The 72089-nt window shown below is 45.3% G+C and overlaps 2 protein-coding genes and 1 pseudogene across 2 annotated transcripts; all 3 read right to left on the bottom strand.

Moving 5' to 3' along the window:
• Positions 1–45756: 45756 nt before the first annotated feature.
• On the bottom strand, positions 45757–46466 carry LOC141020553 (histone H2B.1-like). The gene has a single exon (XM_073497463.1). The coding sequence runs from the start codon at positions 46371–46373 to the stop codon at positions 45915–45917; it is 459 nt and encodes a 152-aa protein (XP_073353564.1). The 5' UTR covers positions 46374–46466; the 3' UTR covers positions 45757–45914.
• A 2175-nt stretch (positions 46467–48641) lies between these two features.
• On the bottom strand, positions 48642–49072 carry LOC109771503 (histone H2B.6-like; annotated as a pseudogene).
• Positions 49073–51499: 2427 nt separating this feature from the next.
• LOC109771505 (putative invertase inhibitor) lies at positions 51500–52115 on the bottom strand. Its single transcript, XM_020330201.2, has one exon. The coding sequence runs from the start codon at positions 52102–52104 to the stop codon at positions 51562–51564; it is 543 nt and encodes a 180-aa protein (XP_020185790.2). The 5' UTR covers positions 52105–52115; the 3' UTR covers positions 51500–51561.
• Between the last annotated feature and the right edge of the window lie 19974 nt (positions 52116–72089).

Genomic DNA, 72089 nt, shown 5'->3' with positions numbered 1-72089 from the left:
TGGTATGAACCTCATTGGATTTTAACGTGTCACCAAGGAAAAACCTCCAAAAAATCATTCAAATAAGAAACAAAACGAAACAAGGCTTTTCATAGGCTTCCAGGCCTAAAAATCAAGTGCTTTCCAGGGCTGCATAGCCACTGAGTTAAACCTTCATACAAACCTTATAAGCCGGACCTCACATAACCAATCGTCATTTTAACTTTGACAAGTTCAGGGTTTGTATAAGATTGACTTGTCAAAAGTACGGCGGGTCATTCCAGGATTACCTGGGCGGAGTGACTGACTTAATAAGGTAGGATAACCCGGGTTTTCAGGTGAATACACCTGGCTTCCAAGCCTGGCTTTTAAGCCTACTGCAAGGGTCATAAAAACTCTTGTTCTTTGAACAAAGAGCCCCCAAGCAATATTTTTGAGCGGTGCTCAGTGGGCACCTATGTTTGAGTTGTGCTTTGCAACAAACTCTCTTTGGTCCCTTTAACCTGGGTAGCAAGCCCCCAAGTATTTTTTTTCATGGCATATAAGCCGGATCAAAGGGTAATCATAGCTTCGCTCTATAAGCCGGAAGCCCCCAAGTGATCAAAAACTCGTTATTTAAAGAGAAAATGACAGAGGCCCTGCTTTATCAGGGATGCCGGCTTTATTATATTGATCATAATATATACATTGTCAAAATATGTACATCAGAAGAGCTAGTGGCTCAAGTATAGTAAGGCCGAAGATGAGCAATATTCCACGGCCGGTGGGTCTCTTCCTCCGACTTACGTGAGTCCTTGTGCTCTCGAACGTCGATAAGGTAGTAGGATACATTGTTGAGATTCTTACTGACTACAAAATACCCTTCCCAAGGTGGGGATAACTTGTGCATGTCAGTTTGATCCTGGATGAGTCGGAGCACCAAATCACCTTCTTGAAAAGTTCTGGTTTTAACCCGGCGGCTGTGATAACGGCGCAGATCTTGCTGGTAGATTGCCGAACGAGCCGCCGCGATGTCACGCTCCTCATCTAACAGGTCAAGTGCTTCCTGACGTGCTTTTTCATTGTCAGCTTCAACATAAGCCGCCACACGAGGTGAGTCGTGACGGATGTCACTAGGGAGAACTGCCTCTGCTCCGTAAACCATGAAGAAAGGCGTGTAACCCGTAGATCTGTTTGGGATGGTATTATTGCTCCATAACACGGAAGGTAACTCCTCCACCCAACAACCCAGCGTCCTCTGTAGGGGAACCATAAGCTGGGGCTTGATGCCTCTCAGGATCTCTTGATTGGCTCTCTCGGCTTGACCATTAGATTGGGGGTGAGCCACTGACGACTCGTCAAGCCGGATATGCTCACGTTGACAAAATTCTTTCATAGCACCCTTGGATAAATTAGTGCCATTATCAGTTATGATACTGTGGGGAAAGCCAAAACGGAAAATCACCTTTTTAATGAACTAAACCGCCGTCGCCGCGTCACATTTACTGACCGGCTCTGCCTCAACCCACTTTTTAAATTTGTCAACCGCCACCAGGAGATGTGTCTTTTTGTCCTTGGACCTTTTGAACGGTCCAACCATATCAAGCTCCCAGACTGCAAATGGCCAAGTAATTGGAATCATCCTCAATTCTTGAGCCGGCACATGGGCTCGTCTTGAAAATTTCTGACATCCGTCACACTTACTGACCAGGTCTTCAGCATCAGCATGAGCCGTCAGCCAATTAAATCCATGATGAAAAGCTTTAGCCACAAGCGACTTAGAGCCGGCATGATGGCCACAATCTCCTTCATGAATCTCACGCAGAATCTCACGGCCCTCTTCTGGAGAAACACAATGTTGAAAGGCCCCTGTAACACTGCAGTGATGCAGCTCTCCATTAACTATTGTCATCGACTTAGACCGCCAGGTTATTTGCCTGGCTAAGGTTTCATCCTCAGGTAACTCGCCCTGGGTCATATAAGCCAAATAAGGGACTGTCCAATCGGGAATAGCATGAATAGCTGCCACCAATTGTGCTTGTAGGTCAGGAATAGCAAGATCTTCCTCTGTAGGCAACTTGATTGAGGGGTTATATAGAATATCCAAGAAAGTATTGGGTGGCACCGGTTTACGCTGAGAGCCTAGCCGGCTTAAAGCATCAGCCGCCTCGTTCTTCCTTCGATCAATATGCTCAACCTGATAACCCTTGAAGTGACCCGCAATAGCATCAACCTCTCAACGATAAGCCACCATGAGTGGATCCTTAGAATCCCAAGTACCAGAAACTTGCTGAGCTACCAAGTCTGAGTCGCCAAAGCACCTCACCCGCCTTAAGTTCATCTCCTTAGCCATCCGAAGACCGTGGAGCAAGGCCTCATACTCAGCTGCATTGTTAGTACAAGGGAACATCAACCGGAGAACATAACAAAATTTATCACCTCGAGGGGAAGCAAGCACAACTCCAGCCCCCGAGCCTTCCAATTGCCTGGACCCATCAAAGTGAATAGTCCAATATGTGTTATCTGGCTTTTCTTCAGGCATCTGCAGCTCTGTCCAGTCATTGATGAAATCCACCAGTGCTTGAGACTTGATGGCCGTGCGAGGCACATACTTCAAACCATGAGGTCCAAGCTCGATGGCCCACTTGGCTATCCGACATGTGGCCTCTCTATTTTGAATAATATCCCTAAGGGAGCAGAACTAACCACAGTGATTGGATGACCCAAAAAATACTGCTTAAGCTTCCGGCTAGCGATGAACACCCCATATACAAGTTTCTGCCAGTGCGGATACCTCTGCTTGGACTCAATGAGAACCTCACTGATGTAGTAAACCGGCCTCTGAACCGGATATTCCTTGCCTGCCTCCTTCCGTTCTACCACAATAGCTACATTGACAGCCCGGGCATTAGCAGCCACATATAGCAACAACGGCTCTTTATTAATAGGAGTAGCAAGAACGGGGGGCTCAGCCAGCTGTTTCTTCAAGTCCTCAAACGCTGCATTAGCAGCATCACTCCAGACAAAATTATCTATCTTTTTCATCATCTAATATAGAGGGATGGCCTTCTCTCCCAACCGGCTTATGAACTGGCTTAAGGCCACAATACCACCCGCCAGACGTTGAACATCATTGATACACGCCGGTTTAGCTAAAGAAGTAATGGCTTTGATCTTCTCCGGATTAGCTTCAATGCCTCTGTTACAAACTAGAAAACCCAAGAGCTTGCCTGCTGGCACACCAAAAATGCACTTGGCCGGGTTAAGCATCATCTTATAAACCCGGAGGTTATCAAAGGTTTCCTTTAAGTCATCTATCAAGGTCTCCTTCTTTCTGGATTTCACTACAATATCATCCACATAAGCATGAACATTGCGCCCAATCTGATTATGAAGACAATTCTGCACACAGCGCTGGTAAGTCGCCTGGGCACTCTTGAGCCCAAAAGGCATAGACACATAGCAGAAGGCTCCAAAGGGAGTTATAAAAGTTGTCTTCTCCTGGTCCTTAACAGCCATCTTGATCTGATGATACCCAGAATAAGCATCCAAAAAACTCAAACACTCACAACCCGTCGTAGCATCAATAATCTGATCAATACGAGGGAGAGCAAAAGGATCAGCCGGACAATCCTTGTTTAAGTCTGTGTAGTCCACACACATACGCCAAGTGCCGTTCTTGAAAGTGCTAGTTATCGACTAGAGGGGGGGTGAATAGGCAATTTTTATGAACGTCTTCAAAACATGGGAGTTTCAAAGACAAACAATGGAAATGAACCTATTGACATGCAGCGGAAGGTAGACTACACTAGGCAAGCCATAGTCAAGTATTCAATGAAGTGAAAGCACGAAGACTAATAGCAGCTAGGTAGTAAAGATCAGGATGGAAGATAGTGTGAAGCCAAACAACAATAGAAGTCACACAGTGAAGTCAAACAGGTAACACAAGCAGGCAATGACTTCACGAAGAAAAATTATAAATAAAGAGAGGGAGAAGATAGAACCAGACGCTTGATGAGGACAAGGATTTGTTGGACCAGTTCCAGTTGCTGTGACAACTGTACGTCTGGTTAGGGAGGCTGAGATTTAACTCAGAAGACCGTGTCTTCACCTTATTCCCCTTGAGCTAAGGACACCCAGTCCTCGCCCAATCACTCTGGTAAGTCTTCAAGGTAGACTTCCAAACCTTCATAGACTTCGTTCACCGGCAATCCACAATGACTCTTGGATGCTCAGAACGCGACGCCTAACCGGCTGGAGTATTCACAGTCCTCAAGTGTAACAAGTCTTCAGGTCACGCGGACAGAAAGACTTCAGTGATTCCTAACACTCTTTGGCTCTGGGTGTGTGGGCTTTGTCCTCGCAAGGATTTCTCTCTCTCAAAAGCTTCGGAGGTGGGTTGCTCTCAAACGACAAAAGACGTGCACTAACTCTGAGCAGCCACCAATTTATGGTGTAGGGGGTGGGCTATTTATAGCCACTAGGCAACCCGACCTGATTTGTCCGAAATGACCCTGGGTCACTAAGGAACTGACACGTGTTCCAACGATCAGTTTTCAAACACACGCGGCAGCTTGACTTGGGCTACAAGTAAAGCTGACTCATCCAACTCTGGATAAGATTTGCTCTCATTGTCTTCGCTCGAAGACATAGGAGTTGGTTGAGCATCACTTCAGTCACTCTGACTTTGTTCACTGAGACCCCACTTAACAGTGCGGTGGTTCCTATGACTCAACAAAGAAGAAAAGGAAACACGAAACAACTAAGTCTTCGCGCTCCATAGTCTTCACGCGATGTCTTCTCTTGTCATAGTCTTCAATGCGAATATCTTCACATACCACCATTGTCTTCAATGTATTCATACATTTTTAGGGGTCATCTCCGGTAGGTAAACCGAATTAATGAGGGACTACTACCTGTGTTATCCTGCAATTCTCACAAACACATTAGTCCCTCAACCAGGTTTGTCGTCAATACTCCAAAACCAACTAGGGGTGGCACTAGATGCACTTACAGTTCTTCTTAAGTACCAACACTGGGTTAGCCAACCACTCCGGATGAAACACTTCAACAATAAACACAGCCGCCAAGAGCCGGGCTACCTCCTCACCAATGGCCTTATGCCTCTCTTCATTGAAATGATGAAGAAACTACTTGACCGGCTTAAACTTGGGATCAATATTAAGGGTGTGCTCAGCAAGTTCCCTCGGTACACGTCGCAGTCAGAAGGTTTCCATGCAAAGATGTCCCAGTTCTCACGGATGAACTCGATGAGCGCGCTTTCCTATTTCGAATCCAGGTTAGCATTGATACTGAACTCCTTAGATGAGTCACCATGAATGAAGTCAACTAGCTTGGTATCATCCGCCGATTTAAACTTCAACACCGGGTCGTGCTCCATAGTTGGCTTTTTCAAAGATGTCATGTCAGCCGGGTCAACATTATCTTTGTAAAATTTCAACTCCTCTGTTGCACAAACCAACTCAGCATAGGCTGCATCACCTTCCTCGCACTCTAAAGTGATCTTCCGGCTTCCGTACACCATGATGGTTCCCTTGTAACCCGGCATCTTGAGCTGCAGATAAACATAACAAGGCCTTGCGATGAACTTAGCATAAGCCGGCCGTCCAAACAGAGCATGATAAGGGCTCTTGATTTTCACCACTTCAAAGGTCAATGTCTCCGACCTAGATTCATGATCATCTCCAAAAGCAACTTCCAGAGCTATCTTACCAACTGGGTATGCCGACTTACCAGGCACCACGACGGGAAAAACAGTGTTTGACGGCTTCAGATTCTTATCAGTCAACCCCATGCGATGGAAAGTTTCATAATAAAGGATATTGATGTTGCTTCCTCCGTCCATGAGTACCTTAGTGAACTTATATCCTCCCACCTGAGGCGCCACCACCTGAGGCGCCAGAAACCCTAATCAATTCGGTCTCACCGATGGGTCTTGGTCTCACCAAGATGGGCTTGCAAACTCTCTAATTACCTATTGTAATTATTTCGGTCCCATCGAGATATGCAATCGGTCCCACCGAGTTTGCTTGACCAACTCTCTGTTTGCTCATTACCAAAATCGGTCTCACCGAGTTGTGTAATCGGTCAAACCAAGTTGAGGTTTTACCCTAACCCTAGCACATCATTCCCTCCGAGTTGATCATGCCAGTCCCACCGAAAATCCTAACGTTCAAATTTTGAACTGAATCGGTCCGACCGAGTTTCACTATTCGGTCCCACCGAGTTGTGTAATCGGTCAAACCGAGTTGAGGTTTTACCCTAATCCTAGCACATCGGTCCCACCGAGTTGATCATGTCGGTCCCACCGAAAATCCTAATGTTCACATTTTGAACTTAATCGGTCCGACCGAGTTTCACTATTTGGTCCCGCCGAGTTTGGTAAATTGTGTGTAACGGTTAGATTTTGTGTGGAGGCTATATATACCCCTCCACCCTTCCTCAGTTCGTGGAGAGAGCCATCAGAACGTGCCTACACTTCCAGCATTCATTTTCTGAGAGAGAACCACCTACTCATGTGTTGAGACCAAGACATTCCAATCCAACCACAAGAATCTTGATCTCTAGCCTTCCCCAAGTTGCTTTGCACTCAAATCATCTTTCCACCATATCCAAATCTGTGAGAGAGAGTTGAGTGTTGGGGAGACTATCATTTCAATCACAAGAGCAAGGAGTTCATCATCAACACACCATCTATTACCTTTTGGAGAGTGGTGTCTCCTAGATTGGTTAGGTGTCACTTGGGAGCCTCCATCAAGATTGTGGAGTTGAACCAAGGAGTTTGTAAGGGCAAGGAGATCGCCTACTTCGTGAAGATCTACTCAAGTGAGGCAAGTCCTTCGTGGGCGATGGCCATGGTGGGATAGACAAGGTTGCTTCTTCGTGGACCCTTCGTGGGTGGAGCCCTGCGTGGACTCGCACAACCATTACCCTTCGTGGGTTGAAGTCTCCACCAACGTGGATGTACGATAGCACCACCTATCGGAACCATGGCAAAAATCTCCGTGTCTCCAATTGCGTTTGCATACTCCAATCCCATCCCTTACTTTCTTGCAAGTTGCATGTTTTACTTTCCGCTACTCATATACTCTTGCCATGCTTGCTTGAAATGTATTGTGAATGTTTAAACTTGTGCTAAAACTCCACCTTAACTTGAAGAAATTAAAAAGTGCTACTTTTCTTTATTGAGGGTCTAATCAACCCCCCTCTAGACACCTCTTCTCGATCCTTTCACATATCATTTTCATGGTCTAGCAAATATTGTTCTAAAGGATCTGTAGGAGGCACGGCAATAGAAGCAAGACCAATAATTTCATCCTTACTAGGCAATTATTTATCATGGGGTTGTCTACGAAATTTAGAGAAATTAAAATCATGAGTAATATCCTCAAAGCTTACAGTAACAATTTATTTCTCACAATCTATCTTATCATTAACAGTATTCAAGAAAGGTCTACCAAATATAATGGGATAAAAGTCATCTTGTGGGGAACCAAGAACGAGAAAATCAGTAGGGTATTTTATTTTCCCACACAAGACTTCAACATCTCTAACAATCCCAATTGGTGATATAGTATCTCTATTGGCAAGCTTAATAGTAACATCAATATCTTCTATCTCAGCAGGTGCAATATCATTCATAATTTCCTGATATAAAGTAAAAGGAATCGCACTCACACTAGCACCCACATCACATAAGCCATGATAGCAATGATCTCCTATTTTAACAGAAACAACAGGCATGCCAACAACAGGTCTATGTTTATCTTTAATATCGTGTTTAGCAATTCTAGCAGCTTCATCACAGAAAAAAATAACATGCCCATCAATATTATCAACCAAGAGATTTTTAACCATAGCAATACTAGGTTCAACTTTAATTTGTTCGGGGGGTGTAGGTGTTCTAGTATAACTCTTACGAACCACAGCCGAAGCTTTAGCATGATCCTTTATCCTAACAGGAAAAAGTGGTTTCTCAATATAAGCAGTAGGAACAACATGATCAACATTTAATAGTTTCTTCTTCAACTTTAATAGGTTCTACTACTTACACTTCAATAGGAGGAGGATATTTAAACCACTTCTCTTTAGGGAGATCAACATGAGTAGCAAAGGATTCACAGAAAGAAGCTACTATCTCAGTGTCAAGTCCATATTTAGTGCTAAATTCACGAAAAGCATCGGTATGCATAAAAGAATTAACACAATCAAATTTAAAGTTTATACCTGAATCCTTACCTTCGTAGAGTTCCCAATCTTCAGAGTTGCGTTTAATTATTTCCAATAAATCCCATTTGAATTCAATATTCTTCTTCATAAAAGAACCAATACAAGAAGTATCGAGCATGGATTGATCATTACGAGAAAGCCGAGCATAAAAATGCTGAATAATAATTTCTCTTGAGAGCTCATGATTGGGGCATGAATATAACATTGACTTAAGCCTCCCCCAATCTTGAGCGATACTTTCTCCTTCACGAGGCCAAAAATTATATATATAATTCTGATCACGATGAACCAGATGCATAGGATAAAACTTCTAATGAAATTCAAATTTCAATCGGTTGTAGTTCCAAGATCCAATATCATCGCATAGCCTATACCATGTCAATGCCCTTACCTTCAAAGATAAAGGGAATACCTTCTTATTGACATCATCCTCGGGCAATCCTGCAAGCTTAAATAATCCACAATCTTCATCCACATAGATTAGATGCATATCGGGATGTAATGTTCCGTCTCCTGCGTAAGGATTAGCTAGTAGTTTCTCTATCATACCTGAAGGAATTTCATAATAATTATTTTCAGTAGGTTGAGGAGAAATTTCTTGCTCTATAGGTCAAGGTGAAGATACCCCTCACAAGCCCCTCAAAGGATTATTTTCCATAGTGACAAGTGACAGTAAATTTCAGCACACTATATAAATGTTTCCTTAGCAAATTCCACTCACCAAAGGCGCTTCACTCCCCGGCAACGGCGCCAGAAAATATTCTTGATTACCCACAAGTATTGGGGATCTATCGTAGTCCTTTAGATAAGTAAGAGTGTCGAAACCAACGAGGAGCAGAAGGAAATGACAAGCGGTTTTCAGCAAGGTATTCTCTGCAAGCACTGAAATTATCGGTAACAGATAGTTGTACGATAAGATAATTCGTAACTGGTAACAAGTAAAAAGGGTAACTAAGGTGAAGCAAGGTGGCCCAATCTTTTTTGTAGCAAAGTACAAGCCTATACGAACTCTTATATAAAGCAAAGCGCTCCCGAGGAGACATGGGAATTACTGTCAAGCTAGTTTTCATCATGCTCATATGATTCACGTTCGTTACTTTGATAATTTGATATGTGGGTGGACCGGTGCTTGGGTGCTGCCCTTACTTGGACAAGCCTCCCACTTATAATTAACCCCTCTCGCAAGCATCCGCAACTACGAAAGAAGAATCCAGATAAATCTAACCATAGCATGAAACATATGGATCCAAATCAGCCCCTTACGAAGCAACACATAAACTAGGGTTTAAGATTCTGTCACTCTAGCAACCCATCATCTACTTATTACTTCCCAATGCCTTCCCCTAGGCCCTAATCATGGTGAAGTTTCATGTAGTCGACATTCACATAACACCACTAGAGGAAAGACAACATACATCTCATCAAAATATCGAACGAATACCAAATTCACATGATTACTTATAACAAGACTTCTCCCATGTCCTCAGGAACAAACGTAACTACTCACAAAGCATATTCATATTCATAATCAGAGGATTATTAATTATCATTAAGGATCTGAACATATGATCTTCCACCGAATAAACCAACTAGCATCAACTACAAGGAGTAATCAACACTACTAGCAACCCACAAATACCAATCTGAGGTTTTGAGACAAAGATCGGATACAAGAGATGAACTAGGGCTTGAGAGGAGATGGTGTCGGTGAAGATGTTGATGGAGATTGACCCCCTCTCGATGAGAGGATCGATGGTGATGATGATGGCTTTGATTTCCCCCTCCGAGAGGGAAGTTTCCCTGGCAGAACAGCTCCGTCGGAGCCCTAGATTGGTTCTGCCCATGTTCCGCCTCGAGACGGCGGCGCTTCGTCCCGAAAGCTTCCTTATGATTTTTTCCAGGTCAAAAGACACCATATAGCATAAGATGGACATCGGAGGCCTGCCAGGGGGCCCACAAGGCAGGGGCGCGCCCAAGGGGTAGGGCGTGCCCCCCACCCTTGTGGATGGCTGGTGGGTCCCCTCTGGTGCTTTCTTCGCCCAATATTTTTTATATATTCCAAAATGACTCTCTGTAAATTTTCAGGACTTTTGGAGTTGTGCAGAATAGGTCTCTAATATTTGCTCCTTTTCCAGCCCAGAATTCCAGCTGTCGGCATTCTCCCTCTTCATGTAAACCTTGTAAAATAAGAGAGAAAGGCATAAGTATTATACCAAAATAGGTAAGAACAGCCCATAATGCAATAAATATCAATATAAAAGCATGATACAAAGTGGACGTATCAGACTCCTTTATATACTTTTCTCTTTCAACATGAACAAACATCTTTGTTTGTTGGACTCTATTTGGAGGATATGTAGGATCGATATAAGTCTTCACCTGCTCAGAGCTTGCGAAGGTTCATAAGGATCATGCATATTCTTCAAAAAGAGAGCAATAATCTCTGATGTTTTTTTAGCGACGGAAAATATCCAGCCTTTTTTTAGCAAAAAAAAAAATTCTAACGATTAACAAAAAATCCATCCTTTTAGTTATTTGGGGGGGGGGGGGGGGGGGTGGAACTGGTCACGTCTGCATGCGCGGGGCAGACGGTTGCAGGCAAGCGCGATGATTCGACGGCCTAATTGCAGGCTATAGTCCCACCTCGCCCGGCTGGTGCACCGTTGACCATCTTAAAAAATAGTATTTTTTATATTTACATAATCGTCGTTGTTCAATGAAGTCTATTTGTAAGTTGTTCAGGATCTATATGAATGTTCACCGATAATATTCATGCTGATCATGATCACTCTTCAAGAAGGCAACACTGATGACCGATGTATTTTATAATGTAGCAATACATTGTAAAAAAAATTCATACTCTAAACTTTTTCCACACACCCGCATCACCAGGGGCTTTATGCGTGCAAGTTTTTATCATTTTTCGACACCGTACGATTTTCCTAGCGTTATCTCGGCGAAAAACCCCTAAAACAGTGACCGGTCGTGACGCAACACGCGCTTGGTCTCTGAATTCGTTCCAGTCTTGCCTGGGGGCCTACGTAGGGCATTCCCACTCGCTGGCAAAATTGGATGTCATTTCATGCATGCCACCTTGTAGCACTTGTACAACCAACACTGATCGAATATGAAGGAGGGCAAGTACAAAGTGTGTTTTTTACTCCACCAGATGACCCCAAACTTTTTCCACACACCCGCATCACCAAGGGCATCTTGCGTGCAAGTTTTTATCATTTTTTCGCACCGTCCGAATTTCCTTGGGTTTTCTCGACGAAAACCCCCCTAAAATAGTGACCGGTCGTGACGTGATACGTCTCCAACGTATCTATAATATTTTATTGTTCCATGCTATTATATTATCTATTTTGGATATTTATATGCATTAATATGCTATTTTATATTATTTTTTGGACTAACCTATTAACCTAGAGCCCAGTGTCAGTTCCTGTTTTTTTTCTTGTTTTTGAGTTTTACAGAAAATGAATATCAAACGGAGTCCAAATGGAATAAAACTTTCCTGATGATTTTTCTTGGAACAGAAGACATCCACGGAGCTTGGAGAGGAAGGCAGAAGAGTCCCGAGGGCTCCACAAGCCCTGAGGGCGCGCCCTAGGGGGGCCTGGCTTGTGGGCCCCGCGGGAGTCCCATAACCCTACTCTTTGGCCTATAAATTCCCAAATATTCCCAAACCATCATAGGCATCCACGAAAATACTTTTCCGCCGCCGCAAGCCTCTGTTCCCGTGAGATCACATCTTGGGGCCTTTTCTGGCACCCTGCCGAAGGGGGATTCGATCATGGAGGGCATCTACATCAACAATATTGCCCTACCGATGAAGCGTGAGTAGTTTACCACAGACCTACGGGTCCATGGCAAGTATCTAGATGGCTTCTTCTCTCTCTTTGATCTTCAATACAATGTCCTCCTTGATGTTCTTGGAGTTCTACCCGATGTAATATTCTTTTGCGGTGTGTTTGTCGAGATCCGATGAATTGTGGATTTCTGATCAGATTATCAATGAATATTATTTGAGTCTTTACTGAATTCATATATGCATGATTAAATATCTTTGTATTTATGTTCGAATTATTGGTTTAGTTTGGCCAACTAGATTGATTCTTCTTGCAATGGGAGAGGTGCTTAGTTTTGGGTTCAATCTTGCGGTGTCCTCACCCAGTGATAGAAAGGGTAGCGAGGCACGTATTGTATTGTTGCCATCAAGGGTAAAAAGATGGGGTTTTCATCATATTGCTTGAGTTTATCCCTCTACATCATGTCATCTTACTTAAGGTGTTACTCCGTTCTTATGAACTTAATACCCTAGATGCATGCTGGATAGCGGTCGATGTGTGGAGTAATAGTAGTAGATGCAGAATCATTCCGGTCTACTTGACACGGACATGATGCCTACATTCATAATCATTGCCTTGGATATCGTCATAACTTTGCGCTTTTCTATCAATTGCTTGACAGTAATTTGTTCACCCACCGTATGTTTTCTTTCAAGAGAGAAGCCTTTAGTGAAACATATGGCCCCGGGGGTCTATTTTCCATCATATATTTTCAGATCTACAAAACCAAAAACCCAAAAATACCTTGCTGCAATTTATTTGTATTTACTTTGTTTTATGTTTTAGTAATATTTTATATCTATCTCTATCAGATCTCATCCTTGCAAGTGACTGTGAAGGGTTTGACAACCCCTTTATCGCGTTGGGTGCAAGTGCTTGATTGTTTGTGCAGGTGCATAGATTGGAGATTTGTTCGTACCTGCTACTGGATTGATACCTTGGTTCTCAAACTGAGAGAAATTGAAAGGATCAAGAAGAGGTGTCTGAGGGGGGTGAATAGACTCTTAGCAAGAAAAAGTTGCAGTTTTTAATTTCTTCAAGTTGAGGTGGAGTTTTAGCACAATTTAAACATTCACAATACATATCAAGCAAGCATGACAAGAGTATGCGAGCAGCGGAAAGTAAAGCATGCAATTTGCAAGAATGTAAAGGGATGGGATTGGAGTGTGCAAATGCAATTGGAGACACGGAGATTTTTGGCGTGGTTCCGATAGGTGGTGCTATCGTACATCCACGTTGATGGAGACTTCAACCCACGAAGGGTAACGGTTGCGCGAGTCCACGGAGGGCTCCACCCACGAAGGGTCCACAAAGAAGCAACCTTGTCTATCCCACCATGGCCATCGCCCATGAAGGACTTGCCTCACTAGGGTAGATCTTCACGAAGTAGGCGATCTCCTTGCCCGTAGAAACTCCTTGGTTCAACTCCACAATCTTGACGGAGGCTCCCAAGGGACACCTAACCAATCTAGGAGACACCACTCTCCAAAAGGTAATAGATGGTGTGTTGATGATGAACTCCTTGCTCTTATGCTTCAAATGATAGTCTTCCCAACACTCAACTCTCTCTCACAGATTTGGATTTGGTGGAAAGATGATTTGAGTGGAAAGCAAGTTGGAGAAGGCTAGAGATCAAGATTTATGTGGTTGGAATGGAATATCTTGACCTCAACACATGAGTAGGAGGTTCTCTCTCAAAAAATGTATGCTGGAAGTATAGGCATGTTCTGATGGCTCTCCTAACGAATGAAGAGTGGGTGGAGGGGTATATATAGCCTCCACACAAAAGCTAACCGTTACACACAAATCACCAAACTCGGTGAGACCGAATAATGAAACTCGGTCAGACCGATTTAGTTCATAATGTGACCGTTAGGCATTTCGGTGGGACCGATATGATCAACTCGGTAGGACCGATGTGCTAGGTTTAGGGTAAAGCCTCATCTCGGTTTGACCAATTACACAAACTCGGTGGGACCGATTTTGGTAATGTACGAACCAGAGAGTTGGTCAAGCAAACTCGGTGAGACCGATTACAAAACTCGGTAAGACCGAACTTATTGCAACAGGAACCAGAGAGTTTGCAAGCCCATCTCGGTGAGACCGAGATCCCATCGGTGAGACCGAATTGACTAGGGTTTGTGGCAGTGGCTATGTCAAGCGAACTCGGTGGTGTCGGATAGAATGTTTCGGTGTGGCAGAGTTTGACTATTGGTTTGGGACATATGTGGATATGAGAAACTGGTTGAGGGTTTTTGGAGCATATCACTAAGCACTTTGAGCAAGCAAGACATTAAGCAACACCTCATCCCCTTTTAATAGTATTGGCTTTCCTATGGACTCAATGTGATCTTGCATCACTAAAAGTGAAATGTAGAGTCTTGAGCTTTTGAGCTTGAGCCAATCCTTTGTCCTTAGCACCTTGAAGGGGTTCCACATCCTCTTGTCCACGCCACTCCATCTATTGAACTTGTCTGAAATATTCTAGATAAAGCATTAGTCCAACAAGAGATATGAGCACTTGGGCTTTCAATCTCCCCCTTTTTGGTAATTGATGACAACATACATCAAAGCTTTAGATAAAGATATAGAGAATAGCAAGTAAAGCTTGGAAAGACATGTAACATGCATAGGCTCCCCCTACATGTATGCAATCATGTCAATATGGAATATACAAGCATGTGAATGCATAAACATGACACAGCAAGCAATGAGTTACATGTATCTTGGCTATATGCATCAGAGTAAGTGATGTGAATATATGAAGTTATAACTTCATGTTCATGATTCCTTCTTGCAAACAACATGTACATTTAGCAAGAAATCATCATCCACATGAGTGTGATGCATATACTTACCCTGTAGTCTTGAGTTGACTTAGGAAGAGATGAACCTGAGTAAACAAGGTTAGATAACGCAGATACAACTACTAGACAGAGCAAACAAAAGAGCCACAAGAGTACCAAGACTGGGATGACATGTAGAGAGTGAGTACTAGGTACTCTAGTTTGATACAGACATGTCCCCAAAGATAAAAAGATATGCAATGAATTCAAGATTTCCTTCCCTAGCAATCTTTCTCCCCCTGAATCTTATACTGGATAATGGGGGAAATTTGCGAAACGAAATCAGAGCAAAAACATATCAGATAACATAAACATGCCTTTCCCCTCTCAAAGACATGTGACTTCTCTCCTCTTGAACACCACGCATCTGGGGCCTTTGATGTGATTATCTCTCTCTCCGCCCTTTTGAAGTAAATAAGCTTTAATGTGCTCTCTCTCTCCCCCTTTGACATCAATTTCCAAGAAGGAGTCTTCTGGAGTGTGAGTCAAGATAGGTTTGTTCCTTGAGTCAAAGAGCAAAGAAGCATATAGAATATGATGCTGGTAGAGGACAAGAATCATTGAGTGGAGCTGGAACAAAAGTGCAGGAACAAGTGGCAAATTGTCTTCTCTGCAGTGAAATCGGTGACACCGAGATATATTTTTTGGTTGCATCGAAGTAATTCGGTTTGACCAAAATTGATAAATCGGTCTGACCGAGTTTAACACAGAGAAAGAGCAATTGTCACCTCAGCTCACTAGGCAAATAAGATCTCACAAAGATTTGCAAGGAATTAACTGAAGGATTTGCAATGAATTAGATGCAGGAAATGCAGAACGAAACTGACAAAAAGAAAAGAAAATCTACATGAAGTTTTTTTAAATAGAAAGAAGGGGAACAAATATGCAAAGTACAAATTCAAGAACTTAGAGAAACACTAGAGAACTTCATCTAGAATTGGGCGGCGACAAAGTCACCTATGTTACAGTATATTGACTGAGGAGTCAAGTGAGAACACTTGATCACAAGTCATACTCATCGTTAAAGCTCGAAATGGGATTACCATTTTTTGTTTAAGCATTTGATGTATTCACATCTTGTTGAGCTGCTTTGACCCATAACCTGGGTAAAGCTTCTCTAAGATGGAATAGCATACCTTGGGTGGTGGTGTTGAACTTTATCATGCAGTTGAACTTGTGTGGAGTGCTCAAGGTTGATGTAGCGCATCAATGGTTGGGAGCACCATTGAGTTCATCTACCTACATGGGTTAGTTTTGCAAGGAAGAGCACTTGTGTATCTAACATGACAATCATGAAATTTGATATCAAATGAAATTTGATATATATAGAATTTGTCAAAGGATATGTTGAAGGGTTTCATGCTTCCTTGTGTTCAACCACCATGGTGCAGAAACTTGGTGATGTAGAGATTGCTCAAGATGTGAGTGGAGTGCAATCTCATGGATTTAGATTCATCCAAGTACCTACAAGGGTTAGATAGCATGCAAGGGTACAAATATACCCGAGACATATGATGATCATCATAAGAGAAAAAGTCAAGGATTAGTCATAGGCTCATGCCTTGCATGTATCCACATGGAGTTCCTATTCCAAGTTTGAAGCATCAATGATGTTCAATTCACCTCTCAAACGGCAAAATACTTTCTCATCAAGCGGTTTGGTGAATATATCCGCCAATTGCTTATCGGTACGAACATGCTTAAGATCAATGTCCCCTTTAGCAACATGATCTCGAATGAAATGATGATGAACTTCAATATGCTTAGTTCAAGAATGTTGCACGGTATTGTGAGCAATCTTAATAGCACTCTCATTGTCACAAAGCAATGGAACAAGTTTCACATTGATCCCATAATCTTTAAGAGTTCGGGTCATCCAAAGTAATTAAGCACAACATGAACCGGCGGCAATGTATTCCGCTTCGGCGGTGGATAAGGATACCGAGTTTTGTTTCTTGGAGGACCAAGACACAAGAGATCTACCAAGAAATTGACACGTACCCGAAGTGGATTTTCTATCAACCTTGTCTCCGGCATCGTCCGAATCGGAGTAGCAAACAAGATCAAAAGAAGACCTCTTGGGATACCAAATGCCAAAATTTGGTGTTTGTATTAAGTATCTCACTATCCTTTCACAGCCTTAAGATGACATTCTTTGGGGGCTGCTTGATATCGTGCACACATGCACACACTTAGCATAATATCGGGACGAGAGGCACATAGATATAAAAATGAACCAATCATAGAGCGATAAACCTTTTGGTCAACCGATTTGCCATCCTTGGTCAAGTCAAGATGTCCACTAGTAGGCATGGGCGTTTTCATACCTTTGCTTTCTTGCATGTTGAACTTCTTGAATATGTCCTTGGTGTACTTTGTTTGAGAAACAAAGGTGCCTTCCTTTGTTTGCTTGATTTTCAAACCAAGAAAGAACTTGAGTTCACTCATCATAGACATCTCAAACTTCTTCAACATTAGCTTCCCAAACTTTTCACTAAAATGAGGGTTAGGAACAAAATATGATATCATCAACATAAATTTGGCACACGAGTAATTCACCATTAACCCCTTTAGTGAAAAGAGTAGAATCTATCTTTCCAATCTCAAAGCCTTTTTCAATAAGGAACTTGGTCAAGCATTTATACCACGCTCTAGGAGCTTGTTTAAGACCATAAAGAGCTTTATGAAGTTTGTAAACATGGTCAGGTTTCTTAGGATTGACAAAGCCGGGAGGTTGTTTAACAAAAACTTCCTCCTCAATTTCACCATTTAGAAAAAGCACTTTTGATATCCATTTGGTACAAGGTGATATCATGGTGATTAGCATAGGCAAGTAAGATCCGAATGAACTCAAGTCTAGCAACGGGGGCGTATGTCTCACCATAGTCCATACCTTCGACTTGAGTGTAGCCTTGGGCGACGAGGCGTGCTTTGTTGCGGACGACTTGACCATCTTGGTCTTGCTTGTTGCGAAACACCCATTTGGTACCAATGATGTTGTGGTTGTTGTCAGGCTTCTCGACCAATGTCCATACTTGATTTCTCTCAAAGTTGTGTAGCTCTTCATGCATGGCATTTATCCAATCTGGATCTTCCAATGCTTCTTCAACCATCATAGGTTCAATGCTAGAGATGAATGAATAATGTTCACAAAAGTTAGCCAAACGAGTTTTAGAGCGAGTGATTCTCCCGGTTTGAATATCATTGAAGATTTGTTCGACGGGATGGTCTCTTGAGACTCTTGCTCGAACTCGTGAGAGCATTTGCTTGGGTCGGGGTGGAACATCTTTTTCATCATCTTGTCCTTCTGCTTGGCCTTCTTCATTGTTGACGTTGTCTTTCTCTCGTCGTGGTGGAGAAGGAGGTTGATGTGGTTCATCTTGATGCATTTCCTCGTTTTCTTCATCTTGATGTGTCCCACTTGTGGATGATTCCATGTCAACTCTTGGTTCACCTTGTCGTGAGGTAGAAGCTTCCACTTGGACGGACGAGGTACTCTCCTTCACCTCTGTTGGACGAATCTTGCCAATAGACAAGTCTTGGATTGCTTCCAAAGGGTCTTTGTCTCCTACATAAATTGGCAATTGCTCTACTTGCGAGCCCTTAGATTCATCAAACTTCACATCTACCGTTTCTTCAACCTTTCGGGTGAAATTATTGTAGACACGGTAAGTGTGAGAGTTTGAGCCATAACCAACTAGGAAACCCTCATTAGATTTGGGAGCAAATTTAGAACGACGATGCTTATCAAGAATGTAGCACTTTGAGCCGAATACTCGAAAGTATCCAACTTGGGGTTTGTTACCGGTGAGGAGCTCGTATACCGTCTTGCCGAGTAGCTTGTGAAGATACAAGCGATTTGTTGCATGACAAGCCGTCTCAACCGCTTCTGCCCAAAAGTGTTTTGGAGTCTTGTACTCATCAAGCATCGTTCTCGCCATCTCAATAAGAGTCCGATTCTTCCTCTCAACAACTCCATTTTGTTGAGGTGTGTACGTGGCCGAGAACTCATGTGAGATACCTTCTTCGTCAAGAAAGTTATCCACATTTGCATTCTTGAACTCCGTTCTGTTGTCGCTTCGAACCTTCTTGATCTTCACTTCAAATTGATTTTGGGCCTTCCTAGCGAAGTTCTTGAAGATCTTTTGAACCTGCGATTTATCATCAAGAAAGAACACCCACGTAAATCTTGAAAAATCATCGACTATGACTAGACCAAATGAGTTACCACCGAGACTTTTGTAGGCATTGGGACCAAAGAGATCCATATGAAGTAGCTCGAGCGGTCTTCTCGTGGTCATGATGTTCTTCACGGGGTGACTTCCTCCTACTTTTTTCCTACTTCACAAGCACTACACAATCTATCCTTGTCAAATATAACATCTTTCACTCCAAGGATATGATCACCTTTAATAAGCTTATCAAGATTGCGCATGCCCACATGACCTAACCTTCTATGCCACAACCAGCCTTTCGAAGATTTAGCAATTAAGCAAGTTCTAGGTCGAGCCTTTTTTAGTGAAATCAACAATGTAAAGATCACCTCTACGTATACAGGTAAAGACCATTTTATATTATCTCTACGAAACACTTGGCAATCTACTTCAGTAAATAGGACATCGAAACCAAAGTCAGCAAGTCTAGATACGGAAAGTAAATTGTAGCCAAGAGATTCAACGAGCATAACATTTTGTATGGAGCTATCATGTGAGATGTCCACCTTACCAAGGTCAACCACCTTACCCTTTGAGTTATCACCAAAAGTGACATACTTCTGAGGGTTGTCGTTTTCAGCAAGCTCATGAAACATATCCTTGTCTCCGGTCATATGATTGTTACATCCACTATCAAGGACCCATTCCTTTCCTCCAGCCATGTAGCCCCGAAGGTTTGCCATAAGACCAAAGTGTCTCATAGACTCATCGAGATCAAAGTCACTATCATCATCCTCATCATAGTATCCATGTTCAACATCATCTTATAATTGATCATTTCCTAGAGAAGGTGATTCATTAGAAGTATGACCGCAACAATGTTCATCTCTATGGATCCTAATGACTTCGGAAATGATATTGCTAACAATTTCAACATCTCCTTTGGAAAGCATGAGATCACGAAGCTCAAACAGGCACTCATCAAACTTAGGATCACTAGTACTCATTCTATTCAAGGCAATAGACTTATGGAGAATCTCATTTAGATTTTTCAAGGAATAATTTGGGAATCGTTCCTCAAGAAATCTCCATATGGTGTAAGCACAATCAAGAGCGGGTAAGCTAGCAATCAAATTTTTTGGCAATCCTCTAATGATAAGATTGATAGTTCTAAGATTGCGAATCATGTCAAGATCCTCATCGGGAGAGGGATGCAAAGGATCACTAGGGGAATGCAAGGACTAGTAATGTACTTGTTCAAGTGATATTCATTGAAAATCTCAAGCATCTCATTTTTTTCACTCATGAAAGTACTCTCCATCAAGAATAGGCACTCTACATCTAAGACTCCCCAACGTAGGCTCATCCATTTCCCTCCAAACGTGTTTAAACCAAAGCAATGGAGACCAAAGCTCTGATACCAATTGAAAGGATCGAGAAGAGGTGTCTAGAGGGGGGTGAATAGACTCTTAGCAAGAAAAAGTTGTAGTTTTTTATTTCTTCAAGTTGAGATGGAGTTTTAGCACAAGTTTAAACAATCACAACACATATCAAGCAAGCATGACAAGAGTATGTGAGCAGCGGAAAGTAAAGCATGCAATTTGCAAGAATGTAAAGGGATGGGATTGGAGTGTGCAAACGCAATTGGAGACACAAAGATTTTTGGCGTGGTTTTGATAGGTGGTGCTATCGTACATCCATGTTGATGGAGACTTCAACCCACGAAGGGTAATGGTTGCGCGAGTCCACGGAGGGCTCCACCCATGAAGGGTCCACGAAGAAGCAACCTTGTCTATCCCACCATGGCCATCGCCCACGAAGGACTTGCCTCACTAGGGTAGATCTTCATGAAGTAGGCGATCTCCTTGCCCGTACAAACTCATTGGTTCAACTCCACAATCTTGACGGAGGGTCCCAAGTGCCACCTAACCAATATATGAGACACCACTCTCCAAAAGGTAATAGATGGTGTGTTGATGATGAACTCCTTGCTTTTGTGCTTCAAATGATAGTCTCCCCAACACTCAACTCTCTCTCACAGATTTGGATTTGGTGGAAAGATGATTTGAGTGGAAAGCAAGTTGGAGAAGGCTAGAAATCAAGATTTATGTGGTTGGAATGGAATATCTTGACCTCAACACATGAGTAGGTGGTTCTCTCTCAGAAAATGTATGCTGGAAGTGTAGGCATGTTCTGATGGCTCTCCTAATGAATGAAGAGTGGGTGGAGTGGTATATATAGCCTCCTCACAAAATCTAGCTGTTACACACAAATCACCAAACTCGATCAGACCGATTTAGTTCATAATGTGACCGTTAGGCATTTCGGTGGGACTGATATGATCAACTCGGTAGGACCGATGTGCTAGGCTTATGGTAAAGCCTTATATCGGTTTGACCGATTACACAAACTCGGTGGGACCGATTTTGGTAATGAGCTAACAAGAGAGTTGGTCAAGCAAACTCGGTGAGACCGATTACAAAACTCGGTAAGACCGAATTTATTGCAACAGGAACCAGAGAGTTTGCAAGCCTATCTCGGTGAGACCGAGATCCCATCGGTGAGACCGAATTGACTAGGGTTTGTGGCAGTGGCTATGTCAAGTGAACTCGGTGGCGCCGGATAGAAAGTTTCGGTGTGGCCGAGTTTGACTATTGGTTTGGGACATATGTGTTGGGGAACGTAGTAATTTCAAAAAAAATCCTACGCACACGCAGGATCATGGTGATGCATAGCAACGAGAGGGGACAGTGTGTCCACGTACCCGCGTAGACCGAAAGTGGAAGCGTTAGCACCACGCGGTTGATGTAGTCATACGTCTTCACGATCCGACCGGTCCAAGTACCAAACGTACGGCACCTCCGAGTTCAGCACACGTTCAGCTCGATGACGTCCCGCGAACTCCGATCCAGCACAGCTTCACGGGAGAGTTCTGTTAGCACGACGGCGTGATGACGGTGATGATGTTGCTACCAACGCAGGGCTTCGCCTAAGCACCGCTACGATATGACCGAGGTGGAATATGGTGGAGGGGGGCACCGCACACGGCTGGGAGAGATCAACAGATCAACTTGTGTGTCTAGAGGTGCCCCCTGCCCCCGTATATAAAGGAGCAAGGGGGAGAGGCGGCCGGCCAAGGAGAGCGCGCCAAGAGGGGAGTCCTACTCCCATCGGGAGTAGGACTCCTCTTTTTCCTTGTTGGAGTAGGAGAAGGGAAGGAAGGGAGAGAGGAGGAGAAGGAGAAAGGGGGGCGCCCCCCCTCCTTGTCCAATTCAGACTAGAGGGGGAGGGGGTGCGCGTCTGCCCTGGCCGCCCCTCCTCTTCTCCCACAAAGGCCCATTAGGCCCAATATACTCCCCGGGGGGTTCCGGTAACCCCCCGATACTCCGGTAAATGTTTGAAACCTCCCGAAACATTTCCGGTGTCCGAACATAGTCGTCCAATATATCGATCTTTACGTATCGACCATTTTGAGACTCCTCGCCATGTCCGTGATCATATTCAGGACTCCGAACTACCTTCGGTACATCAAAACACAAAAACTCATAATATCGATCGTCACCGAACTTTAAGCGTGCGGACCCTACGGGTTCGAGAACTATGTAGACATGACCGAGACACGTCTCCGGTCAATAACCAATAGCGGAACCTGGATGCTCATATTGGCTCCCACATATTCTACGAAGATCTTTATCGGTCAAACCGCATAACAACATACGTTGTTCCCTTTGTCATCGGTATGTTACTTCCCCGAGATTCGATCGTCGGTATCTCAATACCTAGTTCAATCTCGTTACCGGTAAGTCTCTTTACTCGTTCAGTAATGTATCATCCTGCAACTAACTCATTAGTTACAATGCTTGCAAGGCTTATAGTGATGTGCACTACCGAGTGGGCCCAGAGATACCTCTCCGACAATCGGAGTGACAAATCCTAATCTTGAAATACGCCAACTCAACAAGTACCTTCGGAGACACCTGTAGAGCACCTTTATAATCACCCAATTACGTTGTGACGTTTGGTAGCACACAAAGTGTTCCTCCGGTAAATGGGAGTTGCATAATCTCATAGTCATAGGAACATGTATAAGTCATGAAGAAAGCAGTAGCAACATACTAAATGATCAAGTGCTAAGCTAACGGAATGGGTCAAGTTAATCACATCATTCTCCTAATGATGTGATCCCGTTAATCAAATGACAACTCATGTCTATGGTTAGGAAACATAACCATCTTTAATTAACGAGCTAGTCAAGTAGAGGCATACTAGTGAAACGTTGTTTGTCTATGTATTCACACATGTATTATGTTTCCGGTTAATACAATTCTAGCATGAATAATAAACATTTATCATGAAATAAGGAAATAAATAATAACTTTATTATTGCCTCTAGGGCATATTTCCTTCAGTCTCCCACTTGCACTAGAGTCAATAATCTAGATTACACAGTAATGATTCTAACACCCATGGAGCCTTGGTGCTGATCATGTTTTGCTCGTGGAAGAGGCTTACTCAACGGGTCTGCAATATTCAGATCCATATGTATCTTGCAAATCTCTATGTCTCCCACCTGGACTTGATCCCGGATGGAGTTGAAGCGTCTCTTGATGTGCTTACTTCTCTTGTGAAATCTGGATTCCTTTGCCAAGGCAATTGCACCAGTATTGTCACAAAAGATTTTCATTGGTCCTGATGCACTAGGTATGACACCTAGATCAGATATGAACTCCTTCATCCAGACTCCTTCATTTGCTGCTTCCGAAGCAGCTATGTACTCCGCTTCACATGTAGATCCCACCACGACGCTTTGTTTAGAACTGCTCCAACTGACAGCTCCACCGTTCAATATAAACATGTATCCGGTTTGCGATTTAGAATCGTCCGGATCAGTGTCAAAGCTTGCATCAACGTAACCATTTACGGTGAGCTCTTCGTCACCTCCATAAACGAGAAACATGTCCTTAGTCCTTTTCAGGTATTTCAGGATGTTCTTGACCGCTGTCCAGTGATCCACTCCTGGATTACTTTGGTACCTCCCTGCTAAACTAATAGCAAGGCACACATCAGGTCTGGTACACAGCATTGCATAGATGATAGGGCCTATGGCTGAAGCATAGGGAACATCTTTCATTTTCTCTCTATCTTCTGAAGTGGTCGGGCATTGAGTCTTACTCAACTTTACACCTTGTAACACAGGCAAGAACCCTTTCTTTGCCTGATCCATTTTGAACTTCTTCAAAGCTTTGTCAAGGTATGTGCTTTGTGAAAGTCCAATTAAGCGTCTTGATCTATCTCTATAGATCTTGATGCCCAATATGTAAGCAGCTTCACCGAGGTCCTTCATTGAAAAACTCTTATTCAAGTATCCTTTTATGCTATCCAGAAATTCTATATCATTTCCAATCAACAATATGTCAACCACATATAATATTAGAAATGCTACAAAGCTCCCACTCACTTTCTTGTAAATACAGGCTTCTCCAAAAGTCTGTATAAAACCATATGCTTTGATCACACTATCAAAACGTTTATTCCAACTCCGAGAGGCTTGCACCAGTCCATAAATGGATCGCTGGGGCTTGCACACTTTGTTAGCACCCTTTGGATGGATAAAACCTTCAGGTTGCATCATATACAACTCTTCTTCCAGAAATCCATTCAGGAATGCAGTCTTTACATCCATTTGCCAAATTTCATAATCATAAAATGCAGCAATTGCTAACATGATTCGGACGGACTTAAGCATCGGTACGGGTGAGAAGGTCTCATCGTAGTCAACTCCTTGAACTTGTTGAAAACCTTTCGCAACAAGTCGAGCTTTGTAGACAGTAACATTACCATCAGCGTACGTCTTCTTCTTGAAGATCCATTTATTTTCGATGGCTTGCCGATCATCCGGCAAGTCAACCAAAGTCCATACTTTGTTCTCATACATGGATCCCATCTCAGATTTCATGGCCTCAAGCCATTTTGCGGAATCTGGGCTCATCAGCGCTTCCTCATAGTTCGTAGGTTCGTCATGGTCTAGTAACATGACTTCCAGAACAGGATTACCGTACCACTCTGGTGCGGATCTAACTCTGGTTGACCTACGAGGTTCAGTAGTAATTTGATCTGAAGTTTCATGATCATCATCATTCGCTTCCTCACTAATTGGTGTAGATGTCACAGGAACCGGTTTCTGTGATGAACTACTTTCCAATAAGGGAGCAGGTACAGTTACCTCATCAAGTTGTACTTTCCTCCCACTCACTTCTTTCGAGAGAAACTCCTTCTCTAGAAAGGATCCATTCTTAGCAACGAATGTCTTGCCTTCGGATCTGTGATAGAAGGTCTACCCAACAGTTTCCTTTGGGTATCCTATGAAGACACATTTCTCCGATTAGGGTTCGAGCTTATCAGGTTGAAGCTTTTTCACATAAGCATCGCAGCCCCAAACTTTAAGAAACGACAACTTTGGTTTCTTGCCAAACCACAGTTCATAAGGTGTTGTCTCAACGGATTTCGATGGTGCCCTATTTAATGTGAATGCAGCCGTCTCTAAAGCATAACCCCAAAATGATAGCGGTAAATCAGTATGAGACATCATAGATCGCACCATATCTAGTAAAGTACGATTACGACGTTTGGACACACCATTACGCTGTGGTGTTCTGGGTGGCGTGAGTTGCGAAACTATTCCGCATTGTTTCAAATGTAGACCAAAATCGTAACTCAAATATTCTCCTCCATGATCAGATCGTAGAAACTTTATTTTCTTGTTACGATGATTTTCCACTTCACTATGAAATTCTTTGAACTTTTCAAATATTTCAGACTTATGTTTCATTAAGTAGATATACCCATATCTGCTCAAATCATCTGTGAAGGTGAGAAAATAATGATACCCGCCACGAGCCTCAACATTCATTGGACCACATACATCAGTATGTATGATTTCCAACAAATCTGTTGCTCGCTCCATAGTTCCGGAGAACGGCGTTTTAGTCATCTTGCCCATGAGGCATGGTTCGCAAGTACCAAGTGATTCATAATCAAGTGATTCCAAAAGTTCATCGGAATGGAGTTTCTTCATGCGCTTTACACCAATATGACCTAAACGGCAGTGCCACAAATAAGTTGCACTATCATTATCAACTCTGCATCTTTTGGCTTCAATATTATGAATATGTGTATCACTACTATCGAGATTTAATATAAATAGACCACTCCTCAAGGGTGCATGACCCTAAAAGATATTACTCATATAAATAGAACAACCATTATTCTCTGATTTAAATGAATAACCATCTCGCATCAAACAAGATCCAGATATAATGTTCATGCTCAACGCTGGCACCAATTATTTAGGTCTAAAACTAATCCCGAAGGTAGATGTAGAGGTAGCGTGCCGACCGCGATCACATCGACTTTGGAACCATTTCCCACGCGCATCGTCACCTCATCCTTAGCCAATCTTTGCTTAATCCGTAGCCCCTGTTTCGAGTTGCAAATATTAGCAACAGAACCAGTATCAAATACCCAGGTGCTACTGCGAGCATTAGTAAGGTACACATCAATAACATGTATATCACATATACCTTTGTTCACCTTGCCATCCTTCTTATCCGCCAAATACTTGGGGCAGTTCCATTTCCAATGACCAGTCTGTTTGCAGTAGAAGCACTCAGACTTAGGTCCAGACTTGGGTTTCTTATCTTGAGCAGCAACTTGTTTGCTGTTCTTCTTGAAGTTCCCCTTCTTCTTCCCTTTGCCCTTTTTCTTGAAACTGGTGGTCTGATAACCCACAAGTATAGGGGATCGCAACAGTTTTCGAGGGTAGAGTATTCAACCCAAATTTATTGATTCGACACAAGGGGAGCCAAAGAATATTCTCAAGTATTAGCAACTGAGTTGTCAATTCAGCCACACCTGGATAACTTAATATATGCAGTAAAGTATTTAGTAGCAAAGTAGTATGATAGTAACGGTAACGGTAGCAAAGTAATATTTTTGGGTTTTGTAGTGATTGTAACAGTAGCAACGGAAAAGTAAATAAGAGAAGAACAATATGTGAAAAGCTCGTAGGCATTGGATCGGTGATGGAGAATTATGCCGGATGCGGTTCATCATGTAACAATCATAACATAGGGTCACACAGAACTAGCTCCAATTCATCAATGTAATGTAGGCATGTATTCCGAATATAGTCATACGTGCTTATGGAAAAGAACTTGCATGACATCTTTTGTCCTACCCTCCCGTGGCAGCGGGGTCCTAATGGAAACTAAGGGATATTAAGGCCTCCTTTTAATAGAGTACCGGACCAAAGCATTAACACATAATGAATACATGAACTCCTCAAACTACGGTCATCACCGGGAGTGGTCCCGATTATTGTCACTTCGGGGTTGCCGGATCATAACACATAGTAGGTGACTATAGACTTGCAAGATAGGATCAAGAACTCACATATATTCATGAAAACATAATAGGTTCAGATCTGAAATCATGGCACTCGGGCCCTAGTGACAAGCATTAAGCATAGCAAAGTCATAGCAACATCAATCTCAGAACATAGTGGATACTAGGGATCAAACCCTAACAAATCTAACTCGATTACATGATAAATCTCATCCAACCCATCACCGTCCAGCAAGCCTACGATGAAATTACTCACGCACGGCGGTGAGCATCATGAAATTGGTGATGGAGGATGGTTGATGATGATGATGGTGACGGATTCCCCTCTCCGGAGCCCCGAACGGACTCCAGATCAGCCCTCCCGAGAGAGTTTAGGGCTTGGCGGCGGCTCCGTATCGTAAAACACGATGAATCTTTCTCTCTGATTTTTTTCTCCCCGAACACGAATATATGGAGTTGGAGTTGAGGTCGGTGGAGCTCCAGGGGCCCCACGAGGCAGGGGGCGCGCCCAGGGGGTAGGGTGCACCCCCCACCCTCGTGCCCAGGGTGTGGGCCCCCTGACGTTGATTCTTTCGCCAATATTTTTTATATTTTCCAAAAATAATCTCCGTGGAGTTTCAGGTCATTCCGAGAACTTTTGTTTCTGCACATAAATAACACCATGGCAATTCTGCTGAAAACAGCGTCAGTCCGGGTTAGTTCCATTCAAATCATGCAAGTTAGAGTCCAAAACAAGGGCAAAAGTGTTTGGAAAAGTAGATACGACGGAGATGTATCAACTCCCCCAAGCTTAAACCTTTGCTTGTCCTCAAGCAATTCAGTTGATAAACTGAAAGTGATAAAGAAAAACTTTTACAAACTCTATTTGCTCTTGTTGTTGTAAATATGTAAAGCCAGCATTCAAGTTTTCAGCAAAGATTATAACTAACCATATTCAAAATAACATTTAGGTCTCATGTTTACTCATGTCAATGGCATAATCAACTAGCGAGCAATAATAATAAATCTCGGATGACAACACTTTCTCAAAACAATCATGATATGATATAACAAGATGGTATCTCGCTAGCCCTTTCTAAGACTGCAAAACATAAATGCAGAGCACCTTTAAGGATCAAGGACTGACTAGACATTGTAATTCATGGTAAAAGAGATCCAATCATAGTCATACCCAATATAAATTAATAGTAATGGATGCAAATGACAGCGGTGCTCTCCAACTGGTGCTTTTTTATAAGAGGGTGATGACTCAACATAAAAGTAAATAGATAGGACCTTCGGAGAGGGAAGCAGGGATTTGTAGAGGTGCCAGAGCTCGATTTTGAAATAGAGATAAATAATATTTTGAGCGGCATACTTTCATTGTCAACATAACAACCAAGAGATGGCGATATCTTCCATGCTACACACATTATAGGCGGTTCCCAAACAGAATGGTAAAGTTTATACTCCCCCTCCACCAACAAGCATCAATCCATGGCTTGCTTGAAACAACGAGTGCCGCCAACTAGCAACAGTCCCAGGGGGAGTTTTGTTTGCAATTATTTTGATTTGATTTGCATAAAGCATGGGACTGGGCATCCCGGTGACCAGCCATTTTCTCGTGAGTGAGGAGCGGAGTCCACTCCTCTTGAGAATAACCCGCCTAACATGGAAGATATGGACAGCCCTAGTTGATACATAGCTATTCGAGCATACAAAACAGAATTTCATTTGAAGGTTTAGAGTTTGGCACATACAAATTTACTTGGAACGGCAGGTAGATACCGCATATAGGAAGGTATAGTGGACTCATATGGAATAACTTTGGGGTTTAAGGAATTGGATGCACAAGCAGTATTCCCGCTTAGTACAAGTGAAGGCTAGCAAAAGACTGGGAAGCGACCAACTAGAGAGCGACAACCGTCATGAACATGCATTAAAATTAATAAACATTGAGTGCAAGCATGAGTAGGATATAACCCACCATGAACATAAATATCATGAAGGCTATGTCGATTTTGTTTCAACTACATGCGTGAACATATGCCAAGTCAAGTCACTCGAATCGTTCAAAGGAGGATACCACCCCATCATACCACATCACAACCATTTTAATAGCATGTTGGCATGCAAGGTAAGCCATTATAAACTCCTAGCTAATTAAGCATGGCATAAGTAACTATAATCTCTAATTGTCATTGCAAACATGTTTATTCATAATAGGCTGAATCAGGAACGATGAACTAATCATATTTACAAAAACAAGAGAGGTCGAGTTCATACCAGCTTCTCTCATCTCAATCAATTCATCATATATCATCATAATTGCCTTTCACTTGCACGACCGAACAATGTGAATAATAATAGTAGTGCACATGCATTGGACTAAGCTGGAATCTGCAGGCATTCAATAAACAGGAGAAGACAAGGCAATATGGACTCTTGGTTAAATCAACAATAATGCATAATAGAGCCACTTCAACATTTTCATTATGGTCTTCTCCTATCGACCCCCAAAGAAAAGAACATAAATAACACTATTTACACGGGAAAGCTCCCAACAAGCCAAAGAAGAACAGGAAATATTTTTGGGTTTTCTTTTTAATTATTACTACTACGGCAAGAAAAGTAAACTAGCTAAAGCTACTACTATTTTTTTTTAATTTTCTTAAGGGTTTTTTCAAACACACAAGAAGAAAGCATACAAAGGAAAAATAAACTAGCATGGATATTACAATGAAAGAGTATGAGCACCGACATCTAGCAATGAGTGTGTGAACATGAATATAATGTCGGTGAGAAATACGTACTCCCCCAAGCTTGGGCTTTTGGCCTAAGTTGGTCTATTGCCACGGCTGGCCTGGCGGATATCCATAGTTGTAGTTGGGGTCGTACTGAGATGCAGCAGTCATTGCGTCGTGGGCTGCAGCTTGGAGGCGAGCTATCTCAGCCCTCCTCTTATACTCTTCCTCCTCCTCTCTGGTTATGTAATATCTCCCCTTTGCCTGAAAGTCAAAGAAAGTAGAAGCAGGGAGAGCGACGTGATAGGTGCATCGTCTGTCAAAGATTACTCGGTACTGGAGGAACTGATCGTTCCTAACAAAACGATGACGCACCATAGCCTCATAATCTAAATGAGCAGGAGGCAACTCAATATCATCCTCACGTATAGTTATACCAAGAAAATTAGCTATACGGGTTGCATACATTCCACCAAAGAAATCTCCATTAAATTTATTATGATGCAACCTACGTGCAACAATGGCTCCCAAATTATAATGTTCGTCTCCTAACACAGCACTCCTGAGAATAGTGAGGTCAGGGACACACATGTGACATGCTTCATTCTTACCATTTATGCACCTACCTATGAAGAGAGCAAAATAATGTATAGCAGGAAAATGAATGCTCCCTATGGTAGCTTGTGCTATGTCTCTAGATTCCCCCACAGTTATACTAGCAAGAAAATCTCTAAATTCAGATTTGCGAGGTTCACTAGTACTACCCCATTGTGGAAGTTTGCAAGCAGTGGTAAAATCCTCTAAGTCCATAGTGTAAGAATTTTCATAAAGATCAAACAGGACAGTTTGAGAATTGCGTGAAGATGAAAATTCAAACCTCCTCACAAAGGAACTAGTGAGATAGTGGTACTGACGGCACTTATCTGCCTCGAAGCTCACAAGATTAGCGTTACGCAAATATGCGTTAAATTCTTCCTTAATTCCTGCTTGATCCATGAAGTCCTCTGAAGGCCATTCACAAGGCCGCACTGGAGCATCCCTTGGTGGTTCTTCATCAGCATCACGCATTGCAAGCCTGGGTCCTTGCTTCCATGAAGAACCACCTTGGTACATTTTCCTAAACATATTTTTCCTCTGAAAAATTTCTGAAATTTTTAGTAACTTCAAAAATAAGTGAACCAAGCTCAACAAAATTGATAGCAACTACTCCTACAAGTGCCTAAAGAACTATATCATGCATCAGAACTACTTGGAACCATATCAATTTGACATGCAAGCTCAAGAACATGGTCACCTAGGCAGCACAAATTTGCAATGAATAAAGCACTAGAACTAAAACTAATTGGACCAATGGAGGAGTCACATACCAAGGAACAATCCCCCAAAGCAGTTTTGTGCGAGGTGCTTTGAGCAAGGAGATCGAAAATCGCAGCAAAAAGAGCTAGAACTCGTGCTTGAGCTGGATGGTGATTTTTTGGGAGGAAGAAGAAGTGTGTGGGTGCAGGAATAAGTGAAGGGGAGCCACGTGGGCCCACGAGGCAGGGGCGCGCCCAGGGGGTGGGCGCGCCCTGGACCCTCGTGCCCAGGTGCTTGCTCCCCCTGCTGTGTTCTCAGTGCCAAATATTCTCAAATATTCCAGAAAAAATCATATTTCAATTTCAGGGCATTTGGAGAACTTTTATTTTCAGGGTATTTTTATATTGCACGGATAATTCAGAAAACAGGCAGAAAAATACTATTTTTACTTTATTTCAACTAAATAACAGAAAGTAGGGAGAGGGTACAGAAGGTTGTGCCTTCTAACTTCATCCATCTCATGCTCATCAAAAGGAATCCACTAACAAGGTTGATCAAGTCTTGTTAACAAACTCATTCCGAATAACATGGAACCGGAGAAATTTCGAATAACACTATGTTACCTCAACGGGGATATGCACATCCCCAATAATAAGAATATCATATTCCTTCTTGACAGTAGGTAGAGGAAACTCAAAACCTCCAATAATAATCGATGGAAATTTTCCAATAGAATTGATACTGTGGACTTGAGGTTGTTTCCTCGGAAAGTGTACCGTATGCTCATTGCCATTAACATGAAAAGTGGCATTGCCTTTGTTGCAATCAATAACAGCCCCTGCAGTATTCAAGAAGGGTCTTCCAAGAATAATAGACATACTATCGTCCTCGGGAATATCAAGAGTAACAAAGTCCGTTAAAACAGTAATGTTTGCAACCACAACAGGCACATCCTCACAAATACTGATAGGTATAACAGTTGATTTATCAGCCATTTGCAAAGATATTTCAGTAGGTGTCAACTTATTCAAATCAAGTCTACGATATAAAGAGAGAGGCATAACACTAACACCGGCTCCAAGATCACATAAAGCGGTTTTAACATAATTTCTTTTAATGGAGCATGGTATAGTGGGTACTCCTGTATCTCCTAGTTTCTTAGGTATCCCACCCTCAAAAGTATAATTAGCAAGCATGGTGGAAATTTTCAGCTTCTGGTATCTTTCTTTTATTTGTAACAATTTCTTTCATATACTTAGCATAAGGATTCATTTTGAGCATATCAGTTAATCGCATACGCAAAAAGATAGGTCTAATCATTTCAGCAAAGCGCTCAAAATCCTCATCATCCTTTTTCTTGGATGGTTTGGGGGGAAAAGGCATGGGTTCCTGAACCCATGGCTCCCTTTCTTTACCGTGCTTCCTAGCAACAAAATCTCTCTTATCATAACGTTGATTCTTTGATTGTGGGTTATCAAGATCAACAACAGGTTCAATTTCTACATCATTATCATTGCTAGGTTGAGCATCGACATGAACATCATCATTAACATTATCATTAGGTTCATGTTCATCACCAGATTGTGTTTCAGCATCAGAAATAGAGATATCATTTGGATTCTCAGGTGGTTCAGCAATAGGTTCACTAGAAGCATGCAAAGTCCTATCATTTTTCTTTTTCTTCTTTTTAGAAGGACTAGGTGCATCTATATTATTTCTCTGAGAATCCTGCTCAACTCTCTTAGGATGGCCTTCAGGATACAAAGGTTCTTGAGTCATTTTACCAGTTCTAATAGCCACTCTAATAGCATAATCATTATTATTACTATTCAATTCATTGAGCAAATCATTCTGAGCTTTAAGTACTTGTTCTACTTGAGTGGTAACCATAGAAGCATGTTTACTAATGAGTTTAAGTTCACCTTTAACTCTAGACATATAATCACCCAAGTGTTCAATCATATAAGCATTTTGTTTTAATTGTCTACCAAAATAAGCATTAAAATTTTCTTGCTTGACAATAAAATTGTCAAACTCATCTAAGCATTGTCTAGCAGACTTATAGTGAGGAATATCACCTTCATCAAATCTATAGAGAGAATTTACCTTTACTACCTGTGTCGGGTTATCATGAGTTTCTTCAATAGGTAATGGATTAAGATCATATATTTCTTCAACATGCGGTAAATTAAGACCATGTATTTCTTCAATAGGAGGTAAATTCTTAACATCTTCAGCTTTTATACCTTTTTCTTTCATAGATTTCTTTGCCTCTTGCATATCTTCAGGACTAAGAAATAGAAAACCCCTCTTCTTCGGAGTTGGCTTAGGAGTTGGTTCAGGAAGTGTCCAATTATTTTCATTTGTCAACATATTATTCAATAGAATTTCAGCTTCATCTGGTGTTCTTTCCCTGAAAACAGAACCAGCACAACTATCCAGGTGGTCTCTGGAAGCATCGGTTAGTCCATTATAAAAGATATCAAGTATTTCATTTTTCTTAAGAGGATGATCAGGCAGAGCATTAAGTAATTGGAGAAGCCTCCCCCAAGCTTGTGGGAGACTCTCTTCTTCAATTTGCACAAAATTATATATTTCCCTTAAAGCAGTTTGTTTCTTATGAGCAGGGAAATATTTAGCAGAGAAGTAATAAATCATATCCTGGGGACTACGCACACAACCAGGATCAAGAGAATTAAACCATGTCTTAGCATCGCCCTTTAATGAGAACGGAAATATTTTAAGGATATAAAAGTAGCGAGTTCTCTCATCATTAGTGAACAGGGTGGCTATATCATTTAATTTAGTAAGATGTGCCACAACAGTTTCAGATTCATAGCCATAAAAAGGATCAGACTCAACCAAAGTAATTATATCAGGATCAATAGAGAATTCATAATCCTTATCAGTAACAAAGATAGGTGAAGTAGCATAAGCAGGATTATATTTCATTCTAGCATTCAGAGTTTTTTGTTTAAGCTTAGCTAATAATTTCTTAAGATCACTTCTATCATTGCAAGCCAGAAAGTCTCTAGCAGTTTCTTCATCCATAACATAGCCCTCAGGCACAACAAGCAATTAATATTTATTGGGAGAGTCTTCATCATCACTTTCATCAATATTATCAGTTTCAATAATTTCATTCTCTCTAGCCCTAGCAAGTTGTTCATCAAGAAATTCACCAAGTGTCACAGTAGTATCAAGCATAGAAGTAGTTTCATCATAAGTATCATGCATAGCAGAAGTGGCATCATCAATAACATGCGACATATCAGAATTAATAGCAGAAGCAGGTTTAGGTGTCGCAGGCTTACTCAAAACAGAAGGTGAATCAAGTGCAGAGCTAGATGGCAGTTCCTTACCTCCCCTCATAGTTGAGGGATAAATTTTTGTTTTCTCGTCTTTCAAGTTCCTCATAGTGACCAGCAGATATAAATCCCAAGTGACTCAAAGAATAGAGCTATGCTCCCCGGCAACGGCGCCAGAAAATAGTCTTGATAACCCACAAGTATAGGGGATCGCAACAGTTTTCGAGGGTAGAGTATTCAACCCAAATGTAACATCCCAAATTTTCAATTTGGAATGTTATACATTAGATCATCATTGCATAGCATATTTTATTGCATTCTGGCAAATCCTCGAAAATCCTAAGCAACTCAAGGACCCTCGGAGAGAGTTGGGGATTTTTCCCGGTTTTCATATTTGATTTTTATCAAATAATAAAACGAGGATTTTTGGTTTTAATTATTTTTCTCTCCGAAAAATATTTTCATATTAAAATAAATGAGAGGAGAAAATATGACTTCTCCAAAATAATTGAAATATTGGAGGAAAAATATTAAAATCAAATATTTGATTTTATTCGGATTTTATTTGCAATTTTAAATGCATTAGAAAAATTGCACGTTTTCAAAACTGCATTTTGGGCCAAGAAAAATGTTCATCTTGTTCTAATTATTTTAATTAGATGGCGAAAACTTGTTTTAGCATTTTTGGATTTTTATTTATTTTTTCTATGATTTTTTTTAGATCCGTCGGAATTATTTAAAAAAAACGCCGAGCGCGCCGACTGGGCCGAAGCCCAGCCGACGGCCCAGCTGCCCCGCGCCCCGTCTCCCTCTCGGGCACGACAGCGCCGTCGCCGCCCGAGTCCCGCTCGAGCACGGCCGCCGCCCGCCGCCTTGCCCCCTCCCCCACGGCACCCCCCCTCCTTATATACCCCAGCCCCGCCGCCCTCTCCTCACCCTGTCTCCGCCCCGACCCGCAGCCGCCGCCGCCCGAGGAGACGCCGCCGCCCGAGGAGCTCGCCGCCCCGACGCCGTACGCCGCCGCCCTCGTCGCCCTTCGACGCCCGCAGCCCCGCAGCCCCTCGCCGCCCTCGCCCGACCCGCCGGAGCCCCGTCCCGAGCCTCGCCGGAGGTTAGCCGAGCCGCCGCCGTTCGCCGTCCGGTTTTTTTTTAAACCCACCTCGGTTTATTTTTTTTCGAAACCCTAGTTTTTTTATATAGATCGGTTTATTTCTTTTCGGTTTATTTAATTAGTGAACGTTCACCGACCCGTTCGTTTTAACGAACGTGTTCGTCGGTTAGACGTTGTTAACAAACGTCCGTTCGTTTAACTGTTCGTCAGATTTCTTTTTCGTTGGATTTTCCGCGATTATTCCAGATCGCGATTTCTGATCAGATTTTCGTTTTCGTTTATCTTTTCGCTCGTTTATCGGAATCAGGCGATTCAAGCGCATAGAGTTTATTCTCGAAATTCTCTTTCCGTTTAATCCACTCAAACAAGTTTTTGCTAATGTAAAATTTGACCTAGATCCAGATTAGTAAACGAAGCTTGTTTCTTTCGTCATTTGACTTTCGTTGCTTTGTTTGATTTGATTCTTTTTGCAAACCGGAGTTCTTAAGTTGAACTTTCTGGTTAGATCGTTATTTGAGTTTTACCTGTGCATTTGATGAGTGCTTATTGTATGCTTGTTTGTTTGCGATAGAGTACCCAGAGTGCGCCGCTTGCTACTTCGAATCGCTAAGTTTCATAGATCATCAGCAAGGCAAGTAACACTTTGATCATACCTTTTTACTACCCAGTTTTATTGCATTAGACCAACCCTCAAACATTGCATGGTTAGGATCTAATCAAATTGTGGGTATTGGGATGTAGTTGAGGTAGTACCTATTACCTGTTTATTATCAAACCCTTGGGAGTTACTTCTACGTTGCTTATATCGCTATGCTATGCTAGTAGACGTGGATTGGGTTTGAGAGATATTCACGACAGATGTGAGATTGTTAATTAATGGTTTACTTAAGGTGGCAACTAAAACTCACATCTGGGTGGATTGAGGCACCTGGAGAACCTAGTGTTGCCTGTTTTTCTAAGGACCGCCACCCAGGCTCAAAGGGATCATAAGATTATTCATGCTAGAAACTTCCGTGTGCAGCCACAAGCTATTATGGGCTCTAGCATAGTTGAGTAGGTTACATGATCTCTTGAAGAGGTGGGCTAGCAGATGTAGGGGAAAGTAGGTGTAACTGTCCACCCGGAGTAAAGAGTTATTGTTTCTGAAAGACTGTGTCTCGGTCATCCGTTTCTCAAACATCATGTAGTGCGAGAATCAAGCGGAGGCGATCGAGTCTTGTGGGGAAAAGTGCACAAACCTCTGCAGAGTGTACAAACTAATCATGGTTAGTCGTGTCCCCGGTTATGGACATCTTGAGTATCTAGTACTTGGATTATCATGTGAATCTCATCACCATGTTACTTTAATTAATTTTGTTGGGTTAATGATGATACTTAATTGGGATTGAGAATGCTGTCAACCATTCTCAATGTTTAACAACCACCATGATAGTTAAACAAAATTTATTCCTTTGCAGTAGGGAAAAATTGGCTTTTCGCAAAAACTGTAACCATAGAGCCTTCTACCAGCCATATATGCATGTAGTATAGCATTATTATGTTCATTACTCTCTATGTGTTACATTGCCAGCATATACCATGTGCTGACCCGTTTTCGGGCTGCAACATTTTATGTTGCAGACTTTTCAGACGACGAGTAAGGTGCCTTAGGTCGTGGTCTTATACTCAGTGATGCCATTGGAGTTGATGGACTCACTTATCTTCCAAGTCTTCCGCTGTTATCGTATTAGATGGCCTTAAGCCATATTTATCATACTTATTTCTCTTTTGAGAAACTCGATGTAATAAGTGTGTGATTGCTACTCTGTTATAAATCCTCCATTTGTACTGTGCGTTTCAGCATTACTGATCATGGTCTTGTTGACCATCAACACTTGATGCTCCTTCTTGATTTCTACCTCCGCAGCCTTTAGCATCGCGAAGAGCTCGGGAATTGTCTTATCTATCCCTTGCATATTATAGTTCATCACGAAGCTCTTGTAGCTTGGTGGCAACGATTGAAGAATTCTGTCAATAACACTATCATCAGGAAGATTAACTCCTAGTTGAATCAAGTGATTATTATACCCAGACATTTTGAGTATATGTTCACTGACAGAACTATTCTCCTGCATCTTGCAGCTGTAGAACTTATTGGAGACTTCATATCTCTCAATCCGGGCATATGCTTGAAATATTAACTTCAACTCCTGGAACATCTCATATGCTCCATGACGTTCAAAACGTCGTTGAAGTCCCGGTTCTAAGCCGTAAAGCATGGCACACTGAACTATCGAGTAGTCATCAGCTTTGCTTTGCCAGACGTTCATAACATCTAGTTCAGCTCCTGCAGCAGGTTTGGCACTTAGTGGTGCTTCCAGAAAGTAATTCTTCTGTGCAGCAATGAGGATAATCCTCAAGTTACGGACCCAGTCCGTGTAATTGCTACCATCATCTTTCAACTTTGCTTTCTCAAGGAACGCATTAAAATTCAATGGAACAACAGCACAGGCCATCTATCTACAACAACATAGACATGCAAAATACTATCAGGTACTAAGTTCATGATAAATTAAAGTTCAGTTAATCAAATTATTAAAGAACTCCCACTTAGATAGACATCCCTCTAATCATCTAAGTGATCACGTGATCCATATCAACTAAACCATGTCCGATCATCACGTGAGATGGAGTAGTTTTCAATGGTGAACATCACTATGTTGATCATATCTTGTATATGATTCACGCTCGACCTTTCGGTCTCAGTGTTCCGAGGCCATATCTGCATATGCTAGGCTCGTCAAGTTTAACCTGAGTATTCCGCGTGTGCAAAACTGTCTTGCACCCGTTGTATTTGAACGTAGAGCTTATCACACCCGATCATCACGTGGTGTCTCAGCACGAAGAACTTTCGCAACGGTGCATACTTAGGGAGAACACTTATACCTTGAAATTTAGTGAGAGATCATCTCATAATGCTACCGTCGATCTAAGCAAAATAAGATGCACAAAAGATAAACAACACATGCAATCAATATAAGTGATATGATATGGCCATCATCATCTTGTGCTTGTGATCTCCATCTCCGAAGCACCGTCGTGATCACCATCGTCACCGGCGCGACACCTTGATCTCCATCGTAGCATCGTTGTCGTCTCGCCAACTATTGCTTCTACGACTATCGCTACCGCTTAGTGATAAAGTAAAGCATTACAGGGCGATTGCATTGCATACAATAAAGCGACAACCATATGGCTCCTGCCAGTTGTCGATTACTCAGTTACAAAACATGATCATCTCATACAATAAAATATAGCATCATGTCTTGACCATATCACATCACAACATGCCCTGCAAAAACAAGTTAGACGTCCTCTACTTCGTTGTTGCAAGTTTTACGTGGCTGCTACGGGCTGAGCAAGAACCGTTCTTACCTACGCATCAAAACCACAACGATAGTTCGTCAAGTTAGTGTTGTTTTAACCTTCTCAAGGACCGGGCGTAGTCACACTCGGTTCAACTAAAGTTGGAGAAACTGACACTCGCCAGCCACCTGTGTGCAAAGCACGTCGGTAGAACCAGTCTCGCGTAAGCGTACGCGTAATGTCGGTCCGGGCCGCTTCATCCAACAATACCGCCGAACCAAAGTATGACATGCTAGTAAGCAGTATGACTTGTATCGCCCACAACTCACTTGTGTGCTACTCGTGCATATAACATCTACGCATAAAACCAGGCTCGGATGCCACTATTGGGGAACATAGTAATTTCAAAAAAAATCCTACGCACACGCAAGATCATGGTGATGCATAGCAACGAGAGGGGAGAGTGTGTCCATGTACCCTCGTAGACCGAAAGCGGAAGCGTTAGCACAACGCAGTTGATGTAGTTGTACGTCTTCACGATCCGACCGATCCAAGTACCGAACGTATGGCATCTCCGAGTTCAGCACACGTTCAGCTCGATGACATCCCGCGAACTCCGATCCAGCAGAGCTTCACGGGAGAGTTTCGTCCGCACGACAACGTGATGACGGTGATGATGTTGCTACCGACGCAGGGCTTCCCCTAAGCACTGCTACGATATGACCGAGGTGGAATATGGTGGAGGGGGGCACCGCACACGGCTGGGAGAGATCAACAGATCAACTTGTGTGTCTAGAGGTGCCCCCTGCCCCCATATATAAAGGAGCAAGGGGGGAGAGGCGGCCGGCAAAGGAGGGCGCGCCAAGAGGGGAGTCCTACTCCCATCGGGAGTAGGACTCCTCCTTTTCCTTGTTGGAGTAGGAGAAGGGAAAGAAGGGAGAGAGGAGGAGAAGGAAAAAGGGGGGCGCCCCCCCCCCCTCCTTGTCCAATTCGGACTAGAGGCGGAGGGGGCGCGCGGCTGCCCTGGCCGCCCCTCCTCTTCTCCCACTAAGGCCCATTAGGCCCAATATACTCCCCGGGGGGTTCCGGTAACCCCCCGGTACTCCGGTAAATGTCCGACACCTCCCGAAACATTTCCGGTGTCCGAACATAGTCGTCCAATATATCGATCTTTACGTCTCGACCATTTCGAGACTCCTCGTCATGTCCGTGATCATATCTGGGACTCCGAACTACCTTCAGTACATCAAAACACAAAAACTCATAATATCGATCGTCACCGAACTTTAAGCGTGCGGACCCTACGGGTTCGAGAACTATGTAGACATGACCGAGACACGTCTCCGGTCAATAACCAATAGCGGAACCTGGATGCTCATATTGGCTCCCACATATTCTACGAAGATCTTTATCGGTCAAACCGCATAACAACATAATTCCCTTTGTCATCGGTATGTTACTTGCCCGAGATTCGATCGTCCGTATCTCAATACCTAGTTGAATCTCGTTACCGGCAAGTCTCTTTACTCCTTCCGTAATGTATCATCCCGCAACTAAATCATTAGTTACACTGCTTGCAAGGCTTATAGTGATGTGCATTACCGAGTGGGCCCAGAGATACCTCTCCGACAATCGGAGTGCCAAATCCTAATCTCGAAATACGCCAACTCAACAAGTACCTTTGGAGACACCTGTAGAGCACCATTATAATCACCCAGTTACGTTGTGACGTTTGGTAGCACACAAAGTGTTCCTCCGATAAACGGGAGTTGCATAATCTCATAGTCATAGGAACATGTATAAGTCATGAAGAAAGCAGTAGCAACATACTAAACGATCAAGTGCTAAGCTAACGGAATGGGTCAAGTCAATCACATCATTCCCCTTATGAAGTGATCTCGTTAATCAAATGACAACTCATGTCTATGGTTAGAAAACATAACCATCTTTAATTAACGAGCTAGTCAAGTAGAGGCATACTAGTGACACTTTGTTTGTCTATGTATTCACACATGTATTATGTTTCCGGTTAATACAATTCTAGCATGAATAATAAACATTTATCATGAAATAAGGATCTAGGGCATATTTCCTTCAATATGTGGATATGAGAAAGTGGTTGAGGGTTTTTGGAGCATATCACTAAGCACTTTGAGCAAGCAAGCCATTAAGCAACACCTCATCCCCTTTTAATAGTATTGGCTTTCCTATGGACTCAATGTGATCTTGGATCACTAAAAGTAAAATGTAGAGTCTTGAGCTTTTGAGCTTGAGTCAATCCTTTGTGCTTAGCACCTTGAAGGGGTTCCACATCCTCTTGTCCACGCCACTCCATCTGTTGAACTTATCTGAAATATTCTAGATAAGGCATTAGTCCAACAAGAGATATGTTGACATTAATTACCAAAACCACCCAGGGAGCACTTGTGCTTTCAGAAATACTTATCTCTACTTTGCTGCATCACCCTTTCCTTTTCAAGGGAAAAATCAATGCAAGCTCAAGAAGTAGCATGACACAACGTGTGTTTGGTGTTCGAATTTGTTCCAGTCTTTCCTGGGGGGCCACGTTGGGCATGCCTACTCGCTGGCAAAATTGGGTGTCATTTCATGCATGCCACCTTGTAGCACCTGTACAACCAGCACTGATCGGATATGAAGGAGGGCAAGTCCGAAGTGTTTTTTTTTCTGACTCCGCCAGATGACCCCAAACTTTTTCCACACACCTGCATCACGAGGGGCATGATGCGTGCAAGTTTGTATCATTTTTCGACACCGTACAAATTTCCTAGGGTTTTCTCGACGAAAAACCCCTAAAACAGTGACCGGTCGTGAAACAACAAGCGTTTAGTGTCTGAATTCATTCCAGTCTTGCCTGGGGGCCTACATTGGGCATGCCCACTCGCTGGCAAAACTGGGTGTTATTTCATGCATGCCACATTGTAGCACCTATACCGGGGCTGGGGCAGGCGGGGCGGGGGCAGGGAAGGCATCACAGGGGCGGGACGGGCTGGCTCCTCCGATGGTGGGACGATGGCGGCGGGAAGAACCGTCCTCGCTGGTGATGTCCCCGACAGGTAGACCGGCCGCGGCGTGTCTGAACGCCCCGACCACCGTGTCGAAGTTCTTGCCGCGCCAAAAGCCGTGGCGGGCCCTCCTGTTGAAGCAGCCGGCGGGGAACGCGCGGAGCTCCTCCCTTGTCGCCGACGGGCCGAGGGCGGGGATGTCGTCGGCCCCGATCCTCCACGGGTCGGGCACCTTGGAAGCCGGCGGCACGAGCAGCCTGAACCGGGCCAGATCCTGTGTCTGGCCGAGGGACAGGCTCGACGGCCAGACGCCGCCCGGCGCCGCGCCCTCGTCGGAGGAGTCACTCGACGACATGGCATGGTTGGGGTGGAGAGGAGGAGGGCGGGAGAGGGGGAGAACGCCGCGGTGTGGAGTGGAGAAGGCCGAGGCGGGGGGGTTATATAGCCGGCGGGGAACGGGGCTGGGGCGCGGCCGCATTAATGCGGGCGGTGGGCGGCAGGCGAGGCGTCGGTGGCGCGCGGCACGAGGAGGAGGACGGGCGGCTCGAGGCGGGCGGCGGGGGGCAGGCGGTCGGTCGCGGCAGCGGCAAGCGCGACAGACGAGGGCGGCAGGCGGGCGGCCCAAGAAGCCGCCAGTGGCAGGCGGTAGGTCGCGACACGCGCGGCAGCGGCAAGCGCGACAGACGAGGGCGGCAGGCGGGCGGCCCAAGAAGTCGGCGGCGTCAGGCAGGCGGTCGAGGCAGAAGATGCATCGGTGGCACACGGCACGAGGAGGAACACGGGCGGCCCGAGGCGGAAGGCGCGGCGGCAGAGGGCGGTCGCGTCAAACGCGGCAGCCGAGGCCGGCGGGCGGTCGCTCGCGGCGCCTGCATGCATGCCGCAGTTACTGCAGCCATGCATGGCAGGGCCGTTAATGCACGATCACACGGGCGTCCGCGCCGTGTCCACACGCACGTCCACACCGGTCAACGCACTTTTTTAAAAAAAGCACGCCCGCAGAGAAAAAAACTCGCCCTCGGGCTGACATAGTGGGCCCACACGTCACCCCGGCGGCTCAGCTCGGCTCGTATGTAAGCCGCGTCGCCCCCGCGGCTCAGCCATCCCAACGGCTCGGCGCGTATTCGTACGCACACGGCGGGGCGGGCATCGGCCTGGCATGCCGCGGCTTTTTTTATTAAGACAATCGCGCCCCTAATGGCGAAGGAGTATATGCTAATCTCAACCATCGATGTGTTTAAAGGGGGTGTACCGAAGCAGAAGTGTTAATAGGCAGATGCATAATCAAATTCAATTCTCTAAAATACTGTGCATATGTTGCTTCCCAAGCTAAATCGAGATCATGGATATGAGATCTTAGCACGATTATCGTAAAAAAAATGCTCGATATCTTTTGCCGCAAAGATGGCTACAAAAGTTGCCACGGTTAACAGGTGTGCTAGTTGTTCAGAATTTCGGAAGTGCTAGGTGAACAGATTCAGTTCGCTACTGCTATCCCAAATTCAAAACTATACATACTGCGGTGGCAGGTCACAGAAGTTTCAATTCCTTCAGTTAAGTACAGACATTTCACATTCCATTTGAAATCCAAACTCTACAAACAAGAGTCAAGTATTACTGGTCCATGATACTGGCACACCAAGTCAGCAACTACAGCCAGCAGACCATTGCTAGACAAGATTCACCAACGATGCATAAAAATGAGAGTCCAGATCACCACTTTTGAATAGGAACCAGCTTCTAGCAAGAAATGGACAGCAACTGCCGAACTTGCAATATCTTTGCAATAAGTATCAGCTAGTCATAAAGGCCACAGGAGAGGAGTTGTTGTTTGGATGTTTAAACCGGTATAAATCTTAATTTGATACCTGAAATCCGTAGAAAACAAAACATTTATTTATTTTATTTTGGTAACTGAATCTTTTGACCTTTATAAGGAGAGCTCTTGTTCTTGATAAGCAGGTGCAGAGTAGCAGAGGCATTTGATATATGCACTTTCCCTACAATAGTTTATCAGCGTGTGTGTCCTTTACTACAACCTAAATGTTTAAGGTGCCGAGTGACAACTTACATCAGTGATATTTAATTATGTAGGGACTTCTGTAGGGATTTCAGGAAAGTTATGTACCTGTGGTGAAGAAAAAAGGCATGTCCAACCGGACAAGGATGGAGCGCTCTGCTCCGACCAATCAGGATCTTGTAGCTCCCTGCACATTTGCTTACCTAGAAGCTCCGTGTTTTGGCAGGCTGCAGATTTGGTTACCTAGAGGCTCCATGGTTTGTTTGTTTGTTTGCTGGGGTCTTTTTCGAAGCTAGATTCTGAAAGAATTAAGTACTTCGATATTGACATGATCTGTCCCTAAACCTGCATACTGGTTATGGGAGCTAAACTGCTGATGCACCAACACTTATTGGCTCCAATCCCATGTGATGGACAGTGAATTTAAACTACATGTGTTTCAAATCCCTTCAAAGCTGCACAGTTGATGGTGTTGGTGGTATTGCTCTTAAAATGCCACGGGAGATGGAGATGATCTGTAAAGTTTATCTGTTGCGCCATGAACTTACCCTAATTTCCTTGATGTACTTCTATCATGGGGCACTTGTTCATCATGGCACTGAAGTGATCACTAACCACGCAAGTCTTCTGCTCCTGGGAGGTAACCCACCCATTGCCATTCCGTAACCTCTGAATGTAGTTTTTCTCCTCCTAGCATTGACGTGGAGATGAGAATCAGTCATATTGTTGAATTGTCTAAATGGTCCATGCTTAACTTGCCAACACAAACCGAAGAAAAGATATATTTGTCAAATTATCAAATAAACATGCTGACCAAGGTTGCTATCAAATAAAAACAGAGCTATAAAAATTGCCGCCGTTAACAAAAAAAATAATCAGGGCTATTAGAAAACACGCAGGTGCCCAGATTCAGATCGCCGCAGATATCACAAATCCAACACTATACATAATAGCTCATTCTGTTGAGTACATGGTACTAGCAGGTCAGAAGCTACAGCCACAGGACCATTGCTCGCATGGAAACACCAAATGCGCATAAAATACGTCTAACTGTTCAAGGACCGCCTTCCAGCAAGCCTAATTGTCTGACACTTACATGTTCAGAGTAACACCAGGCAGCTCCAGCCTGACCAGTTGACTGATAATAATTGGTACGGCTGGATAAGCAACGTTAACAACTACCAAAACAAGAACAAGAAACAGCAAGCAACCCATTGCCTTGCTCTTATTCTTCCTTGCAACATTAATGATCCATCACAGCAGCAATGCTGAGGATACTCAGTGACAGAATGCAATTAAACCAAGCCTTCAGATTCCCTTTTGTAGCACGCACAAGGCACAAATATACTTAGTTCTGCACCTAATGAGAAACAAAATCTAATGATAGCAGGTTATCAATCTGGAAATTTTTATGGCAGATTGGTGCAACCACCTAATAACAATCAAATCACAGCAGAAATTAGTAACGCGGTAGCAGAAATGGATCATATTACTTTCGAGATCTTAGTTTGCCAAAAGCAGCATGAATTCACTTCTTACAACCAACGAGCCAACAAAGCATTCGCAATCATTCAGCGATTTCCAGCCAGCACTAACGCTACTTCTAGTTGCAGATACAGGCAGCGCAATCTAAGAGGAGGTGAATTTGGTGACGGCCTTGGTGCCCTCGGAGACGGCGTGCTTGGCGAGCTCGCCGGGGAGGACGAGGCGGACGGAGGTCTGGATCTCCCGGGAAGTGATGGTGGGCTTCTTGTTGTAGCGGGCGAGCTTGGCGGCCTCGCCGGCGAGCTTCTCGAAGATGTCGTTGATGAAGGAGTTCATGATGGACATGGCCTTGGAGGAGATGCCGATGTCGGGGTGGACCTGCTTGAGCACCTTGAAGATGTAGATCTTGTACGTCTCCACGCTCTTCTTGCCCTTCTTCCGGCCCCTCTTCTCGCCGCCCTCCTTGGAGGCGGCCTTGCCCGCCGGCAGCCGCTTCTCGGCCTTGGGCTTCTTCGCCGCCGGGGCCTTCTCGGCCTTCTCAGTCGTCGGCTCCTCCTCCGCGGGCTTCTTCGCCGCCGGCTTCTTCTCCGCCTTGGGGGCCATCGATGCTGAGGCTGATTTGGTGTGGAGGATTCTCCGCCTTGGTGGGTTGTGCGTGCTGGAAGAAGGTGGGGAATTTGTTTGGAAGGAGATATTGGGGAAAGGAGGAGCGGTGCTGCTGGGTTTATACAGAGGGGGAGGTGCGCGCTGATTGGTGGAAGGGTGGGTGCCCCGGATCGGTGACGTGGAACCTTGCGATGCGTTCGGCGCTGTTTTCTGTGGACGGGCGGGATGCGTTTCGGCGCGGATCGCTGTTCCTGGCGAAAAGACACGGGCGGGAACGGAAAGGCCGGAACCGCGCGCTGATTACGGAGCGCGCGACCGCGAGAATGGTTTTGGATTTCTGACGGGCAGCGCTATGTATCGCTACAGGCAGCCACGAGGTAGAGCGCCGCTCGCACACGAGCGAGCACACAAGCCTCGCACCGCTCGCTAAAAAAAAAATCTCTGGTTTTTTCACTTTGGTTTTTACTCTTTTGGTCCTTTCGTAATTTGGGAACATTCTTCCTTTTTAACCTTCTTTCACCGGTTTATCTTTTCTTTTCCCTGGTTTTCTCTCATGGATTTACCGGTTTTATTAAAAATGAAAAAAATCATAAAAATGTTCGCGAATTCAAAACATATTGGTGGATTCGGGAAAAGGCAAACTAAAAAAAATCATGAATTCAAAAAATGTTTGTGAACATAAAAACATTCATAAATTTAAAAATTCACGCAAAATAGAAAAGATTGTAGATTGAAAATATGTTCACAAATTCAAAAATTTCTGTATATTTGAAAATTGTTCGTGGATTCAAAAAGTTCATGTATTAAAAAATTGTTAATTCAAAAAAATCACGAATATGAAAACTGATTGCCATTTCAAAAAATGTTTGTGGATTTAAAAATGTTGGCATATTTGGAAAAGGTTCAATAATTTAAAAAAATAGTTCGCAGATAGAAAAAATGTTCACAGGTTAAAAAAGCAGGAAAAAAATGAAATGTTCACTAATTCAAAAAAATCACATATTTGAATAATGTTCACAAAATTGAAATGGTTCACTAATTTTCAAATTTCTCGCAATTTCTAAATGGGAAGGCCCATATGGCATTGAAAAAGTTTTCCATTCTGGAGCTATCAAGTTAAATAACGTTGATGGCTAAAAAATGATAAATAATGTTGAAGGAAATAAATCCAAGATAGTTAATGGGCAAAGACTTAAACATTATATTGCAGGTAATCCCATTAACATTGATTCCGATGTTATTCAAGTAATTACACCGGAAGAATACATAGAAGAAACCTTTCGGAAGACTCCAAAAGGAATAGGTATATGATACGGTAAGTAAAGCGACTCCAAAAATTCCATAAAATGTTTTTGTTAGTTTTGGAATATTTAATGATTTTGGGGAAAAAGAAACAGACGAGGCGGTGCCCGAGAGGCCAGCATGGAACCCTGCCCCCCCCCCCCCCCCGCCGCCGTGTCGCCTGTCCATGTGGGGGCTATCCCCCCCACCCTCTCGACTCTCCGTTTTCTTCTTGTATGCTTGCCCTGCAAAGTAAAAAATCCTATAAAATCCTGAGGACGATCTGACCTTTGTATCGCAAGTTTTCCTCTTGTTTTTCGTTTTGAGCTATTTTCTGCAAGGGTTTCGAGGTCAAGTTCATCATGTCTTCTTCCTCCTCCAACGAAGTTGAAGATGATGCTCAAAAGTTGAAGGAGGATATTGAGAGGGAGTTGATGGAGGATGTTACCTTGGAGGAAGAATCGGGGAACCCCGTAAAAGCTCAAGCACCGGAGTTTGACCGAGAGACTCTGGCCAGCATCTCCATTGCCCCCATCTCATCCAGGACCTTGAAGATGGCGATAATTCACTCAGGTTTCAAGGCATTAGAGGACTCTATCCCAAAGAAGCCCTCGCCTTGGTTACAAAGGAACCCTTTTCATAATTTGGTTCACAATTATGGAGTTAAGAATACGTCTGGCTTGCACATACCCTCCAATTGTACATCTCCAATCCAAGTGAAAGTGATGCAGGAAAGAAAAATCCATGGGGACTAGAAAACAAGGATATTATGCGTGAAGTTAAATTAATGCTATCATGATACAATGCTTGCTTCACAAGATTCAAAGACCTGAAGGAGATCCTTTTGGATTTCATCAAGGAGAGCAAGTGTGCCCCTTCACCACCTGCATCGCCAAAGAAGGAAAAATTGAGTACTTGGGTATGAGCACACTAGTTTTAGATACACAGCAGCCAGCTACAGTTCTGCAATGCAAACATGGCAATCTACGAGGAGGTGAACGTGGTGACGGCCTTGGTGCCCTCGAAGACGGCATGCTTGGCGAGCTTGTTGGGGAGGACGAGGCGGGCGGGGGTCTGGATCTCCCAGGAGGTGATGGTGGGCTTCTTGTTGTAGCGGGCGAGCTTCGGCCTCGCCGGCGAGCTTCTCGAAGATGTCGTTGATGAAGGAGTTCATGATGGACGTGACCTTGGAGGAGATGTCGATGTCGGGGTGGGCCTGCTTGAGCACCTTAAAGATGTAGATCTTGTATGTCTCCACGCTCTTCTTGCCCTTCTTGCCCGCCGGCAGACGCTTCTCGGCCTTGGGCTTCTTCGCCGTTGGGGCCTTCTCGGCCTTCTCCGTCGTGGGCTCCTCCTCCGCGGGCTTCTTCGCCACTAGCTTCTTCTCCGCTTGGGGGGCCATCGCTACTTTGGTGATCGGGGTTAGTGGATTTGCTGGTGGGTTGTGTTTGCTGGAAGAATGTGGGGAATTTGTTTGGAAGGAGATGAGAGGAAAGGAGGAGCGGTGCTGTTCGGTTTATACAGAGGGGGAGGTGGGCGCTGATTGGTGGAAGGGTGGGTGCCCTGGATCGGTGACGTGGAACCGTGTGATGTGTTCGGCGCTGTTTCCTAGACGGGCAGAATGAGTTTCGGCGCGGATCGCTGTTCCTGGCGAAAAGACACGGGCGGGAATAGGAGCAGCTTCATTTTCATGAAGTTCGTTTTTACGTCTCATGGTTGTTTGGTGGTGCGTTCGGAACGGAGGAATTTCCAGAAGGAAACCCGTAGAAGCCCCTATTTGGAGCGCACATGAAAACTGTCAGTACCTATGTGTGTTTTGAAGAAATCCTGTTGAAAACAAAACATTTGATTGGTCTGCGTGAACATGATCTTGAAAACGTTAAAGATGGGAAAAAATGCCAAGGGGATCTTCAATGATATCTCTTAAGGCCTTTGATCATGGTCATGCGGCCGATCGCATATGCTCCCTCCAAGAACTCAGCATCACTGATACATCTTCAACATATCTATAACTTTTAATTGTTTCATGCTATTATATTATTTGTTTTGAATGTTTAATGGGCTTTATTATGCACTTTTATATTATTTTTGTGACTAACCTACTAATCATAGGCCCAGTGCAAATTGCTGTTTTTTGCCTACTTCAGTGTTTCGCAGAAAAGGAATATCAAACGGAATCCAAACGGAATGAAACCTTTGGGAGAGTTATTTTTGGAACAAACGCAATCCAGAATACTTGGAGTGGATGTCAAGGAAGCAACGAGACGGCCACGAGGCAGGTATGCGCGCCCCCCACCCTCGTATTTCTTGAGTTTACCCCTCTACATCATGTCATCTTACCTAATGCGTTACTCTGTTCTTATGAACTTAATACTCTAGATGCATGCTGGATAGCGGTCGATGTGTGGAGTAATAATAGTAGATGCAGAATCATTTCGGTCTACTTGTCGCGGACGTGATGCCTATATACATGGTCATGCCTAGATATTCTCATAACTATGCGCTTTTCTATCAATTGCTCGACAGTAATTTGTTCACCCACCGTAGATTATGCTATTTTTAGAGAAGCCACTAGTGAAACCTATGGCCCCCGGGTCTATTTTCCATCATATTATTTTCCTATCAATTTTCTATTTCTGCCACCGTTTATTTTGCAACCTTTACTTTCCAATCTATATCATAAAAATATCAAAAATATTTATCTTATTATCTCTATCAGATCTCACTTTTGCAAGTGGCCATGAAGGGATTGACAACCCCTTTATCGCGTTGGTTGCAAGGTTCTTATTTGTTTGTGCAGGTACAAGGCGACTTGCGTGTAACCTCCTACTGGACTGATACATTGGTTCTCAAAACTGAGGGAAATACTTTCGTTACTTTGCTGCATCACCCTTTTCTTTTCAAGGGAAAACCAACGCATGCTCAAAAGGTAGCAATCACCGAGGCGGCGGTGACGCATAGATGGGGGTGGGGGTGAGCGGAATCCGGCAGCAGCGACGCGCGAGTCCAGGAGCTTAAGGGGGCGGCGGCTATGGCGCCTCCATGGAAAGCACGTGAGGCGAAGGGGGCGCGCGAGGAGTCGCAGAGCGGCGCCGGGGAGGTAAGGAAGCGTCGGACGGGCAACAACTTGTGCTCGCCGGCAACGGGCTTGGAGCAGCTGGAGGCGGGGAGGTCACCGAGTCCAGCTTTGCTATTTCTACGCGGAAATTTTAAGGAATTATTGTTACGGATTGAGATGAGAACATTTAATTGGGGAGGAAGGGGGGGACACCCCTGAAATTCAGGGGAGGATTAGTGGAAGACCGGTTGAGGGGAGAGTTCGTAAGAAGTTTGCACCGGATTGGCCCCGAAGTCGAACTCCCTGGAGTTGGAAGGCTGGGGCGGTGCACGGGACATGAAGTGGGGTTCGAGGGGAAGGGGATCAAGGCTGGATCAAGTGGGGATTGAGCATGTGAGGGGGTTAGGGTTAGATAGGGGTTGCAGTTGGACTTACACAGATGGGGTAGCCAGGTTTGGGCCATGCCCCAGGCCAACCTTCTTAGCTACAGTAATTATGGTTGTGAGAATATAAAAAATGCCTACAGCACATAAAAGGACTTCCTAGCCACGACCCTGGCCATGTAGTCTGGGGCTGACTCCCTGCGTCCCTGATTGCAACGGACGGGCATATGTATTACGGACGAGTAGTATTGATTAACGCGCATATATATTTTGTAGTAGGGCACCTAGGCGGGCCTATCACATCATTGTCGGGACTGCATGGACAAGTTCCATCATTAAAAAAAAGACTGCGTGGACAGGCAGCACACCACGTACGGCTCCCATCCGCGACATCGCACACGTACGTTGGGCAACAAACATATACTAGCAAAAAAAATTATGCGATCGATCGAGCAAATGGAAATTAACGAATGTAACCAAGAATCAAGCTAGTAATGTCGAATCCCAGTCGGGTCAGCAAATCGGCGTCGGTGTTCTCCTTGCTTATCGGGTTCTTGTGGGCGCTCCCCGCGAACAAGAGCATGTCGCAGTGCTCGGGCTCTCCGAAGACATGACTCAGTTTGTCGTTCGCCGCTTTGACATGCCCGGCACGGAGGTCACCGAGCGCGGCCTCCAGGGGCCTGTTCATTTCCCTGTAGATGCGGAGGCAGTCGCTGAGGCTATTGACGAGGTCCTCGAGGACGAGCACCGTCGACGTGATGTTGGCCACGGTGAGGTTGGTGGCGATGACGGCGAGTTGACGTGCGTCCTTGGCGGACGCGCCCGCCGGGTCGGCCGAGAGCACGCCCACGCAGTAGTCGTAATCCACGCTCCCGCCGGGTCGGTCAAGAGCGGTGCATGTCTTTCTGATGATCGCCGATGGAGTGCCGACGGCGAGGCTGCCGTCTCCAGCCGCAAGGAGGAGGATGAGGGTGAGGAGTAAAGCAACCTGGGGATGCATCGCCATATGACTGTCGTCCTACTCACCTCACCGTGACTCATATCGCACCAGTCGGCGGCCTGTATTTATATGCAGGCAACGAGTAGAGCGGATTAATTACTAATCAATACGTACTATTTTACCAGCGATGGGAAAGATATAAGTACTAATACAAGAAAATATATCAATATTTGCTATTGCAATCTTTACCAAATCAATCAGATCTACTCCCGTATTTATTTGATTTGGTAAAGATCGTACGTTAATGACTGCCCCATCAGATTTAGTGTCTTTAACGACGATAAAATCCCGTATTTATTGAGTATCAAAGATCATACATTAATGACTGCCATTAGTCGATCATAAATCGGATGGATGGTAGGGACTAGTCCTGGCCATAGGCAGCCCGGCCCGGCCTGAAAAAGCCCGACCTGACCTTGCCCATGGGCCGGGCCTGGGCCTAGATTTTGAGCCCGACGGCAGCCAGGCCGGGCCCGTCGTATTGCAATTTAAGGAAGAGGCCCGGCCCGTGGCCCGAGCCCAGCAGGCTTTTAGCGTGATGGGTTGGGCTCGGGCCTGATTTTTAGGCCCGACGGCCGGGCCGGGCCGGACTCGGGCCTGAGTTTTTTGCATCTGGCCTTGGTAGGCTCGGCCCGGCCTGACAGATGGCCAGGTATAGTAGGGATGTACAATCCGCGAGGACGACTGGTTCAACCAATCAAAGACAGAGTTTCAGAAGTACTCTCTTCTTCTAAAGAGGTAGTTGATAGGCCGGCATACACGGTTTATTTTCACCTTACTGGTTTATTTTCACCTCATCATCCCTCTACTCTGATTTTTCATGCGTGTTTTGGTAGGCACCGATTCAATTAAGTCACGTAAATAGGTAATAAAGAAATCAAAAATCATACCATATATGTGCGATCACCTTCCTAAAAGATAGATATAATTTTTTTCACAATAACTTTCCAAAATAAAATTGAACATTTCTCGATAAAAAATTGCTAATCCCAATTTATTATCCATCACTAACTCTACAATTGAATCACAATCACAATTCTCCAAAAAATCTAGGGTTCCTCTGCCTCCTGTCGGCGCCACCGCCGGTCCGCCTCGTCTCCGATGGCCCTAGAGCCATGGGGGCACGATGGATCCCAACAAGGGCAGGTGTAGGGCTCCATTTTTCGATGTTCCTTCGAGTTTTGTTAGGTTTTGTTTCCTTCTCAGGAAGACGAGATGGCGGTGCCTCTGTGAAGATGGAATAAAGTTCTCTCTGCCTAGCCTCCACTCCGGTGGTGCGTCTACCATTGTTGGTGGTCGTGTGGAGGTGGGTCTTCGACAGATCTGTTTATGGTGGATTTACTTGGATCTGGTTGTTGTTCGTCTACGTTCGTGTGTCTCCAGGTTGGATCCTTTCGATCTATGATATTCTTCATCGACGATGGTTGTTGTTCTGGTGCGCTGGTCCTATGGAGCCTTAGCACGACGATTTCCAAACCTCCTACGAAAACATGTTTTGCCTGGCTCCGATGAGGGAGGGGCGATTGTCGTGGGAATGATTCTGACAGTAGAAATGGGTAGGGTAAAGGAGCTTGATCTATCAAGATGAAACGGGTGACACGTTGTTATTTAACGAGTTCGAGCCTCTCACGACAAAGATAATGACCCTATGTCTTGTGCTACGGAGAGGCTTTCTTTGATCTGACATGAACATGGAGTTACATGATGTATTTGAGAGCCAGGGAGAATGCCTCTCCATGGCTGAGCTAAGTGGTGATAGAGAGAGGTGGAAGAATGAGCTCGGGGCCAAGTCTAGTGGTGAGGGATGGCTTATATAGAGTGCGCCACCCCTTCGCATCTTATGTTACAAGTGGAGGAAGTAATTCAGTCCACTACGCAAGCATTAATATCATCCATTATGAAGGTGATGCTTCAATCTCCACATTGACTGCTCGTATTCCTCTCGCCGAGTGTTGTGGAGGTAGCCGAGTTGGTGGATTGCATCTGAGTGAATGAGTATCGTCGGAGTGGATAAGCCTTGAAGGACATCTGAATGTGCGACATAGGGGTCTTGGTACTTGTTGACGTGGGCCCTAGGTAAGATCCAAGATATCTGTCTTGTGACCCTACCCGTAATGGGTGACCCCAACATTAGCCCCCAATCGGTTGAGATTTTGCATAACGAGTTTGTGGAAGACACAATTTGGCCCGAGTGATTACGCAAATACTCGGTATCCATCATCGTGCTTCCAAACAACCGAGGTTTGAACAAAATCTCAATGGATTCTGGAACTGCGCTTCCTGACTGAGTGGGGGTAACTGCTCGCAAGGGGAAACTTGGTGGCACTTGATCACCTCCCGGAGGAGGCTGACTAGTGATCTGAGTATGGTTGTATCAATACATTTGGGAAACAAATATTGATGCATGGACTGCTCTCTTGGAGAGATCCCGTTCTTATCTCAGAGGAACGTTAATACGAGTTGGCTCTAGATCCAAACTTACGAGTTTCACGCTTTTAGTCCTAGAAGAAGGTTCAAAACGGGTCCTCGGAGGAGCGTTGAACTCCCCCTTCACCAATTTTGTTGAGTGATTTGGAGCTGGTCTTGCATTGAGTAACGGATTACTTGGAATTTCTTTGTGCTTGGGCACAAAGCGTTTGCTTGAGTGAAGATACTCAGAATTTTGTTCTAGGCGTGCACGATCAGCGCAACCATAGGGTGTAGCCCCCAAGACTCTGATTGATTGCTCGTAGTCAGTTGGAGTTTGTAAGATTTATTGTACTCGAATATTGTTGTTGGACTTGACCGAGCAGAATGGTTCTTTTTTTATTTCTCTTCCAGTGGGGGGGGGGCACGCTGAGTGCACCCACTAGGTGTAGTCCCCGATCCTCTGTCGGACTAGATGAGTCTCGCACAGGGCTTAAGTCTTTTGGTGTGGAACTGGATTAAACAAATGAACCCACGTGCACTCGACACAGTTAATGACTTCAGCTTGGAACTGTGGCGGATCTTTGTGCATTCGGCATGGATCTTCGTGCGCTCGGCACAGTAAACCACTGCAATCTGGAGCTAAGTCAATCTAATGGATCTTCGTGCACTTGGCACAGTAAATGAGTTCAACCTAGAACTGGGTGAATCAGGTGAATCTTCATGCACTCGGCACGGTAAATAAATTTTAGTCTGAAATTAAGTCGATTAGATGGATCTTCATGCACTCATCACAATGATTGATTTTGGCCTTGAAACTGTCGTCTAGAGAAAAAAATATGGACACTCTAGGGAGTACTCATTCCAGTAGTACTTCTCACATTGACCATTAGCTTTTGCTCTTGCCAATGAGACGATCGGGTTGGGACTGGGTTGGAGATGAAGAGTGAGTGTTAGGTATTGAGCATATTTTGTGAAAAAAGTAGAAAGCCGAGTAAGGAACATGGCGACTGGTGGCTCGCCTATAGGTTTATCCCCCGAACCAGTTGAGGTTTTATAGAACGAGTTTAGTAAAAACTTGATTTGTCCCGAGCACTATGGGGGCACTTGGCACCTGCTGTCATGTTTTAGTCAACTACGATTTGAATGAAACTTCAACAGATTCTGGACTAGGTGCTTCTCGGCTGGTTGGGTTATGTTGACCACAAGGAAAGACTTGGTGGCACCCATATGTCTCCAATGTGGATGTGCCATGAAAACTCGAGTGGCGAGGCTAGCGTGTGGATTGGCTCTCCGGAGGGAAGCCACTCATCATCCTGGGGGAACACCAACACAAGCCATCTCCGAGTCCAAGTTTGTGAAACTGACGCCTGCTTTTTCTTCACGAGAGTGCTTAAATTCCTCATGCCGGCATCTCCAAGTCGTCGATGCCATAGCCAACATTCTGAAGCTTCGAAGACTTTGTCTAAATAAACATGTGGCAGGACGTGGACCTGCAATGAAATCTACAATATACAAGTCACCATTTCAAAAACCTTCGAAGACTTTGGATTTGTCAGGGTCCAGCAGCACAATGCATCAAAATTTTCCAAAGATGATAATCATATCAAGATCACAAAACATTGAAATAGATATGATGTTGTATCCAAGGGATTCAACAAGCATCACTTTATCCATGTGCTGATCCTTTGAGATAGCAACCTTACCTAGACCCAATTCCTTGGTTTTCACTTTGTCAGCGTATGTGATATGCTTCGGATGAGATAGAGTGAGGGAAGCATCAGTGAGTAAATTCCTATCACCAGTCATATGATTCATGCAACCACTGTTCATTATCCATCAGTGGATTTGGGTGAGTCTTCTTGCAGAAGTATTAGTCTGACTTACGAACTCATATACTGAAGGAAATATGCCCTAGAGGCAATAATAAAGTTGTTATTTATATTTCCTTATATCATGATAAATGTTTATTATTCATGCTAGAATTGTACTAACCGGAAACTTAGTACATGTGTGAAAACGTAGACAAACTGAGTGTCACTACTATGCCTCTACTTGACTAGCTCATTAATCAAAGATGGTTAAGTTTCCTAGCCATGGACATGAGTTATCATTTGATTAACAGGATCACATCATTAGAGAATGATGTGATTGACTTGACCCATCCGTTAGCTTAGCACCATGATCGTTTAGTTTATTGCTATTGCTTTCTTCATAACTTATACATGTTCCTATGACTATGAGATTATGCAACTCCCGAATACCGGAGGAACACTTAGTGTGCTACTGATGTCTACTACGCAACCTTCTCCTTGTAGATGTTGTTGGGCCTCCAAGTGCAGAGGTTTGTAGGACAGTAGCAAATTTCCCTCAAGTGGATGACATAAGGTTTATCAATCCGTGGGAGGTGTAGGATGAAGATGGTCTCTCTCAAGCAACCCTGCAACCAAATAACAAAGAGTCTCTTGTGTCCCCAACACACCCAATACAATGGTAAATTGTATAGGTGCACTAGTTCGGCGAAGAGATGGTGATACAAGTGCAATATGGATGGTAGATATAGGTTTTTGTAATCTGAAAAATATAAAAACAGCAAGGTAACAAGTGGTAAAAGTGAGCTTAAACGGTATTGCAATGCTAGGAAACAAGGCCTAGGGTTCATACTTTCACTAGTGCAAGTTCTCTCAACAATAATAACATAATTGGATCATATAACTATCCCTCAACATGCAACAAAGAGTCACTCCAAAGTAACTAATAGCGGAGAACAAACGAAGAGATTATTGTAGGGTATGAAACCACCTCAAAGTTATTCTTTCGGAACGATCTATTGAAGAGTTCGTACTAGAATAACACCTTAAGACACATATCAAGCAAAACCCTAATGTCACCTAGATACTCTGATGTCACCTCAAGTATCCGTGGGTATGATTATATGATATGCATCACACAATCTCAGATTCATCTATTCAAACCAACACAAAGTACTTCAAAGAGTGCCCCAAAGTTTCTACCGGAGAGTCAAGACGAAAACATGTGCCAACCCCTATGCATAAGTTCAACTGAACCCGCAAGTTGATCACCAAAACATACATCAAGTGAATCACGTGATATCGCATTGTCACCACAGATAAGCACATGCAAGACATACATCAAGTGTTCTCAAATCCTTAAAGACTCAATCCGATAAGATAACTTCAAAGGGAAAACTCAATCCATTACAAGAGAGTAGAGGGGGAGAAACATCATAAGATCCAACTATAATAGCAAAGCTCGCGATACATCAAGATCGTATCACCTCAAGAACACGAGAGTGAGAGAGAGAGATCAAACACATAGCTACTGGTACATACCCTCAGCCCCGAGGGTGAACTACTCCCTCCTCGTCATGGAGAGCGCCGGGATGATGAAGATGGCCACCGGTGAGGGACCCCCCTCCGGCAGGGTGCCGGAACGGGTCTAGATTGGTTTTCGATGGCTACAGAGGCTTGCGGCGGCGGAACTCCCGATCTATTCTGTTCCCCGATGTTTTTAGGGTATATGGATATATATAGGCGAAAAAAGTCGGTCAGGGGAGCCACGAGGGGCCCACGAGGGTGGGGTGCGCGCCTAGGGGGGTAGGGCGCGCCTCCCTGCCTCGTGGCTTCCTGGAAGCTTCCCTGACGTCTACTCAAGTCTCCTGGATTGCTTCCGTTCCAAAAATAACACTCCCGAAGGTTTAGTTCCGTTTGGACTCCGTTTGATATTCCTTTTCTTCGAAACACTGAAATAGGCAAGAAAACAACAATTTGGGCTGGGCATCCGGTTAATATGTTAGTCCCAAAAATAATATAAACGTGTATAATAAAGCCCATTAAACATCCAAAACAGAATATATAATAGCATGAATACTTCATAAATTATAGATACGTTGGAGACGTATCAGCATCCCCAAGCTTAATTCCTGCTCGTCCTCGAGTAGGTAAATGATAAAAAAATAATTTATAAAGTGTGAATGCTAGCAGGTGCACAAGTTTGATCAATGATAATTTCAATCACCTTTTCTAGCATCATTATATGTCATAACAGTAGCTCATCTCATAAAAATTTTCATGATCAAGTAACAAGCTATTCACATGTTAAAGTATAGATCATAAACTTTCTTGAGAACTAGCAAATCGTGTTATTAGTCATCAAACAATTACAATTCATCTTATTTTCAGGAAGAGTCTATGTCAGAGCTTTGATTCACTAAACTTCACATACTCAACTATCATTTAGTCTTTCACAATTGCTAACACTCACGCGATATTTATGGGTTCAAAGTTTTAATCAGACACAGAGAAAGATAGGGGCTTATAGATTCGCCTCCCAACCTTTTACCTCAAGGGTAATATCAACAATAATAGTTCATGATGCCTTACATCCAATTGGATATATATATCAGGATCTTTCCAACACAATGTGCTTGCCAAAGGATAAAATGTAAAAAGGAAAGGTGAAGATCACCATGACTCTTGCATAAGGTATAAGACAAGAATAAAAGATAGGCCCTTCGCAGAGGGAAGCAGAGGTTGTCATGCGCTTTTATAGTTGGATGCACAAAATCTTAATGCGAAAGAACGTCACTTTATATTGCCACTTGTGATAGGGACCTTTATTATGCAGTCCGTCGCTTTTATTACTTCCACATCACAAGATCGTATAAAGCTTATTTTCTCCACACTAATAGATCATACATATTTAGAGAGCAATTTTTATTGCATCCACCGATGACAACTTACTTGAAGGATCTTACTCAATCCATAGGTAGGTATGGTGGACTCTCATGGCAATACTGGTTTAGGGGATGTTTGGAAGCACAAGTAGTATCTCTACTTGGTGCAAAGAATTTGGCTAGCATGAGGGGGAAAGGCAAGCTCAGCATGTTGAATGATCCATGACAATATACTTTATTTCGGATATAAGAAAACATAACCCATTACTTTGTCTTCTTTGTCCAACATCAACCTTTTAGCATGTCATATTTTAATGAGTGCTCACAACTACAAAAGATGTCAAGGATAGTATATTTATATGTGAAATATCTCTTCCTTCAATATTCTTTCATGAATTGTTCAAGTGACCAATACAATGTTTGCTAACCTTCAATAAATTTACCACCTCTACTTCTTATATGTGAAGTCATTACTCCCCATGGGATAAGCATATGAAACATATATAATTTCAGATTTATGATATTCAAATCATTCAACTATTTACTCATGGGATATAAGTGAAGCATACGAGTAAATGACGAACTACTCCAAAAAGATATAAGTGAAGATCAATGAGTAGTTAAATAATTATTTAGCTATGTGAGGACTCTCCCATTTAATAATTTCAGATCTTGATATTTTATTCAAACAACAAGCAAAACAAAATAAAATGACATTCTAAGAATAGCAAACATCACATGAAGAAGCAAAAACTTAGGATCAACCGATACTAACCGATAGTTGTCGAAGAAGAAAGGTGGGATGCCAACCGGAGCATCCCCAAGCTTGAGCTTTTGTGTCTCCTTAATTCCTCTCATATCACGGTCTCCCTAAATTTCAAAAGATTCATCCACACAAAACTTAACAAGGACTCGTGAGATAAGTTAGTATAAACCAATGCAAAAACCTTATCATACTCTACTGTAGAAAATCACTAAAATTATTATTCAACACTGCATACTAAATGCCTCCGCATATTTAATAGTCCTATCCTCAAATAGAATCATTAAAGAAGCAAACATATCAAACAATGCAAACATAACAGCAATCTGCCTAAACAGGATAGTCTGTAAAGAATGCAGCAAGATACATACTTCCCTAGCTCCAAAAATTATGAAAGAAAATTCCCACTGTAGTAAATTTATCAGAGCTTATTATACAAAAGGTTTCAACATTTTATCGCATTCTGAAATTTCTAGGGAATTTTTGCAACAGCGGTAAACTTTCTGTTTTCAAACAACAACATGAAGACTTGTAAAATAGGCATAGTAAAGGCTATCAATGCCACTTTTATTGAAATAAAAGATTCAAAACATTGTTCTAAATAACAGCAAGCAAATCCTAACAAAATAAATTGACGCTCCAAGCAAAACACATATCATGTGGTGAATAAAAATATAGCTCCAAGTAAAGTTACCGATGAACGAAGACGAAAGAGGGGATGCCTTCCGGGGCATCCCCAAGCTTAGGCTCTTGGTTGTCCTTGAATATTACCTTGGGGTGCCTTGGGCATCCCCAAGCTTAGGCTCTTGCCACTCTTTATTCCATAGTCCATCGAATCTTTACCCAAAACTTGAAAACTTCACAACACAAAACTCAACAGAAAACTCGTGAGCTCCGTTAGTATAAGAAAATAAATCACCACTTAGGTACTGTTGTGAACTCATTCTAAATTCATATTAGTTTAATATCTACTGTATTCCAACTTCTCTATGGTTCATACCCTCCGATACCACTCATAGATTCATCAAAATAAGCAAACAACACATAGAAAACAGAATCTGTCAAAAACAGAACAGTTTGTAGTGATCTGTATCAAACGTATACTTCTGGAACTCCAAAAATTCTGAAATAAATTTCTGGACGTGAGGAATTTGTCTATTAACCATCTGCAAAAAGAATCAACTAAATAATACTCTCCAGTAAAAAAATGCTGCTAATCTCGTGAGCGCTAAAGTTTCTGTTTTTTACAGCAAGATCATAAAGACTTCACCCAAGTCTTCCCAAAGGTTCTACTTGGCACAAACACTAATTTAAAACATGAAAACACATCTTAACAGAAGCTAGATGAATTATTTATTAATAAACAGAACCAAAAAGCAAGAAAACAAAAATAAAATTGGGTTGCCTCCCAACAAGCGCTATCGTTTAACGCCCCTGGCTAGGCATGATGATTTCAATGATGCTCACATAAAAGATAAGAATTGAAACATAAAGAGAGCATCATGAAGAATATGACTAGCACATTTAAGTCTAACCCACTTCCTATGCATAGGGATTTTGTGAGCAAATAACTTATGGGAACAATAATCAGCTAGCATAGGAAGGCAAAACAAGCATAACTTCAAAACTTTAAGCACATAGAGAGGAAACTTGATATTATTGCAATTCCTACAAGCATATATTCCTCCCTCATAATAATTTTCAGTAGCATCATGAATGAATTCAACAATATAACCAGCACATAAAGCATTCTTTTCATGATCTACAAGCATAGGAATTTTGCTACTCTCCACATAAGCAAATTTATTCTCATCAATAGTAGTGGGAGCAAACTCAACAAAATAACTATCATGTGAAGCACAATCCAATTGAAAATTAAAATCATGATGACAAGTTTCATGGTTATCTTTATTCTTTATAGCATACGTGTCATCACAATAATCATCATAAATAGGAGGCATGCTTTCATCATCATAAATTTGATCATCAAAACTTGGGGGACTAAACATATCATATTCATCAAACATAGCATCCCCAAGATTGTGGCTTTGCATATCATTAGCATCACGGGTATTCAAAGAATTCATACTAACAACATTGCAATCATGCTCACCATTCACATACTTTATGCCAAGCATTCTATGTAATTCTTCTTCTAGTACTTGAGCACAATTTTCATTCCCATCATTTTCACGAAAGACATTAAAAAAATGAAGCATATGAGGCAACCTTAATTCCATTTTTTTGTAGTTTTGTTTTATAAACTAAACTAGTGATAAAACAAGAAACTAAAAGATTGATTGCAAGATCTAAAGATATACCTTCAAGCACTCACCTCCCCGGCAACAGCGCCAGAAAAAAGCTTAATGTCTACTACGCAACCTTCTCCTTGTAGACGTTGTTGGGCCTCCAAGTGCAGAGGTTTGTAGGACAGTAGCAAATTTCCCTCAAGTGGATGACATAAGGTTTATCAATCCGTGGGAGGTGTAGGATGAAGATGGTCTCTCTCAAGCAACCCTGCAACCAAATAACAAAGAGTCTCTTGTGTCCCCAACACACCCAATACAATGGTAAATTGTATAGGTGCACTAGTTCGGCGAAGAGATGGTGATACAAGTGCAATATGGATGGTAGATATAGGTTTTTGTAATCTGAAAATATAAAAACAGCAAGGTAACAAGTGGTAAAAGTGAGCTTAAACGGTATTGCAATGCTAGGAAACAAGGGCTAGGGTTCATACTTTCACTAGTGCAAGTTCTCTCAACAATAATAACATAATTGGATCATATAACTATCCCTCAACATGCAACAAAGAGTCACTCCAAAGTAACTAATAGCGGAGAACTGTCGGTGTACAAAAAGAGGGGTGTGTTTTTGTACCCCTATACCTGTGCACGGGCAGTCGGAGCCGCGCCTACGGTCACGCCAAGCAGAGCAGGGGAGGTGAGCCAAGGTAAGACCGAAGCTCAAGATAATCAGAGCAAAGCCAAGGCCAAGACCACAAAGAGCAGAGGGACGAAACAGGTTCCCCCAGCAAGACCCTTGCCGGGGCAGCCTCAGCAGCCCCGGCAAGATCCTTGCCGGGACAGCACGCCCCACACCAACAGAGCGAGCCACCCTTGAGCCCACGGTCCCCAACGCCATCATCCACGTGGGGCCAGGGCTCGGGAAGGCACCTCTGTGGTGGCATGCAGATCTTTGTGAAGACATATTCAAGATCAAATGAGGATTAGAAGACGACAACCCTCGGCAAGATCCTTGCCGAGGAGAGCCACCAGACCGCCGGCAAGGTCCTTGCCGGGGACGACAGCGCGCCACGGCAAGACCCTTGCCGGGTCACCCGGCGAGGCCCTCTCCAAGGACGCCAGCAGGGCCACCACTAGGCCCACGCCATTCACATGCAGGTGCCAGCCCAACTAGCTGGGCGGGCACCTGCGTGGCAACATGTAGCTCCCAGGCCAATTTATCGAGCGCCTGCGTGGCGGCATGCAGATCTTCGTGAAGGATCCACCACTGCGCCACCTCAGCTGCCTGCCTGCCTACATGGTGCCGCACGCCTCACTGGCCAGGGCACGTGTCAAAGCAAGGAGGAGCGGCGACGGACGGGACGGGCCTCGCCCCCGTCCCCGATAAAGCAGAGGGACACCTAAGCTACGCATTAAATGCGTCTTGTCCTGTAATACAAGCGATAAGCTCAGGGCACTGTACGCCTTTCCACCTCCTGTGTGCCACTGTGGCTGCCCCTTTCGACTATAAAAGGAGGCCCATGGCATACCGGAGAAGGATTCGGCTCTTTCGAACCACGCACTGACCACAGCTAGTTCGAGAGCTCAAGAACTCTCTGAAATACACCCACCAAAGCAGGACTAGGGTTTTACGCATCCTCGCGGACCGAACCTGGGTAAACGATCCTTGTGCTGGCTACTAACCCTGCTCTTCTTGCAACCCCGCGCCCCGGCAACCGTAGTAGGGATTCTTGTGATCCCATAGGTGTCGTTCCACACTGACATCTTTGGCGCGCCAGGTAGGGGGCGCAGTTGTGAGAATCTGGTCTAGTAGTTAGCCTAGCAGTTCTTCGTCGCCATGGCTCCTGAGAAGAAGGCGGCCGGAGGAACGACGCCGGCGCAGCAACAGAAAAGCTAAGTCATTCAGAGCTTTGAGTTATTTCCTCCTATAGATAAGGTTATCGTCCTCGGAGATCTCGCCTATGTATGAGAAACCTGCACGCAAAGGGGCCCTCCCGCAATTGGCAACACCCTTGTTCTGTTTCGAGTCCGCTCAACGGCTCAAAGCGGCCGCGTCGAGAGTGGCGGGGTAGCCTTCCGCACTTGGCAACGCTCCCGACTCTGACTCGAGTCAAGCTCGACAGTTCAGGCGGCCGCGCTAAGGGCGGCAAGGTGGTTCGCCCGGCAGCAAGCACACCCGGCAGGCCAATGGGGATCCGTCACCAAGACGCCGCCTTGGGTTTACGCGCCGGCGAGCCTACCCAGTAACGTAGGGTGGACATACAAAGGAAAATCGAACAGGAAAATAACATGCATGATACTGAAAGTGCTGCAGAGTTATATTACATCGAATTGTTGCTGCGGTTCTGACTAGAGATAGCGATTGTCTTGGTTGTGAACCTGCAGCGGCGATAAAGAACGGGGTGCCTAATCCCGGCGCTGGCCCTCCACCCTCTGAATTTCACCGACTCGGCTGATGATGGGCTTGATGCGCTCCCTGAGCGGCGCGAGGTCAGTACCCTCCGGCAACCTCTCCAGCGCGGCATCGAAGTCGAGGCCGGGGTACCAGTGCGCCACCTTGGTGAGAACCTTGGTCATGGCACCCTGGCAATGCCTCCGGGACTCGTCGGCCAGTGAGGCCGCCCGGTTGGCGTGGATCCGCTCCAGAGCGCCGACGACCTTCTCAAAGAACATGGTCAGGCTGCAATTGGAGCTCACGCTCCGCTCCGGGACATACCTCGCGTCCGGCACCCCCATGATGGCCAACTGTGCGGCGGCCTGGTTGGCGATGGTGGCGAGGCGATCGAGCCAGCGGTTCTCGCCCTCCACGTGATCTGCGAAGTTGAGGCCCTCGTTCTTCCGCAACAGCTTCTCAGCCTCCAGCTCCTTGGCCAGGGTCCCCTCTCGGGTTTTGGCCTCCGACAGCACCTTCTCGAGACCCTCCAGATTCAGCTTGAGGTCTTTGATGGAGTTGTTGGCCTCGGAGAGCTCCCCAGCCTTGCTGACGACCGTGCCCTGCGCCTCTGTCAGGGCACTGTTAAGCGTGTCCTTCTCCTGGGACAGCTTCAGGGCCTACTCCTTCAGCCCGTCGCGCTCCGCCTCTAGCTCCTCCACCTTGCCGGCGTGAACCTGGGCCTGGGCATTGAGTGCCTCTTCGTGCCTCTGCTCCAGCTCACTGGTCCACTGCAAGACAAACTTCTCCACCTCTGCATCCTTGCCGCGAAGCATGGCGGCAAGCTTTTCCTCACGTGCAGCGAGGTCCTCCTCCTGGGAGTTCAGCGCGGCCTCGTGCTGGGTCCGGGTGGCTTCGGCGGCCGCGGCCAAGTTCCTCGCCGTCTCTTGATCTTTCTCGACGTCGGCGAGCTTCATGGTGAGCTCCACGTCGCGCTTGGCCAGCTCGCCTTGAGCGGCCTTGAGCTCCTTGTGGGCCTCGCGGAACTAGTCCTGCGTCTCGGCAACGCGCTTCTGGAGGTCCGCCTCCGCCTTCTCCACCACCGCCGTCCTAGACTTAGCCTTGTCCAGGAGGGCGCGGTGGAGTGCCTGGAGCTTCCGGAAGCTGGCGCCCATGGCGTGGAGGAGTCGCTCTTCCCGCGAACCGTCGCCACCAACGATCGGCTCGTCGACGACTTCAAGCCCGGCAGCGGAAAGCACTTCGTCGTCGAATACCTCTCCCTCAACGGGTGTCCTGGTGCTCGACGTGCCTGGAAGGTGGACGAACAAGTCGTCGCTCACCCTCAAGTACTTGCCGGAGCCGGAAGCAGCAGAAGAGGAAGGCTGGTCATCAGCCACCTCCTCCTCCTCCTCGGCAGCGGCCCTGCTGGCCTCTCCGGCAGGCCCCTTGCCGGTCTCCTCAGCGGCAGCCTTGCCGGCCTCCCCGGCAGGCCCCTTGGCGGCATCCTCGGCAGCGCCCTTGGCGGCGATCTTCTCGGCGTCCGCCTCGGCGGCCTTGGCGATGTCCTCGATGACGGTGTCCACGTCCTCTGGATTCACCGAGGAGGAATCTGGACGCCGAAGAAGGGGGTGAGGCAAGGCCAGGACCAAGAGCCAGAAAGAAAAAGAAACAGGGACGAACGGCGAACGACTTACCTGTGCCAGTACCAGGCTGGGGAACGGAGGTCCCCTCCCCGCCAACATTTGACGTCGAGGGAAAGCCGCCGGCGCCCAAGTTCTCCTCCTCCTCCATGTGCGTGGGCTCGGTATTTGGCGCCCTTGCCGGGGACGCCCCTCGGGGCGGCGTGGTCGATGAGGGCGGCGTGTTGGGAGTAGCCCTCTGTGGCTCGCTGCTCTCCTCCTGCATACCTAGCAAGGTCAGCACCAAAGTGTCGTGCCCCTGACACATGTTGACGGGGGAAGAGTGATGAACTTACGCTGGGGGCTATGCCGGGGGCTGTTGTCCGGGTTGCTCAACACCACCAGTGGCGCCCTCGAAGTACCAACTGGGGGCTGACCACCCGCCGAGACCTTGGCCCTCTTCACTCTCTGGGCCAGCGTCTCCATGTCCCTGCCAAGGCGAAGACAAGTCAAGACGAGCAACACAGATTGAGGAGGCAGAGATAACGAAAAGGAACCTGATACTTACTCGTCATCTGCCTCCTCCTCTGCTGTTTTCCTCTTCCTCCTCGGGCTGAGGGATCCATAATCGAAAGTAACCTCCGTATCAACATCCGCCGGAGGAGGAGAAGGAGGTGGTGTCTGGACACGCGTGGACGAAGAAGGGGCGGCTGTCTTCTTCTTCACCGCGGCCTTCGCCGACTTCTTTGCCGCTGCGGCCCTCGTGTGGCGCCCGGACCCCTCCAAGGTCAGCTGTGGCCGCGCAGCCCTGCCAGGCCGGACCGGCTCGCCGGAACTGGCCCGCTGCAGGACCCACCCTCTCCCCATAGTCGGCGTCGGGCCTGCGGTCTCGGCCTCCTCCTCTGACGACTCGCCGATCACATCTTCAACCAGAGGAGCCTCGGTGCCGGCGCTGCTGGCTCCCCCGGCGGCCGCCGCCCACCAGGCGAGCTCCTCCTCCTCCGCGGCCATCGCGGCCTTGTCCTCCACACCGCCGGCGCTGCCGGCCTCCTTGGCAAGCTGTGCCTCCCTCGCCCTGGTGGCGATGTAGTCCAGCTCCGCCTGGGTGGTGTCCTGGACAAGCAGCCGCTCCGCGTCGGCGTTGATGTACCCCTCGTGCAGGGTGTCAAAGAACTGCTACACCTCGGCGTCCTCCGGCTCCTTCCAGCTCAGGTCAAGGCCATGCGCGTTGCAGTCCGGCATCATGGCAATGATATCGGACTGGCGTGAGTTATTGCACAACGGGACCACCCCCGTCGGCAGCTTGAACAGAGGCCCCTTGAGGACCTTGCCGGCCTTCGCGGCGGCCCTCGCGACCTTGCTGGTCCGCTCGACATCGCCGTCAAGGCCCACGTCAAGCTGGAAGAGCCGCTGGCAGAAATGGGCGTGCCCCATCACAGTGAAATTGTGGTCGAGGCCGGGACGAAGCCGCATGATGTCGGCGGGGTTCGTGAAGAACCAGGCTGGCCTCCCCTTGTTATGCAGTGGAGCGATCCGGCGGCGGATGAAGTCCGCCCCGATCATCTCAAGGGTGAGGCCGGCCTCGGTGAGCCGGAGGATCCTGGTGGTGGCGACCGTGAGCTTCTCGTCGTCAGCATCGACATCGCTCCAATCGCTTCTGTGGACCGGCGGCGCCCGGCGAACTTCGCAGAACGCCGGCGGGTCCTTCTCCTCGATCTAGCACCACTGGCCCCGCCATTCTTCCCACCTCTCCTTCATGGCGCCCTCCGGATACGCTCCCTTGGATCTTGAGACCCAGGCGATTCAACCGGAGATGGCGCCCCCTCGTTGGATCCGAGGGGAGAAGTAAAGGCGGAAGAGCGCCGTGTTGGGGTGCACCCCGGCAAAGCCCTCGCAGAGATGCGCGAAAAGGGCCATGCACGCCACCGCATTCAGAGTAAAATCCAGGAGGCGGAAGCCAAAGGTATGCATGACATCGTTGAAGAAATCGAAGAAGGGAGGACAGAGCCCGCAGGAAAAATAATCGACAAAGAAGGGGTATCGATTTGGGGCAGCCTCGGCGCAGTCGGCGGGGATGACACGCGTGGCTGGATGCCCCGAATTCTTCCCCCCGTCTTCACTCCCCACAGGGGCCTGAAGGAGTCCTGAAGCTCGAACACGTCAACTGTCGAGGGGAAGAAGGCGGACTGCGTCCGCTGCACCACCATCGCACTCTCCGGCGGCTCCGCGGCTCCGGCGTCCTTGGCCACTCCCTTGCCCTTGGTGGATTTTGGCGCCATGGCGGCTGGGGGAGGAGGGCAGGACAGAGGGCGGCGGAAGCGCAACGGCGGCGAGCAGGAACGAAGCTTGGAGAAGAAGAGGAAGGCAGGCGCAGGTTTCCGAGATTTGGGTTGCGCGAAGGGTAAAAGGAACAGTGCGCCCGCGGTTATCCCTTTTTATGGGGAAGCCACGGGTCGCGCTGCCCATTTACTGCGATGTGACGCATGCATGCAGGAACCGCCCCACGCATGTCGCCCACGTCACGCACACCCCTCCACGCCGCGCCGCGCGCGCGGGTCGTGGGAAGCGAAGCGAAGAGTTTTACCGCGGTAAAAACCGCCCCGCCTGCCCGCGCACCGTTTTGGGCTTGGCCCAACAACATGTCGCGCTTATGTGTGGCCCAGGCCCGGGGGCTCCTGTCGGTGTACAAAAAGAGGGGTGCGTTTTTGTACCCCTATACCTGTGCACGGGCAGTCGGAGCCGCGCCTACGGTCACGCCAAGCAGAGCAGGGGAGGTGAGCCAAGGTAAGACCGAAGCTCAAGATAATCAGAGCAAAGCCAAGGCCAAGACCACAAAGAGCAGAGGGACGAAGCAGGTTCCCCCAGCAAGACCCTTGCCGGGGCAGCCTCTTGCCGGGACAGCTCGCCCCACACCAACAGAGCGAGCCACCCTTGAGCCCACGGTCCCCAACGCCATCATCCACGTGGGGCCAGGGCTCGGGAAGGCACCTCTGTGGTGGCATGCAGATCTTTCTGAAGACATATTCAAGATCAGATGAGGATTAGAAGACGACAACCCTCGGCAAGATCCTTACCGAGGAAAGCCACTAGACCCCCGGCAAGGTCCTTGCCGGGGACGACAGCGCGCCACGGCAAGACCCTTGCCGGGCCACCCGGCGAGGCCCTCTCCAAGGACGCCAGCATGGCCACTGCCAGGCCCACGCCAACCAAGCTTCCACCGCCGTTCACATGCAGCTGCCAGCCCAACCAGCTGGGCGGGCACCAGCGTGGCAACATGCAGCTCCCAGGCCAATTCATCGAGCGCTTGCGTGGCGGCATGCAGATCTTCGTGAAGGCTCCACCAACGCGCCTCCTCAGCTGCCTGCCTTCCTACATGGCGCCGCACGCCTCACTGGCCAGGGCGCGTGTCAAAGCAAGGAGGAGCGGCGATGGACGGGACGGGCCTCGCCCCGTCCTCGATAAAGCAGAGGGACACCTAAGCTACGCATTAAATGTGTCTTGTCCTGTAATACGAGCGATAAGCTCAGGGCACTGTACGCCTTTCCACCTCCTGTGTGCCACTGTGGCAGCCCCTTTTGACTATAAAAGGGGGCCCATGGCATACTGGAGAAGGATTCGGCTCTTTCGAACCACGCACTGACCACAGCTAGTTCGAGAGCTCAAGAACTCTCTGAAATACACCCACCAAAGCAGGACTAGGGTTTTACGCATCCTCGCGGCCCGAACCTGGGTAAACGATCCTTGTGCTGGCTACTAACCCTGCTCTTCTCGCAACCCCGCGCCCCGGCAACCGTAGTAGGGATTCTTGTGATCCCATAGGTGTCGTTCCACACCGACAAGAACAAACGAAGAGATTATTGTAGGGTACGAAACCACCTCAAAGTTATTCGTTCGGATCGATCTATTGAAGAGTTCGTACTAGAATAACACCTTAAGACACAATTCAACCAAAACCCTAATGTCACCTAGATACTCCAATGTCACCTCAAGTATCCGTGGGTATGATTATACGATATGCATCACACAATCTTAGATTCATCTATTCAAACCAACACAAAGTACTTCAAAGAGTGCCCCAAAGTTTCTACTGGAGAGTCAAGACGAAAACGTGTGCCAACCCCTATGCATAAGTTCAACTGAACCCGCAAGTTGATCACCAAAACATACATCAAGTGAATAACGTGATATCCCATTGTCACCACAGATAACCACATGCAAGACATACATCAAGTGTTCTCAAATCCTTAAAGACTCAATCCGATAAGATAACTTCAAAGGGAAAACTCAATCCATTACAAGAGAGTAGAGGGGGAGAAACATCATAAGATCCAACTATAATAGCAAAGCTCGCGATACATCAAGATCGTATCACCTCAAGAACGCGCGAGAGAGAGAGATCAAACACATAGCTACTGGTACATACCCTCAGCCCCGAGGGTTAACTACTCCCTCGTCATGGAGAGCACCGGGACGATGAAGATGGCCACCAGTGAGGGATCCCCCCTCCGGCAGGGTGCCGGAACGAGTCTAGATTGGTTTTCGGTGGCTACAGAGGCTTGCGGCGGCGGAACTCCCGATCTATTCTGTTCCCCGATGTTTTTAGGGTATATGGATATATATATAGGCGAAAGAAGTCGCTCAGGGGAGCCACGAGGGGCCCACGAGGGTGGGGGCGCGCCCAGGGGGGTAGGGCGCGCCTTCCTGCCTCGTGGCTTGCTTGAAGCTTCCCTGACGTCTACTCCAAGTCTCCGGGATTGCTTCCGTTCCAAAAATAACTCTCCCGAAGGTTTCATTCCGTTTGGACTCCAATTGATATTCCTTTTCTTTGAAACACTGAAATAGGCAAGAAAACAACAATTTGGGCTAGGCCTCCAGTTAATAGGTTAGTCCCAAAAATAATATAAAAGTGTATAATAAAGCCAATTAAACATCCAAAACAGAATATATAATAGCATGAATACTTCATAAATTATAGATACGTTGGAGACGTATCAGCTACCAAACGTCACAACGTAACTGGGTGATTATAAAGATGCTCTACAGGTGTCTCCGATGGTGTTATTTGAGTTGGCATAGATCGAGATTAGGATTTGTCACTCCGATTGTCAGAGAGGTATCTCTGGGCCCTCTCGGTAATGCACATCATTATAAGACTTGCAAGCAATGTGACTAATGAGTTAGTTACGGGATGATGCATTACGGAACAAGTAAAGAGACTTGCCAGTAATGAGATTGAACTAGGTATTGAGATACCAACGATCGAATCTCGGGCAAGTAACATACCGATGACAAAGGGAACAACGTATGTTGTTATGCGGTTTGACCAATAAAGATCTTTGTAGAATATGTAGGAATCAATGAGCATCCAGGTTCCACTATTGGTTATTGACCGGAGATGAGTCTCGGTCATGTCTACATAGTTCTCGAACCCGTAGGGTCCGCACGCTTAATGTTCGATGACGATCGGTATTATGAGTTTATGTGTTTTGATGTACCGAAGGTTGTTCGGAGTCCCGGATGTGATCATGGACATGACGAGGAGTCTCGAAATGGTCGAGACATAAAGATCGATATATTAGAAGGCTATGTTTGGACATCGGAATGGTTCCGGGTGAGTTCGGGCATTTACCGGAGTACCGGGGGGTTACCGGAAACCCCCGGGGAGTCATTGGGCCTTAGTGGGAGAGAGGAGGAGGCGGCCAAGGTGGGCCCCCAAGCCCAATCCAAATTGGGAGGGGGGCCGACCCTCCTTTCCTTCTCTCCTTCTCCCTCTTCCTTCTTCTCCTACTCCAACTAGGCAAGGGGGGGGGAACCTACTCCTACTAGGAGTAGGACTGCCCCCTTGGGCCCACCATGAGAGGGTCGGCCCTCCCCTCCTCCACTCCTTTAT

Source organism: Aegilops tauschii, chromosome 1 (assembly GCF_002575655.3).
Source record: "Aegilops tauschii subsp. strangulata cultivar AL8/78 chromosome 1, Aet v6.0, whole genome shotgun sequence".
Taxonomy (NCBI): domain Eukaryota; kingdom Viridiplantae; phylum Streptophyta; class Magnoliopsida; order Poales; family Poaceae; genus Aegilops; species Aegilops tauschii.
Note: the sequence above shows the minus strand (reverse complement) of the source record. Positions and strands in the feature narration are given on the sequence as shown.

What these genes read in the sequence shown, in the direction of transcription:
- LOC141020553 (XM_073497463.1), bottom strand. Translation starts at nt 46,373, where the DNA reads ATGGCCCCCAAGGCGGAGAAGAAGCCGGCGGCGAAGAAGCCCGCGGAG.
- LOC109771505 (XM_020330201.2), bottom strand. Translation starts at nt 52,104, where the DNA reads ATGGCGATGCATCCCCAGGTTGCTTTACTCCTCACCCTCATCCTCCTC.